A 72,089-nucleotide genomic window follows, 5' to 3' on the forward strand; every position below is an offset into this window, starting at 1 on the left:
TTTTTTTTTTTTTGAGACGGAGTTTCGCTCTTGTTGCCCGGGCTGGAGTGCAATGGCGCGATCTCAGTTCACCACAACCTCTGCCTCCCGAGTTCAAGCGATTCTCCTGCCTCAGACCCCCGAGTAGCTGAGATTACAGGCATGCGCCACCATGCCCGGCTAATTTTGTATTTTTAATAGAGACGGGGTTTCTCCATGTTGGTCAGGCTGGTCACGAAATCCCGACCTCTGGTGATCCACCCGCCTCGACCTCCCAAAGTGCTGAGATTACAGGCATGAGCCACCGCACCCAGCCTATTTTTACAATTCTTCTGCAAATTTAAAATTAGTTCAAAATCAATAGTTTTTAAAAATCATTCTTTGAGTAAGAAAATCAATTGTTAACATGTTTCCTTAAGAACCTAAATCTTGGCCAGGCACGATGGCTCATGCCTGTAATCCAAACACTTTGGGAGGCCGAGTCAGGAAGATCGCCTGGAGCCCAGGAGTTCAAGACCAGCCTGGGCAACGTGGCAAGACCCCGTCTCTGTAACGAGGGGGAAAAAAAAGAACCTAAATCTAAATTAGTGTGTACTGTAATACATGATGGTGAAATGATTCCACTAGATGGCACTCTGTTTTCTTCAGTGACCAGAGACACCTCTTCACACTTCCAGTATCCATCACCTGATAGAAATATTTCTTGAGCTTATTTTATAGCTCCAGTGGGCACACGTCTTTATATAATTTATTCCGTGATTTGAGTCTCATTATATAAAATATTGTTTGCTTTATTTTCTTAAAATGCCTTCTTTCAGGTTTCAAGCCTCACTATCATTCCAGAATTTTAAGACAAGGTTTGTGAATCCAGTCATTCAACATATTCAGTAAGCCATTACTTTGTGCCACTATTATCTCTACAGTCTGAGGAAACCCATTCTCTTTAGCATTGACCAACATAAAAACTGTCCATCTTCCTACACATTTGCAAACTGCATAAGATTCAAAGAGTAACTCTGAGCAAGGAGGAAACAAATGCTTTCCACCTTGTCTGCATGACTCTTTGATGATGCTGGACACCCCACTGATTTTTACTGCTTAAACAAACGGTTAGCTATTCAAGAATAACTTCTAGCTTCCTTTTGTACGTCAAAGCTGAAAACCAAAGTTCTTTTTTAAATTAAAACCAAATAGCTAGGAGTTCACCAGTTCCAATGAGGTTCAGCTTCTGCACTTCAATCATATTTATTAATATCTGTAGCATTTTCTGGTCCATTCAATAACCTCCTTAATAAAACATTTCTGTTGTCCATACTCCTCAGCTCATCACTGCTCTCTGCTGAAAAGCTCCAATAAACCCAAGACTCTAAGTTCCATCCAATACTGAAGTTTCATTTTAGGAAAGGTATTTCGAACTTTGCTAATATGAGTTTTTTTTAAAAGAAAAAACAATTAAACTCATTCGGGGGCTTACATGTCAAAATGAAAATAGAGTCATGCTGTTTATTAACCAGTTTCCAAAGTGCTAAACCTAGATGAGATTGGAAAACTTTCAATCTCTGACTTTACAGAATAAACGCTTATAATACTTCAGAATGAATTGGAAATAGTGATTCTGCATCAGAGAGACGATACTTGTAATATGTGGCACTAGCCAAAACCAAAAGACACAAAAACAGGAGACACCCTCAATTTGGATTGAGGTGTCCTGCAAAGGCTTGAGGCAATTCTTATACCAAACGTCCATATAAATCCCTCTGAATTCATTTTTCATTTATATATACCAACAAAAACGCTGAAGAGTAGAATACAATAAGCAAATTGGATTTTAAAAGTTATTTCCTTTTAAAATAAGCAATCTGCTCTAATTGCGAAAGCAAAACTCTTAGATAACATTTTTCCTAAGTACAAAAAATGTTTCCTAAATACAACACCAAGCTCTACAGGATGGTTTCTCTGGACCCCTTGCCCAGGGTCAAGTGAAGTTAGGAAAATGGAGTTTCAAGGAAAATAACATTTAAAAAATATTTTCAGGAAGAATGAAAACAAAACATTCTCTGATTAACACACAGATAATAGAAAATTCCACAACAGACTATCCTGTCCTTGTACATTTTGATTGGTTGTATGTTTGCTCTATTTATAAATAATGTTATGATCTTTCATTTTAAAAAGATAGCATCTATGTTTATGAAAAAGATGGTTGGTCAGTTCTTGTACTTTTTTATACTATGATAAGAAAAAAAAAAAAACCTTAAGAAGAAAAAGTCAAACAAACCTTTTATGGTTTCAGTTCACAGACATCACTGCCAACCTTGTTTTAATCAACTGGTTGCTCTTGCTTACTGGACATCTATGGTATTTCTTCAATGCAAAACAACGAGCAAGCTCATCTGCCAAGAACTACCCCCAGGAGGCCAGTGGAAAAGAAGCCATACTTGTAAGAATTCTAAAGGAAACAGAACTTTGTAAGGGTAAACGGAGTTACTTCCGAATATCCCTAAGGGAATCCTTATTGTGACCCCTTCAGCTGCCTTTTGTATTAAAGCAATCTTTAAATAGCTCTCCTTCTACTTATATTCCTTCTACATTCACTATTGTTACTCATTATGAGTTCACCGATATTAGTCAGCACAAGTCAGTTAGTCACCATATTTTTTAAACCACCAAGCCCACCCACCCCAACCAACTTCTGGTTTTCCTTTCCCTTCGGTATTTTGCAACATTTGAGAAGATGAGTAACTATACCCAAGAAATGCTGCTGGGCTTCTTCTGTTTGTTTGTGGTCTAAACAGTGACCATATCTCCATTAAAAAAAAGGAATGCAACTCTTCACAACTCTTTCCAGCCACTTTCTTCTCTCGCGAGAAGGTAATACCTGGGATTTAGGGAGTTACCTTCAGATTAAAAATTTATTCTGCATATTTTGTTTGGCCATCATTTCTCTTAAACTTATTTAGTAACAGGTCACACAGTCAAATTCTTTATTTCTTTATCCAAACAATAAATAGGCAAATGGGTACCATTCTTTCTTTTGAAAGACCCTAGTCTATGGTTTCTGTCAATCACAAATAAGAAATGAAAAATGGTCCTGGAAACTATGGCCTGTGTTGGCCTTCAAACTTATCTGTCAATTGAGGTCCTACACAAACAGCCCCAACATATCTTCTCTATCTGCCAAGACTTTCACAAATCTGCCATCACTATAACATGCTTGCTGGATTGAAAGAAAAAGCCTCCTTGCTCTGGGCAATTCAACGTGACCTTGAAAGTTCCCCTGCCCCTCTGTCCATCCATCCCCAACCACCTGAAACCAAAGGCTCCTCGAGAAACAGAACTGGAAATGGAAATGGAAAACTTCCCTAACCACTGTGACTACCAGCCACTTCCTGCTCTCTGGACTCACAGTGCACTGACATCTCATCCTTCCTAAGCCACCATGTACCCACATCTTCCCTTCCCAACTCAACAGTTTGCTCCCTCCAGAGATTCTATCCTGAAGTTTCTCTGTTTTACCCACAACACCTGGCATTTGGATGAACATACTAAATGTCTGCAAAGCCAAACCTCCTTCATTTTTTAAAGGTAGGACATCCGAGACCCAGGGCAAATTCTTGTCCCACCCATGTGTGGGTTTCATTCAAGCAACCTGGAATAGCAGTGGTGTATAACTAAAATAAATAGCACAAAGGAGAATTCCCCCAGGGAACCAGTAATCGCCATCTGCACCTCCTAATGAGCATGACAAATGTGCCCCTCACAATACTAAGGTAATCTGCCACTTCATAGGGACCTTTTCTTCCACAAGGACAAACGCCACCATGAATTGCCATGGAATTGTCTATTTGGCCTTTACAGAGTGGCTGCATTGAACTGAGAGAGGGGTTTTGCTTGCTATGCAACACTGGGTGTAGACTTTCTCCTTGAATTTCTTACGAAAAGGAAAGATGGAAGAAAGTGGTTGTCAACATGCAAAAGTTTTTTAACTAGCCATTCACACTGGAATATGGAAAAAATCTTCACCTATTAATTGCTATACTTTCTCTCTCTTGTGTGCGTGTGAGGAGGGAGGAGGTGAGAGAACCAAGAGAAGAGCCAGGAACGATAAGGGAACAAACCTCATATTAGAGTAAACGTGATTTTTCCAATACGCTCATAGTATGCTATCATTCCCAATTACCTTCCCAACTGCACTTCTCATATAATGTATTTGGGAGGCCGAGGCAGGCAGATCACTTGAATCAGGAGTTCAAGACCAGCCCGGCCAACATGGTGAAACCCCTTCTCTACCAAAAATACAAAAATTAGCTGGGCATGGTGGCAGGTGCCTGTAATCCCAGCTACTCGGGAAGCTGAGGCAGGAGAATCGCTTGAACCCGGGAGGCAGATGCTGCAGTGAGCCAAGATCACGCACCGTACTCCAGCCTGGGTAACAGAGTGAGAACCTGCCACAAAAAAAAAAAAAAAAAAAAAATACCAGCACTTTGGGAAGCTGAGGAGGGAGGATCGCTTGAGGCCAGGAGCTCAAGACCAGCCTGGGCAACATAACAAGACTCCATCTCTATTAAAAAAAAAATATATATATATATATATCTCCATACCATAAGTATTTTGAATGAGGAAAATTAATTATGTATCATTATTTGTTATAAAGTATTAATTTTTTTAAACTTTATTTTTTAGGTGATAGGCATATGTGTTCACTGTAAAATCTTTCAACTTTGCCGTAGACTTGAAGATGTTCATAAAAAATAGGAGGAAAAACTTATTTTTTGAAGTCGTATACACACAAAAATAGGGATTGTCAAAAGTCTCTTTAAAATATTTCTTCATGTCTCCAAATTGGCCTCAACAAAGCAAGGAGCCCTTGGCTTCCACCTGCCTTCCAAAGGGATCCCTCACTTTGGGGAAAAGATTTGCCAAGGCCCTCACTTGACACACACCTGAGAAACAGCTGACTGCCCTGACAGCTGGCAGGGCTTAAGCATGCAACTCCTCCCCAGCATTCTGTAGTGTAAAGCACAGGATCAGCTGTCACTGCTGTAAAATGGCACACCTGGTCCTCCCTCTGCATCCCATACTCAACTCAAGTGTGTCCGAGGGTCTGGGGCCTGGGGCCACAAGGAAGCCACATTCTACAGAATGCAAGTATTTCCCCAGGCACTTTAGACTTGTCTGTCAGCTTTTTCTGAAGCTTTTCTGGGGGAAAAAAAGAACAAAAAAATCTTTTTCTGAAGCTTTTCTCCTCTCCATCCAGTCAGCTGCACACTGTCTTGCTTTCTGGAGGACATCAAAGAAGCAGAGAAAGGCAAAGCATTCCCTGACCTCCCTTAACTCCGGGCAAGATAGAGGCATTTTTAGTGCTGTAGTGGGGACCACACACTCTACACCACATCCCAGCTCACAGAGGGGCCCTAGCCAACTACAGGAAAAGTTAAAGAGAAGCTCCCACCCTGGGTTGCTTCTCACCCTTATCCAGGAATCCTAAGGGATGGGAAGGAGAAAAAGGCTCATTCTCACAGCTTGTACCTGCCAAAGACAGGCAATTACTAACACTGCAGCATCTTTAAGGACAAGGACCCCAGCCACTCTCAAAATCTGGCCTCTCCAGCTGTCTCATCAGTTTGCTCTCAGGAAAAAACAAAGTTGAGAAAAAGTGAAAGTAACACTACGCATTTCAGATTCTCCCTATCAGATTCTACCCCAACCACGTGTTCTTTCAAGTCAAATCTTTGTCTTCTGGTTCTCTGGCAGCACTTCTTAGACTAAAGCCAGACCACAGAGCATATTGCTGGTGTGGTTTTGCTTTAGCCAGAACTGCTGCTTCAACTCTGAGTGGAGCTGGAATCCATATAGAAGCTGATCTGTGAGAAAAACCCACAAAGTCCAATGGGAAAACCCATTAACTAACCTTAATGATCTCATAGGTCATCCATCCTTTCACGGCTCTGACAGCTCCTTTCTCGCCCCACCCCCTTTTCCCCTTATCTCTTTCCTCTAGACATTCTATGGAAGCACAGACAACTTTAGGAGAAAATGCCAAGTTTATCAAGCTCTCCAGTGAGCACTTGAGCACGTGCCTTAGTCTGTACCCCTAAGGGACAGTCTCAGAGACTGTAATACTAAGAGAGAGCCAGATAGGGTATATGAGGAGGAGGATTTTGGATTTTGAAGGAGTGCGAACCTAAATTGCTCGTACTAGAATTTCAATGGAGGAAATTCCATGTTGTGCAAGTATGAAAGTCTGATATTAAATATCACAAACAAAAATTCCATTTCTTAGCGCATATGTCTCAGATTTAATTTCTCTATGTTCTCTGTGGTTTGGTTGTTTTACCTCCCAAGAAAAGCTTTCATGAGACCACTCTTTACAAAAAGACAAACTACCTTCACAGATGAATGGGTAAACAAAATGTGGTATATATGTACATAACGGAATAGTATTCAGCCTTAAAAATAAGGAAATCTTGTCATCTGCTATAACATGGATGAACCTGTTGGACATTAATGTTACATGAAATAAGCCAGACACAGAAAGACAACTGCTGCATGATTCCCTTTATACGGGGTACATTTTGGATACTCTAAATCGCCAAGTCAGCATTTTGATATTTAACAATAAAGCAAATATTTGGGTGACTGATATCTTAACTGAAAATGAAAACCCTAAAATTAAATTGCTTTGAAGATTCAAAAAGGATAATTAAGAAGCACTTGAAACCATTGCTTGAGCCAAACCTTGTCATTTTAAGCATGCATGACATTTTCATAGCAGGAAGGGTCCTGGCATTCTTCTCAAATGGTATGTGTGGTATGCTGAATCGGCTTCTAAATCAAATGAGGCTGCTGATATGTAGCCTTTTAGCAAAAGAAGGATATATCACAAGACAGCCTTAGAGACTGAACACTGTGGCTATTATAACAAAGCAGCAAAATGAATCATTCATGCGGAGAGGGAGTATACAAGCATTACTAGCTACTGCTACTTTTTGAATGGTTTCCGCACCGGTTTCCCCCTCTACCAAACCTCTCTTTACTCTGTCATTACTCTAAACACTAATCCATCATCCGTTCCTCTGAAACGTAGACGTTTCTCTAAGGAGACAACATTTGTAAAAACAATAACTCTTAAGTTGAAAGAGCAAAGTGGCAAGGCAAACTTATTCACACAGCCTTCCGTTCAGAAAAGCTAAACTCAAAGGAAACTGCACAGTTCTAAAGCTCATGATTTCAACTTTCCACTGTAAGAATTATAATGTAAGGGAAAGAATTGGAATGCTGAAGACTATTTCCCCTATAACAGAAATCTGATGAACATTTCTGTAACTTGGCTATGGAGATTAAAAAACAAGTACCATATAACCGAATTTCCCAATAGCTCATGACTCCTTAGCTTTTGGGATCTATGATTCAGAACATTCTCCTTTTGCATTTCACCAGAGGCATTACTGTGGTATGTGAAAACATGAACAAGATAGGAAATATATTTGCATAGTTTCTGTATGATTTGCATACTCCTCCACAAACTGTAATCTATTGAAAACACACACACACATACACACACACACATACACACACACAGAGTAAAGGTTAGTTTCTGAACGCCATAAGGCATGCCATGATTTTTCTTACTTCTGCCCCCGTCTCAATTAATTTGTACCTAATGCCACTATCACTGACACAGAGTACCACCTTAGAGGTACAGGAGATGAAAAACCAAGGAGAAGCAACCCTGTGAGGCTTTGTCCAGGGCGAGCCTTCAGTGCACATACTGGCCTAAGAAAGGCTGCGGTAGGTACATACCCAGGCACATTCTGGCAGGGGTCTGAGAAATAAAGGAGAGAGAACAGACTGAACTACAACGTCATGGTTCAAGCAATAATCTGTGTCCCAAGCTATAATCAGCAAAGTCTCCCAAATTCACATGCTGTTGAGCAAAAGAGAGGCCTTAACTATGAAGTGTGCAAGGCCCAGCCCTGCCCTTCTCATCCCTCCTCATCCAAAGGCCCCCTCCTTGCTCATACTTCATCACCCATCTTCTCCAAATCTAGTCATAGGAGCTGCTACTAAATGACTCTTTACATGGTACTTGTTCAGGGAAGTTGAAGCTCTTGTCCTCTCAGGAGTGTGTTCCTGTTTTAACAAAAAGTATCAGGCCGGGCATGTAATCCCAACACTTTGGGAGGCCAAGGCAGGAAGATCGCTTGAGACCAGGAGTTCAAGACCAGCCAGGGCAACAAACTGAGACTCCCCGTCTCTATAAAAATCTTTTTAAAAAATTTAGTCAGGCATGGTGGCATGCACCTGGGGTCCTAGCTACTCAGAAGGCCAAGAAGGGAGGATCGCTTGAGCCCGGGAGATCGAGGCTACAGTGAAACATGATGGTACCACTGCACTACAGCCTGGGGAACAAGGCAAAACCCTGGTCTCAAAAAAGAAAGCATCAAAAATCTTCCATCAAGAAAGACAGAAGCCCTGGGTGAGGACTCCTAGAGGCCAGAGACAACTGCTCCCGATGACCAAAGCCTGTTCCCACCCCCTGAGCAGCACCAGGCTCCTGACAACAGCCCTGATGCACAAGTGGCAGGGCTGACATGAATGAACTGCTTCTTTCTGGTACTGTGCAGTCATGTACACCCCCCACCCAACCCCGTAAACTTCTTCCCCCTCTCAAATCAGGCTGGGTGTGCCACATGGTGATGTGAACAGAGTACCTGGGATCCTCAGACCAGAGGTTCAAACTCAGCACCAAAGCAGAAAGCAGGGCCTCCTCAAACCAGCCCTCTCCCGTCCCTGTCTAAATAAAGGAACACAAGAAACACATTTAACAACTCTTAGAATGACCTGGCCCCTCTAGCTTTCTAGTGACCCGACACTAATACAAGACACTGCTATAAACAGTTCCAGAATTAGAATCAGCATCTGTATCTTGAAGCTGCAAAGAGAGAAGGGAAGCTTTGATTGGGTGTCCTTTGGGACATTATTTAGATCTAAATGGCCAGGAAGAGGCACACTGTGCACATAAAACTGACTAGAAGAATTAGGGACAATCCCAACTATTAATAGCCAACATTCCCTACAGGAGGGAAAAAAACAGGGAGGGGAGGCAGGGAAAGTGAAGGTAATACCAATTCTCCATTATTGTATAAATGACATAACTTCAGGCTTCACTTTCCTCACTACAACTTAGAGAATTCGCAGATTATCTCGGGGATAACTTACACTTATATAATGGTAGGTGACTGTGGGCTTTATGGGTCTAACCCAGAGACCTAATTCAGAATTGTGGTAACCCACCCCACACACCATCTCCTCCCTCCCCACCTGCCCAAGAGACGGCCAAATGCCACAATTAGACAAAGGAAAAAGGAACAAAGAAAAATGAAGGACAAAGAATACTACGGTCAAGCTTAAACCACATATGGCCAGCAGAGATATTTTAAAGAGAAGACAGGGGGAAAAAAAAGAAAAGAGGGGAAAAAAGAAACAGAAGAGGCCACCATGCCAGGGACTTCACAAGGGACAGAGGATAAACATGGGTGTAGAAGAGGCCTTCCCCTTATCCCGAAAAAATGAAGAGTTGCACTGTTTTGTGGCCAACCCCACTTACCACCTGCCCTTTCTCATATTCTTCCACATGCAAAAGTGCTTGGAAAACTTTAAACCAGCCATTACACGGCACAGTTTGACTTTTACTATATCTCTCAGTCCCCAATGCTAACTACCCTAAGAATATGATTGAGGCTGATTAAAGTCCAAAAAGAATATGCTAAATAGTCACTCCCTTGTATGTATCTTCAACTCCCTTTCCATTCCCTCACTTTGTCATCCTTGCCTGGCAAGACCGAATCCCTGCTTAAATCCAGTTCTTTGTCAACACCACGTCTGCACCCACTCGGTCCATAGTGATAGGAGAAAAACGTACCCCCACACCAACTACTCACTTTATATTCATGGCCACCAAACTCAAATGGGCCCTGAGTGCTTTCTGATGATCATAATACATTTTACTGGCTCAATTACTCTCAGATTCTCCCCAGTGACTATTTCATACACATGGCTCTCCTCATATCTCTGATGCCTCCTCATTATCCTCACACTCGGCTTATCTTCCTGTTTCACTGAAATACCAGGCACAATCAGAACAGACTTTCCACAAGTGCCCCCCCGCCCCCGCCCACCCATCGCATCTGTCCTCCTAGCTACATCTGTGCCTTTATCACTCAAGACGGGCCAGCTTATGCTCTAACAACAACCACTACAACCCTCAGGAGCTTAACGACAAAAGACAGTAAATGTTCATCATGGTCAGCTGAGGGATCTGCTCTACACTGCCCTTACTCAGGGGATGCAGGTTGATTGATAAGCAGCCAGATTCTGGAACATCACCAGTCACCATGGCATAAAGGAAAATAACTTTTGAAGATGTTTACACTGACAATTAAATGCTATAGCACAGAAATGCCACGTGTCATTTAACACAATTCACCAGCCACAACCAGTTACATGATCCCAGCAAGCCATCAGAAGCCAGGAAGAAGAGTCCTACCATATGCCCACAAGTCAGAGAGTTGAACAGCTTTGACATTAGTGCTAATGACTTCCAAAGTGCCCACATACTCTACCTTTTCTCCTGTAAATATACTGTACTCCTAGCTAAGGCCAACCCACTCATGTACTAGGATCCTTCTTGCCTCCTGAAACATACCAATTCTACAGTTGGCTTCTCTGTCTCCTGTCTCATAAATATTTCTCTCTCTACTGAATCATTCTTAGCATATAATCATTACAACTACTTACCTTAAAAAACAAAAACTGGCTGGGTGCGTTGGCTCATGCCTGTAATCCCAGCACTTTGGGAGGCTGAGGCGGGCAGATCACTTAAGCCCAGGAATTTCAGACCAGCCTGGACAACACAGGGAGACCCCATCTCCAAAAAAAAACAAACAAACAAAAAAAAAATTAGCTGGGCATGTTGGTACATGCTTGTAGTCCCAGCTACTTATAGGGCTGAGGTGAGAGGATCGCTTGGGCCCAGGAGTCCAAGACTGCAGTAAGCCATGTTTGTGCCACTGCACTCCAGCTTAGGCAAAAGAGCAAGACCCTGTCTCAAAAAAAAAGAAAACCACTAAAAGCTTCACCTCATGTCCCCTTCCAGTTACACTCCTATTTCTCTGTTCCTGTCAACAGCGAATTTCCTTTCAGAGAGTTGCTATATTCACTCTAATTCCCCTACCCCACATTCTCTTGAACTCACTCCAGTGAAGAGTATCCCCTTCTGTATTAGTCTGTTCTTGCATTGCTATAAATAAATACATGAGACTGGATAATTTATAAAGAAAAGAGATTTAATTGACTCACGGTTCTGCAGTCTGTACAAGAAGCATGATGCTGGCATCTGCTCAGTTTCTGGGGAGGCCTCAGGAAACTTACAATAATGGCAGAAGGCGAAGGAGAAGCAGGCACAACTTACATGGCCAGAGCAGAAAGGAGGGAGGAGGTGCTATATACTTTTTTTTTTTATTTTACTTTAAGTTCCAGGATACATCTGCAGAACATGCAGGTTTATTACATAGGTATATGCGTGCCATGGTGGTTTGTTGCACCTATCAACTCATCATCTAGGTTTTATGCCCCACATGCATTAGCTTTTTGTCCTGATGCTCTCCCTCCCCTCCCCACCCCCAGTAGGCCCTGGTGTGTGTTTTTCCCCTCTCTGCGTCCATGAGTTTTCATTGTTCACCTCCCACTTGTAAGTGAGAACTGGCGGCATTTGGTTTTCTGTTCCTGTGTTAGTTTGCTGAGGATGATGCCTTCCAGCTTCATCCATGTACCTGGCAAAGGACATGATCTCATTCCTTTTTATGGCTGCATAGTATTCCATGGTGTATATGTACCACATTTTCTTTATCCAGTCTATCGTTGATGGGCATTTGGATTGGTTCCATGTCTTTGCTATTGTAAATAGTGCTGCAATAAACATATGTGTGCATGTATCTTTATAGTAGAATGATTTATATTCCTTTGCGTATATACCCAGTAATGGAAAAACTGGCTAGCCATATGCAGAAAACTGAAATTGGACCCATTCCTTACACCTTATACAAAAATTAACTCAAGATGGATTAAAGACTTAAATGTAAAACCCAAAACCATAAAAACCTTAGAAGGAAACCTAGGCAGTACCATTCAGGACATAGGCATGGGCAAAGATTTCACGACGAAAATGCCAAAAGCAATTGCAACAAAAGCTAAAACTGACAAACGGGGTCTCATTAAACTAAAGAGCTTCTGCACAGCAAAAAGAAACTATCACCAGAGTGAATAAGCAACCTACAGAATGGGAGAAAATGTTTGCAATCTACCCATCTGACAAAGGTATAATATCTGGAATTTACAAAGAACTTAAACAAATTTAGAAGAAAAAAACAAACAACCCCATCAAAAAGTAGGCAAAGTATATAAACAGACACTTCTCAAAAGAAGACATTTATGCGGCCAACAAACATATGAAAAAAACCTCAGCATCACTGATCATTAGAGAAATGCAAATCAAAACCACAGTGAGATACCATCTCACGCCAGTCAGAATGAGAATTATGAAAAAGTCAAGGGCAGGGCATGGTGGCTCACACCTGTAATCCCAGCATTTTGGGAGGCCAAGGCGGGCGGATCACCTGAAGTCAGGAGTTGGAGACCAGCCTGGCCAGCATGGTGAAACCGTGCCTCTACTAAAAATAAAAAAATTAGCGTGGTGGCAGGCACCTATAATCCTAGCTACTCGGGAGGCTGAGGCTGGAGAATTGCTTGAACCTGAGAGGTGGAGGTTGCAGTGAGCTGAGATCGCACCACCGCACTCCAGCCTGGGTGACAGAATGAGACTCCGTCTCAAAACAAAACAAAACAAAATACAAAAAGTCAAGAAACAACAGATGCTGGCAAGGCTGTGGAGAAATAGGGATGGTTTTACACTGTTGGTGGGAATGTAAATTAGTTCAACCATTGTGGAAGACAGTGTGGCAATTCCTCAAGAATCTAGAACCAGAAATACCATTTGACCCAGCAATCTCATTGCTAGGTGTATACCCAAAGGAATATAAATCATTCTACTATGAAGGTGCTATACACTTTTAAACCACCAAACCTCATGAGAACTCTATCTTGAGAACAGCACCAAAGGGATGTTGCTAGACCGTTCATGAAGGATCCACCCCCAAGATCCAATCACTTCCCACCAGGCCCCACCTCCAACATTGGGGATTACAATTCAACATTAGATTTGGGTGGGGACACAGATCTAAACCATGTCACCTTCCCACCATCCCTTCACCAAAACAGGTTAAGGTCTACCAAGACCTCTACCTTCCTACAGCCAATGGCTAAGTTTCAGACCTTATAGTACCCAAACTATCAGCTACATTCAACATAACTGCACACTTCAATTCTTAAAACATTTTTATACTTGAATCCAAGACATTTGGTTCTCCTCCTACTTTCCTGGGCACAGCTGCTCAGTCTCTTTTATTTGTTCTTTCTACGCTCATTTACTATCAACAGTAGGGTATCCCAGGGGTCAGTCAGTGCTCACACCACTCCTCTTCTTGGCTATACTCCTAACATCATTTGAGCTCATGATTTTGAATGCTATATCTATGCACTGATGACTCCCAAATGTGTATCTTGGGCCTGGATGGCCACACTGAGAAATATTCAGCTATCCAATGAAGTATGCAGTATCACCACTTTCATGTTTCAGATTTGTAGAATTTTGTTAAGAATTAATGACTCAACTTGAAAAATCATCCAGTCCAATCACGTATTTTAGAAGTAAAGAACCCAAGGCTCCTAGAAATAAACTAATTTCCCAAAGATTAAAAAGGGGACTTGTCACCAGATGCTTTCAACCACCTCCCTACCTTCATTAAAAAGCATAATACTGTAGGGCATCCTAAAGATGAAAATAAAGAGGGAAGTATAACAAACAGTAAATTAAGACAATAACAAACAAGTATGTTTCTAATAAAGTTAAAATGGAAAAGAACTGGAGTAAGTAAAAAGAAATTCATAAAGCCCTAATAGACAAATAAGAGATGACAACTTTACCTACTCGTGGAGTTTTTCAGGTCATTCTAGCAAGGACTCGACTTCATTCTCAAGACATTCCATCCATAGCCTAAATACCAGAAAGGGATGTTAACAGAGTAGGTGGTTTGGGTCTCTGGGGCTGGCCAACTCATAAGAGAGCTTGAAAGAGCTGCAGCATTTCTAAGAATGATTCTGCACAAGTAGGGCTGCCGATTGATCATCTCACTACCTCACCTCACTTTGTTTCATGTTTTCTATTTCCCAGCAGCACAGCAAGGTTAAATTTCACAGCAAAAGACACACCTCCTCTTTCATATCCAAATGGACAGCTTATTAAGAATTTGAAAGCTATTGGGGAACAAGGTAAAGCTCAGTTAATATGCCTAAGCAGCTGGACACGGCCGCTCACGCCTGTAATCTCAACACTGTGGGTTGCTGAAGCGGGTGGATTGCTTGAGGCCAGGAGTTCGAGATAAGCCTGGCCAACATGGCAAAGCCCCATCTCTACCAAAAATACAAAAAAAATTAGTCAGGCATGGTGGCGCACGCCTGCAATCCCAGCTACTCGGGAGGCTGAGGCACAGGAATCTCTTGAACCTGGGAGGCGAAGGTTGCAGTGAGCCGAAATCACACCACTGCACTCCACCCTGGGTGACAGAGAAAGGCTCTGCCTCAAAAAAATAAAATAAAATAAAATATGCCTAAGCAAAGATCACCATGCATGACATTTCACAGGACTCAGATCAACTTCTTATGGTGCAAGCCATCATTTCCAAGCTAGTTACAATACTGTGGCATAGATAAATGTATTGATAGGCATTTATGCATTTAGTCATACCAAATTTAACTATCCCAACAAATTAACTCACAAGTTTAAATTCAACATATTTAACTATTCTTGCCCTGTGTTTCCTTGTATGAAAAATGAGGTGACTGGACCAGACCATTTTTAGTAACTCCTCCCACATAATTCTTACCCAGGAGGAATATGAACTGCTTTGGAAAAGCTATGGCTGGCCGGCCACAGTGGCTCACGCCTGTAACTGAGGCTGGTAGATCGTTTGAGCCTAGGAGTTTGAGACCAGCCTGGGCAACAAAGTGAAACCCCGGTCTCCACAAAAAGTGCAAAAATTAGCTGGACATGGTGGTGCACTCCTGTAGTCCCCAGCTATTTGGGAGGCTGTGAGGTGGGACAATCACTTGAGTCTGGGAGTTCGAGGCAGAAGTGACCTATGATTGTGCCACTGCACTCTGGCCTGGGCGGCAGAGTGAGACCCTGCCTTTATAAAAAAAAAAAAAAAAAAAAAAAAGAAGAAGAAAAAGAAAAGCTATGGCCTATGTAGTCCCTAGGATGCTCTAATGGTCCATGAATGTAAAGTAGTTTAGATGATGAGGCAAGACGCAGAAAGCCCACCTTGTCCAGAACAGATATTAAACTAGGGGTATGACAAATTAAATTAATATAAATTTTATTTATTTATTTATTTATTTATTTATTAATTATAGAGAAAGGGTATTGCTCTGTCACCTAGGCTGGGGTGCAGTGGTGCAATCACAGATCACTGCAACCTCGACCTCCTGGGCTTAAGTGATCCTCCCACCTCAGCCTCTGTAGCTGGGCCTACAGATGTGTGCTACCACGCCTGGCTAATTTTTGTACTGGTGTGTGTCTGTGTGTGTGTGTTTAGAGACAGAGTCTCACTTTATTGCCCAGCCTGGTCTGGAACTCCTGGACTCAAGTGATCCTCTGGCCTCAGCCTCCCAAAGTGCTGGGATTACAGGTGTGAGCCACCACACCTGGCCAAATTTCAAAATATTTTAAACGCAAATCCAACTTCTGGGATGGAAACAAAGCTACCTAGAATAGGAAATACGTATTTTAGAAAATGATAATAGCTAAAGCTTAAAAAGCTCAGTTCCTATCTCAAGACATTAAGAAGAGCAAAATAAACCTAAAGAAAATAAAAAGGAAATAATAAGAGCAGAAATGAAATAGAAAATGAGGATAAAATAAAGATGATCAACAAAGGCATAAGTAGGCCATTTGAGAGGATTAATATGCCAAATCTTTGATGAAGACTGATGAATAAAACAGAGAGAAAGATATATAACTGTACATTGTAAAGATAATTAAAAAGCATATTTCAATCAACTTTATATTAAAAAGTTTTAAATTTTGGACAAATTGGGGAAATTCTCAAGAATGTACAACTTAACTGTCACAAAAAATGTAAAATCTGAATAGTCCTATAAGAAACTGAATCAGGTCATGTGCAGTGGCTCACGCGTGTAATCCCAGCACTTTGGGAGGCCGAGGCAGGTGGATCACGAGGTCAGGAGTTCAAGACCAGCCTGGCCAGCATGGTGAAACCCCGTCCCTACTAAGAATACAAAAATTAGCTGGGCGTGGTGGTCCACGCCTGTAATCCTAGCTACTCAGGAGGCTGAGGCAGGAGAACTGCTTGAACACGGGAGGTGGAGGTTGCAGTGAGCTGAGATCACATCACTGCACTCCAGCCTGGGCGACAGAGCGAGACTCTGTCTCAGAAAAACAAAGAAACTGAATCAGTAGGCCAAGCGCAGTGGTTCATGCCTGTAATTCCAGCACTTTGGGAGGCCGAGGCAGGCAGATCACTTGAGGTCAGGAGTTCCAGACCAGCCTGGCCAATATGGTGAAACCCTGTCTCACCTAAAAAAATCAGGTGGGCATGGTGGTGGGTGTCTGTAATCCCAGCTACTTGGGAGGCTGAGGCAGGAGAATCACTTGAACCCGGGAGGTAGAGGTTGTAGCGAGCCGAGATCTCACCACTGCACTCCAGCCTGGGTGACTGGGTGAGACTCTGTCTCAAAAAAAAAAAAAAGAAAGAAACTGAATTAGTAATTTAGAATCTTCCTATAGTAAAAAAAAAAACTGTATGTCCAGATGGCTTCACCAACAAGTTCTAAGGAAACAATAACACTCCACACAAAGACTTGAGAATAAATTATACAAACACTGCCAGAGAACAGGAGCAAAGGGCATCTTTCCTAGCTTAGAGTTTAGAATGTGTTCAATACAAAAACACAACTAGAACTGAACAAGAACTGAAAACTATAGGCCAATCTCATTCACGATCACTTATGCAAAAATCTTCAAGAAAATAGTAGCACATCAAATTCATATTTTAAAAGGATAATACACCCTGATCAAACTGGAGTTATTTTATTTCATTTTTTTTTTTTGAGATGGAGTCTCACTGTGTCACCCAGGCTGGAGTGCAGTGGCATGACCCCAGCTCACTGCAACCTCCGCCTCCCAGGTTCAAACGATTCTCCTGCCTCAGCCTCCTGAGTAGCTGGGATTACAGACCTGCACTACCATGCCCAGATAATTTTCATATTTTTAGTAGAGACGAGATTTCACCATGTTAGCCAGGCTGGTCTCAAACTCCTGGCCTCAAGTGATCCGCCCACCTCGACCTCCCAAAGTGCTGGGATTATAGACGTGAGCCACCGTGTCCAGCCCCAAACTGGATTTAAACCAGGATTCCACACTTAAAATTTTTGACTGACATTAAAAGTCAGTCAATGTAACTTACCATATTAACGTATTGAAGGAGGATACTCATATTCTCATCTCAACAGATGTGGAAGAAGTGACATAAGCAAACAGAAGGGAAGTTCCCACTCTGAAAAGAGATACATATCAAAAGCCTGTAATAAATTCCATACATCAAAAGCATTCCCTTTTAGAAAGGGGAATCACACAGGATGCCTACCATCATCTCTTCTACTCAACATTGTACTAGAGGTCCTGGCCATTGCAGTAAGGCAAGAAAAAGAAACAAGGAAGAAAAAAATGATATTATTTACACATGAGAAGGTTGTGTTCATAGAAAAATCAAAGGAGTTACTATTACCACTATTACTACAATTTTAAAGGGTTTATCAAGATTGCTGAATATATTAATGTACAAAAATAAAATTTTTATTTATCAGCAATTGTTAGAAATAAAATGTTGAGGGGGGGAGGGGGGAGGGACAGCATTAGGAGATATACCTAATGCTAAATGGCGAGTTAATGGGTGCAGCACACCAGCATGGCACATGTATACATATGTAACTAACCTGCACATTGTGCACACGTACCCTAAAACTTAAAGTATAATTAAAAAAAAAGATAGTAGAATGTGAATTGTAAGCACTATAAGGGTTTGCAAACGGAAATCACAGAAAATGAAAAGGTAAGGGAAAGACGTTGTAAAGGACCTTAAAGATGAAATAACTCAGTGTATCTCAAAGTGCAGTAATCTGTGACCTATTTTAAGAGGAAAAGGTTTTTACACACCTAAAAAAAAAAAAAGAAATAAAATGTTGAAAGACATGCCATTTTGTTAACATCAACATAGAACAAGTACCTGAAATAAATCTAATAAAATATGTTAAATATATTACTGGATATACCGAGCAAATAAAGCCAGACACAATCTATTTATAGAAAGCTCAACAACAAGCAAAACTATATAATTTAGAGATAAATATTTAGGTAGCAAAATTTAAAAACAAAACAAGGAAGTGATTTTTCATAAAGTCAGGATACCTTTGGGAGAAATGGATAATGATTGGAAGGAGAAGCAGGGGGCTTCTGGGGCCCTGGCATGTTGTATTTGTTGACTTCAGTGGTGGTTAGACAGGGCTCATTTACAACATTTCTTTCAGGTATACATTGTTTACATCACACTTATATTTCATACATGTTCATAGATGCATTAGAATTTTTTTTTTTTTTTTTGAGACAGAGTCGTGTTCTGTCGCCCAGGCTGGAGTGCAGTGGCGCAATCTTGGCTCACTGCAAGCTCCACCTCCTGGGTTCACGGTTCACGCCATTCTCTTGCCTCAGCCTCCCGAGTAGCTGGGACTACAGGCGCCTGCCACCACACCTGGCTAATTTTTTTGTATTTTTAGTAGAGACAAGGTTTCACTGTGTTAGCCAGGATGGTCTCCAATCTCCTGACCTCGTGATCCACCTGCCTTGGCCTCCCAAAGTTCTGAGATTACAGGCGTGAGCCACCGTGCCCGGCCTCAGAAAATTTTTTAAATTCCCAAGAAGCAGCTACAAAACAGGGGAATCCATATGGTAATTGCATCTTTTAAGACGTAAGGATAATTAATTTGGAACAATCACTTTGATCAAATGCCTTTATTAAATATCATATTTTTAAAAAAACAGAGAACTAACAGACGGTCTTCTGACCACGACAGCTAAAACCATGGGTTTTAAAGTCAGAAAATTTGGGTTTCAATTTTGCTCCACCACTTTCTAGAAATGCAATCTTCAGAAAGTGTTTTAGCTAAGTCTACTTTTCTCTACTGCAGAATGAGAATTCTATTTAACTCATGAGGCTCAGAGAAGACACATCTAAAGTGTCTTATCATATAAGAGAAATTAAGTGGGAATCGCTTTTGTAATTATCACGACTGTAGCCAGAAGGTGGGCACCTTCCCACTTTTATGAATAAATCCACAATCTTGAACTGACACAAAAAGTTCTAAGCAAAGGCATTCCCAGCCATTCGGTTAATAAAAACTGATCATCAGGAACAATATCACTTGAATTATTAAATGGTGACAAGTTTTACAGAACTCACAATAAATTACATTTAACACATTAAAAAAATATGGCTTTACTAGGCTGTTCTAATATTTTTTCTCTGAAAGAATCCCTTTTACATACATATGACCACAGTATAACTTTTACATAAAAATAATAAAGAAACTTCACAGGCTGAGAACATTAAGGATATATTAATATATGTCATTCATCAACAGCGATCATTCATCACATTAGTCCACATGTATTCAAACACACAGATATTCACCATGACAACATGAGCTGCCCACAAGCTCTTATTCTCCCAGTCCACCTCAATCCTATGCATTCACAGGACAAGCAACCAAAGGCCACGGAGGATCCACTCAATGTTTGAGAAATAGTGTAATAAGATGGAAAAAGAACATATCTAAGAGACAAACAAATCTGCTTTCAAACCCTGGCTATGCCACTTCCTAAGTAGGTATCCTCTTTAAGCCTCAGCATCCCAAGTTGTCCACCTGGAATAAAACCAACCTCACAGGACTGTTTTATGGAAACTCTTCACTGCAGAATGCTGGGGCTGTCATTCTCCTGAGTGAAGCAACCTCAAATACCCCATTCCACCAGACTGGGCTTACTTCCTCACAAAGATTGATTCCTTGCTAAGTGTTTTGTAACAGGTGGCTAATACAACCATTATTAAGACATCTCCTGAAGTATGTGGGTTAGAATCCCAGAAACTCAGAGACCTAGAAAAGAGCTCTGAGACCACCAAGACGTAACAGACTTCTCTGCTGATCCACCTAAACTTACATGTTTTTCTGTCATTTTGCAGATCAGTACAAGGTAGTTAACTGTTAAAGATTTGGTCCGCATCGGCCAGGCTCATTGGCTCACGCCTGTAATCCCAGCACTTTGGGAGGCTGAGGTGGGTGAATCACCTGAGGTCAGGAGTTCAAGACCAGCCTGGCTAACATGGTGAAACCCTGTCTCTACTAAAAAAAAAAAAAAAAAAAAAAATTAGCTGGGCATGGTGGCACACGCCTGTAGTCCCAGCTACTCGGGAGGCTGAGACAGGAGAATCGGAGGCAGAGGCTGCAGTGAGCCAAGATCATGCCACTGCACTCCAGCCTGGGCTATAGAACAAGACTCCATCTCAAAAAAAACGAAAGAGATTTGGTCCACATGAAGAATACATGATTTGAAAATTCAAATTAATACAAATCCATCATTTTGGGTCAGACATCTCAAGGGCAAACACTTCATTGCTTATTAAGAAACATGCATGGACTCTCCAGAATTGTCCTGCCAGAACAACATTGCTTCCTTAGTTAATCTGTCTGACTCAGTCACTCACATTCAATTTCCCTTAAGTATGGCTTTAAATCTAAAGTTGAGAATTTCAGCAATCAAACTGAATATTGATTCTTTTTATTGCAATCAAGTTTCCAATTTTCCAATTTTTGTTCACCCACAGGGTGGATGGATATCCTACAGCAGCGGTTGGCAAACTTTTTCTACAAAAGGTCAGACAGTAAATATTTTTGGTTTTGTTAGCCATGTGGTCTCTGTTGCAACTATTCAATTCTGCCCTTGAAAGACAAAAGCGATCACAGACAATATATAAATAAATGAATGTGGATGTTTTCTAATAAAACTTTATTGACAGAATCAAGTGTCCAGGCCAGATTTGGCCTACCCAAAGGTCTTTGTTTGCCTGCCCCTGCCACAGAACAGTGCTTCTCAAACTTTAATGCACATCTGATTCACACATAGGTATCTTGTTAAACTGCAGATTCTAATTCAGTGGATCTGGAGTGGGGCCTCAGATTCTGCATTTCTAACAAGCTCCCAGGTCATGCTGATATTGCTAGTCCAAGGACTACACTTTAAGTAAGAGTCTAAAAGAATAGTTGCGCATTACAATCATATAGGTAGTTTAAACACACACACACACACAGAGAAATGCCTATACCCCACCTTGGATCAATTGAATGAGAATTTGAGGAACACAGTCATCTACATTTTGTAAAAACTTCTCCAGATGATTCTAATGTGCACTTAGGACTGACACTACCAAATTAGAAGAAAAGATGGTAAAGAAACACATTTGTCAGTACTTTGTACTCAAAAGATGGCTTTAATAATTATATGGTACTTTTCCTATCCTGCTGAAAAGAGAAAGAAAAGTTGGGTGAAGAGCAACACAAAAGATTAGGCTGTATTTAAAAAAAATTTAATGATTAAGGGAGTTATTTGATATAAGTGAATTAAAGACATATAATCAACTTCTCTAGAGAACCATATTTCATGTTTGAGCATATTTGGGAATTGTCATGTTAAGAAATGACATGAAGCTGAGTGCTGTGGCTCATGCCTGTAATCCTAGCACTTTGGGAGGCCGAGGCAGGCAGATCACCTGAGGTCAGGAGTTCAAGACCAGCCTGGCCAACATGGTGAAACCCCGTCTCTACTAAAAATACAAAAATTAGCCGGGAGTGGTGGCGGGCACCTGTAATCCCAGCTACTGGGGAGGCTGAGGCAGGAGAATCGCTTGAACCTGGGAGGCAGAGGCTGCAGTGAACGGGGATCGCCCCACTGCACTCCAGCCTGGGCAACAGAGCAAGACTCTTGTCTCAAAAAAAAAAAAAAAAAAAAAGAAAAAGAAATGACATGACACTGCTTTCTCTCAGCACTCTGCAATTTCTCAACATTCTATCCAAACTAAACAGTGCATTAGAAAGTTACTCAAAATGTAATGTTTTAAATCATAAAGGAAAGCATTCTTAATAAAAAGTAGCAAGAATTGTGATTTTTGTTGTTCTGTATTGTCTGCTTTGTGCAAAATATATTTCTACCCAAATTCCAGGGATTCTTACTTTATTTTCCAAATTTTTCCTGTAAAAAATAAGTTACTACTATAGCAAGAGTTTCCCTCCCTGATTTTATTTCCCATTCGTTTATTCCAGTTTTTTGCACATAGCAACCACAGAAATCTCTGTTATAAGCTGCTTATAGCACTAGAATCCTTGGCAACATTCAGGAATGAATATATCTTAAAACTATGAGAACAATTAGCTGAATACCATAGTTTCAAATATCTCTAAAGCGCTATTTCTGCTGAATCTATCCCAGATCTGTCAATTCTTATGAGTAATACATCTCTCTTTATCCTCATCCAGGCAGACTAGTGAAGGCTACAGCAGAATAAACTGGTTCATAAGTTTGCTCATTATTACTGTGTTTTAGAGCTAAAGACATGAATTCCCTGCATGTATAGCTGAACTACTGATTATTTAGTATGTATGTATATATTTTATTTCCCAACAAAAGCGGCAAATAATGGGATAATCTTTATTCAGATTTTGAGAATGTTTTAGTCTGTAGGTAAGAATTTAGCTGTTGGCATCATAGCTATTTGAATCAGTGGAATATTGGTGGGCTGCTGTGCTTTATCAACATATTTTACCTAGAAATAAGCAGAAATTAAGACAATGAATGTGACTCTTTGCATAAGGTTCTCCCGTTTGTTGACGAATTTGTGAGTGACGGATTAACATCTACCCCAAAAAATCTCATCACATTTAGGTACAGAAAGGGCCGGTAAAGATACAATCACAGCCTCTTCTCTTAAACTCCTTCAATAAGGAGGCTTACCAGAATCAAGATTAATTATACACATCCATGTGTGCACATGGATACATACAGAGATATGTATGTGTACCTATTATTTTAAAGCATATATATAACCATATACAGCAAAGTATGAAAAATACTGCATTAGCTAAAATATAATTAAGACTATCCCCAAAAAGCCCTAATGAGTCATTTCTTTATTCTTTTTTTAAAGTTTCCTCTTAAGCCCATACATAGAGAAGGCACGGGGGAGGTTGATAATCAGTAGAATGAGGAACTTTTTCCACGTTGTATCCACCAGCAGGTTGTTCCAGTCTAATGATTCATGACCTCTTAGATATACCTAAGGTATATGATGGGACAGCTTACTCTTGGCACGGTTTGCCATGAGTCACTCCATAGCAGATTCACGGTCCTCGATGACCAAACCACGCAGTTTGCCCGTGAAGGGCTCACAGCCCACCACAAGGCAGCACCCCAGGGAAGGAAGAGCCTAAGGTTGGAAGGTTCCAGTGAAAAATACACACTGGGCTGTCTGAGGGAAGTGGCATGCATCAACATGATATATAAAAACACACAATTCACTGATGAAATACTGCATTTGTGTAGTAATGTCAGCATCTGATGACAGTATTATCTTCAGCACTTTGAAAAGGATTGGTTGAAGGGGCAAAATTAATTTAACCTGTGATTAGGGCCCTAAGGCAATCTGGAAGATTGATGTAATCTGGAAGAAGATAACAATCTATTAAATGTTAGACTGACTGTTTTTTCCTCTTTAAAAAAAAAAATCAAGATTCTTCAGATACTTTTCTCAATTTCACACAAATACAAAAAGTCACCCTTTATTATTGATACCAGGGCACTAAAGTTATTCCATAAGGGCCAGAGAGTAAAGGTTTAAGCTGTGCAGGCCATATAGTGATCTCTGTCACTCTAACATTGACATCATGAAAGTAGCCATAGACAACTAGGTAAATAAATGGACGTGGCTGTGTTTCAATAAAATTTTATTTATAAATGCAGGCACAGATTCGGCCCCACAGGCCATAGTTTGCCCTAAACCCAGGGAAACATCTTATGTTGAGTTGACTAGGCATCTGAGAATTTGGAAAGAATTTTCAGGCCAGGCGCGGTGGCTCACACCTGTAATCCCAACAGTTCGGGAGGCCGAGATGGGTGCATCACGAGGTCAGAAGTTCGAGACCAGCCTGGCCAACATGGTAAAACCTCATATCTACTAAAAATACAAAAATTAGCCGGGTGTGGTGGTGCACGCCTGTAATCCCAGCTACTCGGGAGGCTGAGGCAGGAGAATCGCTTGAACCCGGGAGGCGGAGGCTGCAGTGAGCTGAGATCGCACCATTGCACTACAGCCTGAGCAATAGAGTGAGACTCCGTCTCAAAAAAATAATAATAATTTTAGTGCCCACACCACGCTTCCAGTGAGTTAGGTCTTCTGACACACAATCTATACATAACGAAACTCAAGAACACGATTACTACCAAGTAATAGGGACTTGTAGCAAAAAGAGTATTTATTAATAGTTCAAGATTTACCATTTTGTTTCAAAGATTCTATCTTAGTCTGCTTTCTATTGCTTATAATAGAATATCTGAAACTGATTAATTTATAAAGAAAAGGAATTTATTTCTTACAGTTATGGAAGCTAAGAAGTCCAACATCAAGAGTCTGCATCTGGTGAGGGTCTTCTCTCCGGTGGGGACTCTGAAGAATCCCAAGGCAGCATAGGGCATCATATGATGATGGGCATTTTAGCTCAGGTCATTCTTCCTCTTCTTATAAAGCCACAAGTCCCACTCCCCTGATAACTCATTAATCCATTAAGCCACTGATCCATTAACCCACGAACCCATTAATCCATGAATGGATTAATCCATTCATGAAGGCAGAACCCCCATGACTCAATCACCTCTTAAAGGCCCCACCTCTCAATACTGTCACATTCTTGGAGGGGACATTTAACTCATAGCAGACTCTAAGTGTTGCATCTTAGATTACTTATAATACTGTTGGAGTTTGATCTCCTAAGATCAAAGTAAGACTTCTCGAATTCAAATAAACCAAATAAAATGCCATGGACAAACAGTTTTTGTATCAAGATTAAACCTTGTAGGTAAAATAACGTTTTCTTAGAAGTTCAAAGAAGAAAAACCACACTTCTAAATTATTACTGTTCTAACTATGCCTGTTTTTAAATACTGTATACACTAAAGAAAATTCTTTGTTTTCTTAAGACAGAGTCTAGCTCTGTCACCCAGGCTGGAGTGCAGTGGTGCAATCTCGGCTGACTGCAGCCTCAACTTCCCAGGTTCAAGCCATATGCCTCCCTTAGCCCCCGAGTAGCTGTGATTACAGGCGTGTGCCACCACACTTGGCTAACATTTGTATTTTGTGTAGAGATGGGCTTTCGCCACGTTGCCCAGGCTGGTCTCGAACTCCTGAGCTCAAGCGATCTGCCTGCCTTGGCCTCCCAAAGTGCTAGGATTATAGGCAAGAGCCACCACACCCAGCCAAAAAATAGTTTTTAAAACTGTAAATATTATTGATTTATTCATTATGGTCAAATTAAAAGAGAAATAATAATTCAAAAAGAAAACACATCCATTTCTTTTCTTTTAAAACATCCATTTCTCCAAAAGTTTCCTAAGGACTACCTACATCATTGTTGTTCAAAGTTTAATGTACATCTAACGTCCTGGGGATGTTGTTAAAATGTAGAATTTGATTCAGTAGCTCTGAGATGGGGCCCAAGATACTGCATTTCTAACAGGGTCCCAAGTAACTTGGATGCTTACGGTCCTTAGACTGCCCTTTCCATAGCAAAGAATATGTAACAATCACCAGGGATACCTGTTAAAAAGTTGATTCCCTCCCCTACACCACCACTTTGGGATGTGAGTCCAGGAATTTTAAATTATCTCCCCAGTAATGATGTACTTTTTAAAGGACTTAAGAATAATCATCCACAAATTCAGCCTATATTTACTTTAATGATCCACAGCATTGTGTATATTTGTGTTAAAACTCAAGAAAAGTCAAGTTCCATCCAAACAGCAGGACCAAAATAGCACATTTAGTACCATGGTAAAATTACATCTTTAAAGGGAACTAGCATTTGCTGGCAGCCTATTTATTTTGCAAGGCAATGTGCACCATGCTTTCCATACATCATTTCTTTTAATCCTTCCATTTCAGGGCAGGCAGCTAAAGACAGAGTCCCTGCCTAAAGTCAGAATCTGGATTCAACAGAAATCAGCCTGTCTCTACCTGCTATTTTTGCTTCTTTCTATTTTTATGTTCTATCTTATCATCTCATCTCCCTCCAGGTAGTAGATAGGATTATTATTCCCAACTATTCTTCCCTCCCTCCTTATAATAGGACGAAGCATCCCTGCTCATTGTCACGGGGGAGAAGTGTACGTCCCCACTTCATTGACTTTGGCCCTATGACACACTTTGACCAATAAAATGTGTGCAGATATGACACTGACTACCTCCAAGCAGAAGTTTTAACTGAGTTTCATAGTTGGAACAGGCCCTCTTGTTTTCCTGGTTTCCACCAATGGCACATCCCAGATAGAAACTGTTCTTTCAGCATTACTTTTAACAAGAGAAACTTAGAAATAGCCTATTGTCTATAACAGATAATAATGACAAAGACAGTTAACATGGAAAAATACATAATGTAAAATGAAAAAAGTATAATATGGTTATGATTACACCTGTGGTAAACTGCAACACACATATGCACCGGGGAAAAAAAGACTGAAAGGAAATATATACCAAAATATAATCAAGATTTTGTTAGAATTATGATTCATTTTTGTCTTCTTCCCTAAGTGTTACAGTGTCACATTGCTTCAACAATATACAAATTCCTCTGCGACTTTCAAAATTCAAGGCAAGACTTCTTTTTTTTTTGTTTTTGAGACAGAGTTTTGCTCTTCTTGCCCAGGCTGGAGCGCAATGGCGTAATCTAGGCTCACCACAACCTCTGCCTCCTGGGTTCAAGCCATTCTCCTGCCTCAGCCTCCAGAGTAGCTGGGATTACAGGCATGTGCCACCATGCCCGGCTAATTCTGTATTTTTTGTAGAGATGGGGTTTCGCCATGTTAGCCAGGTTGGTCCCCAACTCCTGGTCCCCAACTCTTTACGTGCAATAAAACCTCAGGGTCATCAGGAGCAGCATGACCTGGTGTAATTTAACCACTCCATGCCTGTTTCTTCGCCCCACAAAAGGATTTAATAATATCTAGGTGGCTCAAGCCTGTAATCCCAGCACTTTGGGAGGCCGTGGCAGGTGGACTATGTGAGGTCAGGAGTTTGAGACCAGGCTGGCCAACATGGCAAAACCCCGTCTCTACCAAAAATACAAAAATTAGCCAGGCATGGTGGCACATACCTGTAATCCCAGCTACTCAAGAGGCTGAGGCACAAGATTCGCTCGAACCCAGGAGATGGAGGTTGCAGGGAGGCTGAGGCTGCAGTGAGCCTACATCACGCCACTGCACTCCAGCCTGGACGACAAGAGCAAAACTCCGTCTAAAAAAAAAAAAAAAAGAAAAAAGAAAAAAAGAAATACATCAATGCAGCATTAACCAAAGACAATGTTCAAGGCAATTTAAGACCCCCCAGCAGTCCATGGACTCAGCTAATAAGGCAATCCTACAGCAGAGACCACTTTCGAGGACCCTCATGATTACACCCATCCCGCCCAGATAATCCAGGATAATTTCCCTGTTTTAAAGTCAGCTGAGTAGCAGCCTTAATTCCATTTGCAAATCTTAATTCTCCTTTGCCATATAACATGCTCACAGGTTCCAGGGATTAGGATACATAGACACCTTTGGAGGGTGTCTTAGCCCATTTTGTCTTACTCCATTTTGTGTTGCTATAAAACAAACAAACAAACAAACAAACAACAACAACAACAAAAAACCTGAGACCAGGCAATTTATAAAGAAGAGGTTTTCTTAGCTCACAGCTCTGCAGGCTAAAAAGTTCAAGGGCATGGCCCTGGCTTCCGGCAATGGTTTTCATGCTACATCACAACATGGCAGAGAAGGTCAAAAAGGAAAGAGACACTTGTGAAGAGAGAAAACCTGAGGGGCGTCCTGGCTTTATGACAACCCACTCACTCAGGAGCTAATCCATTCTCCGTGGGAACTAATCCAGTCTAGGGAGAGCAACAAGTCGCTACTGTGAAAACAGCACCAACCCATTCATGAAGGATCCACCCCTATGACCCAAACACCTCCCATTAATTAGGCTCCACCTCTAACACTGGGGATCAAACTTCAGCTTAAGTTTTGCTGGGGATAAACCATATCCAAACCACAGCAGAGAGCCATTATTCTACCTATCACACTGTGCTACTTCATATAAAATAATTTAATATTTAATAAACTGGCTAATACCATAGATTCCCGTAACAACACACACCATGAAGTTGTTTCTGATCTTATACTTTTCCCTGTGGCTAATCAACATTCAGTCTCTTAAAGCAGAAGAGTACTTATCTATAGAAGTGTACTTAAATGAATGATTATTCTCTCTCATTTATTCAGCACTGACGGAGGGTTAAGTCCCATAGAAATAAATCAGACACAATCTCTGCCACAAGGCACTCCCCTACTAGAGGCAGGAACAAAATGGAGAGGATGAAGTGAAATTCCAGCACTGGTATCAGGGCTACTAGAGGGACCTTTAAAGTTCTGTGGAGCTGTAACTGAGGTTGCTGGTGAAGACTTCTCTGAAGAGTGCATTTGGGCTGAATGTTTATGGAAGAGAAGAGAAGCAAGGGGCTGAAGCCTTAAGATTCAACATGGTGTCAAGGGTGTGAGGAAGCAGCCCACCATGCTGGTGAGCACAGATGGCGGCTGAGTAGGGAGTTGACTACAGGTTGATGCTGAATTCTACTGAAGAATAGCATCACTTAAAAAAACTAGAAGGGGAAGAGGAATCCAGCCTAGATCCTGAGAAGAAAGGATCATATAGGCTAAAAGAAGAAGAAAAAGTACCCAGAAACTGGCAGCAAGTTAAAAACAGACAGGTGTCATTGAGAAACAGCCACTGGAGTCCACCGTTAGGTCATTGATGAGCAAAAGCCAGATCAGTGTCCCTAAGGGAGGCCAGGAAACAAATTGCAACAAACTGGGGAGTTAAGGGGATAAGAGAAGGCAGGGAACAGAAAGAAATAAGAAGAGCAACAAGAGGAAGGTGGAGGACAAGAAGGCAGGGGATGACAGAGAGGAAGGGGAGACTCAGGAGGGAGGGAAGGAACTTTCCTGAGGTACTACCAAGCACCAGTCCCTGTACTTGTACATTACCATATAAGGAATTAATCGAAGTTGAAAAAGCTGTGACTCTTCTTACCAGTTTCCTTTTCAATAGTCAAGTATTGAAAAGAAGCAGTATGTAGGATGAAGTAAACAGTCTTACAAGTTTGGACACATTTGTAGACCAAGAAGAACCAACAGAAAGGGAGAGCAAGACAAAATAGGTCATAGACAGAATGACTGTTAGATTAGGTCCCGGAGGAGGCAAAAATGGGTGGGAATCAAGAGCACAAGTAGGGGATTGGTTTTGGGTGAGAGACAGAGGACCCTCTTCTCTGAAGTGGGTAGAGGTACTATACCATCCAAATGGAAGGAGAGGGCTGTGAAATAGGAGGGAAGTGAAAGATATCAGTGGGGATAGGGAGAAGGAAAATAGAGAATCCCAAAGTTTGAAAGCAAAAGAAATCTCCTTCATTATTTTGGTACTTGATCAAAATTATAGTCCTGATTATACAAATCAGAGTTTAAGCAAAGCTCTTTGTGGTTTTACCTTGAAGCAGCTCTGTTAACTTAGGTAAGTCAGTTAAACTTCATAAGCTACATCTTAAAAGAGGGGAATTTGGTGATTCTAGTGTCCCTTCCAGCTCTACATTTCAGTGGCTCCAAGGACAGAGCTCAAACCCTAACCATAGTGTCAGCTTACCTACCAAAAACAAACAAAAAAAGTGATATGGGAACAAAACTCAAGGTGAACGTAATTTAAATACCTTTGGGTCATTTTCACATCTTGCTTTTGAGAGTGACAGCCACAACAGATGGTTACTGCTGACAAGGGCTGCATCATTAGTCCTAACGATAATCGATGTTTTTATAGCCCTTTACTATTTATAAAGAGCCTTCACACATGAAATGTTTTATTGGCTCCCCCAAACACCCACATGAGATAGGTAAGTAAAGCTACTGTACTATTCTATCCACTTTCTAGTTGAGGAAACTGAGGCTTATAGTTGATGATTTTCCCAAGGCACCAAAGCAGACAGTGCCTATGACTTGAATTCAGGTACTCCAGATTCAAAAATCACTATTTCTTTTTTATTTGTTTACACGCCGTTTAGTGCTCTTTACACACAGCTCCTTGCTTCTTCATTAGGTTGGAAATAGAAAATTTTAAAGAGTTAAAAGAAATTTGCATACTTTCATTCCTTTAATTGATCCTGGCAATACAGTTTATTGAAACGCATGTATAACCTTAATTTCCAAGTGATAAATGACTGATTGGAATCCAAAGGGCAGAGATAGCATTAGGATTCAAGTATTTCAATGTTCTCATTCTCGGGATGAGTGAACAGGGGCCTCACTGGCAAATGGCTTGTGGAAGCAGAGCCAACACTAGAACTCAGGGCCTCCATCAACCCTGGGGCTTTCAGCACTGGCCAAGTCTTACACAGCTTCAAACAAAAGTTAACGGAATTGCTCCTTAACAATGAAATGGTTCAGATTTAAATAATTTGGGGAGCTCATTCTCTTGTTTTTACATGTGCAAACCATATGGACACTGCCTATTAGTGGTACTAGAATTCTCTGGAGCAAATTGTCTTCTCAAATGGGAGGGTTTGTAATGACAGTCATGCCTCATTTTACTACAGGAGAAGTAAATGGATCCAATAAGGAATCCATCTGAGGGAGCTTTAAAGCAACTGAAACTGCCTCCATTACCATCTTCTACCTACAAAGTGTTTTCTAGACAAATTAAAATTTGAAAAACTTAAAAAATGAAATGAAAATATTTTGAAGACAACCATATTGTCTAAGTATTCCCATTTTCCTCCTTTGAAAATATTGTAATGAGTCAGCAGGTGCTTACTACCAAAATTACTTTTTATCATGAAGCTGAAAAATGTTTAATGTTTAAACAGAAGACTCCATGAGAATAGATGAGGACACGCAAATGCTGCATATTATGAAATTACAGATCCCATCTTACATGTTTCATGGAGAAAAAACTCTGAGGCTTCCATTAGACTATAAGGGACTCAAAAACAAGAATGCCAGAGGGAGGGAACGCTTCTGAGTTGAGCTGATAATCTGATTTCCTTCCCTCCGGGGAGTTGGGAACTCTGGGCTCATCCTAATGAGACTTGCTAAGAGAAGGGATTTCTGCTGGGAGAAAGAGAACCAGCAAAGCTTTATGGTGAATACACAAAAGCTGATGTGACAGATGGGAACTATCCCCATTTACTCAGTTCTGGGGAAGGAGAGTGAGATATTAGGCTAAGGGTTTCTAGAAGGCAGAGTGAAATCTACAGTTTCACAGTGCTTTGGAGACAGCATTTTAGGAGAGTAGGAGTGTTCCCTCAAATACATAACCAGTTTTACCCTCAAACAGTTGCAAGAATTTGAAATTCGGGGGGCAGGAGGTTAAACTCAAGACCTCCAATGGGCAGGACTGAATCTTCCACAGTTTTGCAGGACTAAGAAAACAAAGGTCTTCCAGGCTTTTGATCAAAGTCCAGGAGAGCCATGCCTGAGAAGCACAGACAAGCACAGCTGGATTGAGTCTTCATAAAACTGCAATCTGGCCTTAATTTAGCTTAATTCTCAATGGAGTGAAAGTGTTCAGTCCTTCACTGCATTTACCTAACAAAGTAAAGAGGGGAAATTTTCTCTGGAGAAAGATATAATCTAGAGTTAGTAAGGTTGTTTTGGACATTATAATGCCCAACATAAAATTAAATAAGTATGAGACCTGAGAACTGCAAGAAAATGTAACCAATATTCAAGAGAAAAATAAGAAAGATGCAGATTCACAGATGATCCAGATATTGGATTTAGATGAGACCTTTAAAATAACATGATTAATTGACTTAAAAAGTAAGAATAAAAAGAGGAAATGGATGAAAAGAGAAATTCACCAGAAATTTCAACAGAGACCTAGAAACTAGCTTTAAAAAAGAATCAAATGGACATCCTAGAAAAAAAAATCTGAAATTAAGAAAAAATACAGTTATCCTAAATTAATCCACTGGATGGGTTTAATGGCAGACTGGACACAGCAAAACACAAGATTAGTAAACTGAATATAGAGGCTAATGAAAAATATCCATTATTAAAACCCAAATAGAAAAAGGTGGGAAAAAGAAGCAGATCCTAAGAAATATCAAAGGGTCTCATGTCCTTGTAATGGGAGACCCAGAAGGAAGGGAAAGACAGAATACGGCAGAATCAAACGAGATGATGGCTAAGAGTTTTCCAATACTGATAAAAGACATCAACCTTCAGAATCAAGCTCACCAGCCTAAAGCAGGACGGATATACAAGAAAATCAGAGTTGGACTTGTGAATGTCAAATGCTTAGTACAAAAATATGGCAAAAATTGAGGAAGTCATATAGTAGCAGCAAACTGAGTCCAATAGAACTTTAGCCTCCTCTCCTTGGAAAGGTTATGATTGAGAACAGTGACTGGGGACTCACCCTAACGCAATAATAAAATGTTACACTGTAGCAGGGTTGTAGTCACTCTGCTCTTGACCAAGTACAGAAAACCCCACAATAACATAAATTTGAATATGCAGATGGTCCATGGTTCCACTTACGATTTTTCTACTTTACGATGGTGCAAACGTGATACATATTCAAGAGAAACCATACCTGGAGTACTCATATAGGCACTGTTTTTTCACTTTCACTACAGTATTTGATATGTTACATGAGATATTCAACACTTTATTATAAAATAGGCTTCATGTTAAGACGATTTTGCCCAATTGTAGGCTAATGTTAAGTGTTCTGAGCACGTTTAAGGTAGGCTAGGCTAAGCTATGATGTTTGACAGATTAGGTGTATTAAATGCATTTTCAACTTAATGATATTTTCAACTTACGATGTCTTTATCAGGTTAAGTTGAAGAGCAACCATACTGTGATGGATGATTACCTCGTGGTTTCCACCTGGCCACTGATTTCATTTCATTAACATAATGATGCAATTCCAGTACACCCAAGAGATATATCTGCACTCCCATGTTTATTGCAGCACTATTCACACAACAGCCAAGATCTGGAAGTAACCTTAAGTGCTCAGATGAATAGATAAAGAAAATGTGGTACATGTACCCAATGGAGTACTATTTAGCCATGAGAAAGAATGAGATCCTGTCATTTGCAACAACATGGATGGAACTGGAGGTCATGTTAAGTAAAATAAGCCAGGCACAGAAAGACAACGATTGCATTTTCTGACTAATATGTGGGAACTAAAAATTAAAATAATTGAACTCACGGAGATAGGGAGTAGAAGGATGGTTACCAGGGACTGGGAAGGACAGTGGGGGGTTGGAGGAAAGTGAGGATGATTAATGGGTACAAAAAATAGAATTAATAAGACCTACTATTTGACAGCACAACAGGGTGACTACAGTCAAAAATAATTTTTTTGTTTTGTTTTATTTGAGATGGAGTCTTGCTCTGTCACACAGGGTGGAGTGCAGTGGGGCAATCTCGGCTCACTGCAACTTCTGCCTCCTGGGTTCAAGAGATTTCCTGATTCAGCCTCCCGAGTAGCTGGGATTACAGGCGCCCACCACCACGCCCAGCTAATTTTTTTTTTTTTTTTTTTTTTTTTTTTTTTTTTTGAGATAGAGTCTTGCTCAGCCGCCCAGGCTGGAGTGCAGTGGCGTGATCTCGGCTCACTGCAAGCTCCGCCTCCTGGGTTCACACCATTCTCCTGACTCAGCCTCCCTAGTAGCTGGGACTACAGGTGCCCGCCACTATGCCCACCTAATTTTTTGTGTTTTTTTTTTAGTAGAGACGGGGTTTCACCATGTTAGCCAGGATGGTCTCGATCTCCTGACCTCGTGATCCACCCGCCTCGGCCTCCCAATAATTTTTGTATTTTTAGTAGAGACGGGGTTTCACCATGTTGGCCAGGGTGGACTTGAACTCCGTACCTCAACTGATCCGCCCGCCTAGGCCTCCCAAAGTGCTGGGATTACAGGCTTGAGCCACGGCACTCAACCTAATTTTTGGTGTTTTTTTGTTTTTTTTGTTTTGAGACAGGGTTTGGCTCTGTCTCTCAGGTTGGGGTGCACTGGTGCAGATTAAGGCTCACTGCAGTCTTGACCTCCCGGGCTCAAGTGATTTTCCCACCTCAACCTCTCGAGTAGCTGGGACCACAGGTGTAGCCACCATGTCCGGCTCATTTTTCTTATTATTTTTTGTGGAGACAGGGTTTTGCTATGTTGCCCAGGCTGGTCTCAAACTACTGGGCTCAAGGGATCCTCTTGCCTAAGCCGCACAAAGTGCTGGGATTACAGGCATATTCCACTGTGCCCAGCCCAAAATAATTGTACATTTAAAAATAGCTAAAAGAGTATAGTTGGATTGTCTATAACACAAATGATAAATGCTTGAGGTGATGGATCTGCCATTTAATTTACCCTGACGTGATTATTACACATTACATACCTATAACAAAATATCTCATGTAACCCATAAATATATGTATCTATGTGCCCATAAAAATTAAAAATTAAAAACTATACTCAGAGTTTAAAAATAATGCAACTCCACATTTTATGCAATCAAAATTTAAAATCTCAATTATAGTTTTATGATGTAGTTTTTGCTGAAACTGGGTGGGGGAGCTCCAACCATAGTATTAAAACTTGAGGCCGGCACGGTGGCTCACACCTGTAATCCCAGCCCTTTCGGAGGCCGAAGTGGGCAGATCACCTGAGGTCAAGAGTTCGAGACCAGCCCGGCCAACATGGTGAAACCCCATCTCTACTAAAAAATACAAATTTAGCCAGGCGTGGTGGTGAGTGCCTGTAGTCCCCAGCTACTTGGGAGGCTGAGGCAGGAGAATCACTTGTACCCGGGGAGGCAGAGGTTGTAGTGAGCTGAGATCATGCTACTGCACTCCAGCCTGGGCGATGGAGTGAGACCCTGTCTGAAGAGAAAAAAAAAAAAGGCCGGGTGCAGTGGCTCACGCCTATAGTCCCACAGCACTTTGGGAGGCCGAGGTGGGTGAATCACAAGGTCAGGAGTTCGGGACCAGCCTGGCCAACATGGTGAAACCCCATCTCTACTAAAAATACAAAAAATTAGCTAGGTATAGTGGCGGGCAACTGTAATCCCACCTATTTGGGAGGCTGAGGCAGGAGAATCACTTGAACCTGGAAGGTGGAGGTTGTAGTGAGCCAAGATCGCGCCATTGCACTCCAGCCCTGGCGACAAAGTGAGACTCCGTCTCAAAAAAAAAAAAAAAAAAAAAACTTGAGTGTGAGAATGTGATGAGACTTCAGAGATCAATAGTCCAACTCTCGGCTGGGCGCGGTGGCTCACGTCTGTAATCCCAGCACTGTGGGAGGCCAAGGCGGGTGGATCACTAGGTCAGGAGCTCAAGACCAGCCTGGCCAAGATGGTGAAACCCTGTCTCTACTAAAAATACAAAAAATTAGCTGGGTGCAGTGGCAGCCGTCTGTAATCCCAGCTACTCGGGAGGCTGAGACAGGAGAATCTCTTGAACCCCGGGGGGCAGAGGTTGCAGTGAGCAGAGAAGGCGCCACTGCACTCCAGCCTGGGCGACAGGTGAGACTCCATCTCTTTAAAAAAAAAAAAAAACAGTCCAACTCTCATGTTAAAGATGACAATACCTAAGTCCAGACCAATAAAAAGGATGTGCCCAGACATCATAGCTACTTAGAAGCTAACTGGGGATAGAACAGCAGCCTCCTCACTTCTAGTTCAGCCATCTGATTCCAGCATCAGGCAAGTCTAAGGTCACATCCAATTCAGGGTCAAAGCTCTTGGTGAAATATTGTTATTTTTATGAATATATAAATATATATTTTTTAACTGATAGCGATGGAAAATCACCAATAGTGATAAAAAAATACAGCACACTAGGTACTCATTCACTATGACCATATAGGTAGGAAAAATCTGTTACAATCACTGGGAAGAACCGCCCCCCCACCACCTTGCTACACACACACACACACACACACACACACACACACACACATACACACACACACTATGACTATACCTGATGTTCACCAGCACAGGCAGAGCAGGACCACATGTCAAAGAAGCAAGAAAGGTTGTGGCATATGAAATGTGTACGTTCTAAAATTTCCATTTAAAAGCCAGCAGCGTCTGTCACTTAAACCCCAGCAATCAGATTATGTCTGAGTCTCCAGGCCTTCCTCATGACATGGATAAGAAAATGCATAGTATTGGCCGGGCACGGTGGCTCACACCTGTAATCCCAGCACTTTGGGAAGCCAAGGCGGGCAGATCACGAGGTCAGGAGCTCGAGACCAGCCTGGTCAATATAGGGAAACCCCGTCTCTACTAAAAATACAAAAATTAGCCGGGCATGGTGGCGTGCGCCTGTAGTCCCAGCTACTTGGGAGGCTGAGGCAGGAGAATCGCTTGAACCCAGGAGGTGAAGGCTGTGGTGAGCTGAGATCACACCACTGCACTCCAGCCTAGGTAACAGAGCGAGACTCCATCTCAAAAAAAAGAAAAGAAAATGCATAGTATTATCATATATATTGGTGACTAAAGGAAGAGATCTCACATTGCCCTCCCTGGAGGTAAAGAAAGAACAACAGATGATCCTATGCATGGTTTGTCAACAGGGCACAAGGTGTTCCCTCAGTGCGCATGGCATTTTACTTTACTCAGCTGTTCTAAGGAAAAATATCATCTGTTCTTTCAATCGTGTACAAATCTGAAGCATTGGGATTAGCTGAGACGGCCACACCCCTTCCTCTTTAGGAAATTCATTAAGACTCTATTGTCTTTCCCCACTATATTTTCCTGGTCAAATACCTGCATGCACAGCTGGGCTACTGGATAAGCAAAGATGCTTCTGCAACCATAGATGCTGACCTCTGTGCCCAAGCCTACATCCAGAAATCCACCATACTGACAATGCCATGACAGTAAGAAAATTTTGATTACATCATTAATCAGGAACAAAAACAGAATATTTTTATAAAACATACAATTCATCCTAAATATTTTCCAATGTAAGGATTAGTATTCAAATGATTGGAGAGTAATTGATTACCATCTAGTCCATCTTAAATGTGCACATTCTAAAATCTCTTTTAAAAGCCAACAGGCTGGGCGCAGTGGCTCACACCTGTATTCCCAGCAGTTTTGGGAGGCTGAGGTGAGCATATCATTTGAGGTCAGGAGTTCAAGACCAGGCTGGCCAACATAGTAAAACCCCATCTCTACTAAAAATACAAAAATTAGCCAGGTGTGGTGGCAGGGAGGAGAATCACTTGAACCCAGGAGGCGGAGGTTGCAGCGAGCCGAGATAGCACCACCACACTCCAGCCCAGGTAACACAGTGAGACTCCGTCTCAAAAATATAAAAAATATAGGCCGGACGTGGTGGCTCACACCTGTAATCCCAACACTTTGGGAGACCGAGGCAGGTGGATCACCTGAGGTCAAGTGTTTGAGACCAGCCTGGCCAATGTGGCGAAACCCTATCTCTACTTAAAAAAAAAATACAAAAAGAAATTAGCTGGGCGTGGTGGTACACGCCTGTAGTCCCAGCTACTTGGGAGGCTGAGGCAGTAGAATTGCTGGAACCTGGGAGGCAGAGGTTGCAGTGAGCCGAGATCCCAGCACTGCACTCCAGCCTGGGTGACAGAGTGAGACCCTGTCTCAAAAAAAAAAAATAAAAAATAAAAATATATAAAACAAAAAAGTAAAAATAAAAGCCAACAGCAGGCCCATTAACATCACTCAGTGTGGCACCTAGGGCTCGTAAAACTACCACCTTGAATTTATTAGTTGTTTCTCTGTCACAGCCTTCCTTCAATGTAAATATACTTGTTAGCTAATAATCCCTTCCCTCATTGAACCTAATCATTGTCCTACATGGCTGTTTTAACAAACATCAGCTCTACATTTACTTATGCTTTTCATATAGCTTTTGCCAGTATTTTAACCTTTCACAGGAGGATGTGTGGGTTTGTTCGCTTTCTCTCTCTCTCTCTCTCTCTCTCTGTCTTTCTCTCTCTCTCCCATCCCACCCCCCACAACAGAGACATAGTATAGTACATATAGACCATGTTTTTGTTTTTGTTTTTGTTTTTATTTTTGAGATGGAGTCTCGCTCTGTTGCCCAGCCTGGAGTGCAGTGGCACGATCTTGGCTCACTGCAACGTCTGCCTCCCAGGTTCACACCATTCTCCTGCCTCAGCCTCCCGAGTAGCTGGGACTACAGGTGCCCGCCACCATGCCCGGCTAATTTTTTGTATTTTTTAGTAGAGATGGGGTTTCACTGTGTTAGCCAGGATGGTCTCGATCTCCTGACCTCATGATCCACCTGTCTCGGTCGGCCTCCCAAAGTGCTGGGATTACAGGTGTGAGCCACCGTACCCGACCTAGACCATGTATTTACACATCAGTAAATGTAACTTAGAATTCACATCATGCATCATGTTGGCAATATAGTATATAAAATGTTTTATGGTTGCTTATGACATCAAGCTAACTCTTTTTTTTTTTTTTTTTCCTTCCCTGAGACGGTGTCTTGCTCTGTCCCCAGGCTGGAGTGCAGTGGCATGATCTCAGCTCACTGCAACCTCCTCCTCCCAGGTTCAAGCAATTCTCCTGCCTCAGCCTCCTGAGTAGCTGGGACCACAGGAGCCCGCTACTACACACGGCTAATTTTTGTATTTTTAGTAGAGACGGGGTTTCAACATGTTGGCCAGGCTGGTCTTGAACTCCTAACCTCGTAATCCGCCCACCTCGGCCTCCCAAAGTGCTGGAATTATAGGCTTGGGCCACTGCGCCCAGGCAAAGCTAACTCTTTTGGAAAAACAAAAATTAGTATCTTATTTTAGTCTGTTAAAATACCTTGATTTGATACATTTTTAATTGATAAAAATATTGATTTCGTAACTCAAATGGTTGTGGTCTTCTAAAAATATTTAACTATGACTACTATCTGAGTTTATGTTGTCATTAAGTAAACAACAAACACTACACAGAATCCAATATGGAAATGATCTACGCACAAGGCATGGTGAGATAAAAACTCAGTCTTCTGTGGAATAAAATGAAAAGCATGAGCATGCCATAATAAAAAATTTGGAAAAGATAATTTTTAACATAAATTAAAATTCCAGAGGGGCAGGAAAAAAATTCTATTTTCACCCACAAATGGCACAGCTGTTATTTCAGCAGAGGATTACTCAGGTTGTGGATTTTTCATGCCTCCAACTGTGTCAGCAGCCAATCTAGGACTGGCAAGAGGCAATGAGAGTTCACTTAGCGGTCATGAGGGGTCTTAAGACCCTGTAAGTGCCTCCTATTCTTTTATGCCTTTTGGTCACTTCACAGTACGGCTCTATCTCTAGGATTAGTAGAAATGGGCATGAATGGGGTGAAATTTACATCTGCTTTTTTTTAACTGCTTCTAACAACTCTACTAAAACATTCAGATGTACACTGAAGCCAAGTTCTGGAAAAGCTAGAACTTATTCATGGTTATTATACTACCTCTCGAAAAGTAAGATCTCTTCATACATGTTTTAGCATATTTCAACTGAGTTCCTGCGTTGTATACTGTAACTATACTTTTTCCTAATGTAGTCTAGTCCTCAAAAAAGGTTCCTTTAATGGGTGGTGTATCAGAGACATTTAAATTCATGTTTCCACTCTGAAGAGTTTGTAACAGCTGGGAAAGCACACAGACATTACAATTGGGTAAAGGACTACTGTTTCTCAGTAGGAGAATATCTTAAATTTCCACACACGGTGAGGAAGAACATAGATGAACAGTCCCAATCTATCAGATTTCTTTTTGTTTCCTGACACTCTCCTCTCCTAGAAAATGCCTTTTAAATCGGAGGATAGAGACAAATCAATGGCAAATACTTGAGGGTGCTTCACAATGAGAAAGCCCCCAATTTCCAAGGCTATACACAGCAGCTTCCAGGATGAAGAAGAAAGGTGTTGTTCCCTTTTCCAGTACTGAAGAGCTCCTTCCTCATCCCATAGCACCACCAGTGGTATTTCCACTAGGCCAGCCCAAATTACCAATGCCAAAAGGAAACTGGGGCTGTTTTAGATAGGCTTCAGATTAAAAAAAAAAAAGAAGAAAGAAAAAGCGGGGAGAGGGGCTGAGTATTTGAGAGGAGGGCTAAAGGAGGATGCTAGGAACCACAGAATCATCTTGGGCTCATGTTAGGTGCAATTAAACCCATGGGTGAGGGCCAGAACTGCACCCCCTGCTGCTGATCTAAGTGGAATAAACCTCCTTGGCCCAGCCTGCTCTAATCTCCATTCCTGCTCCCAAATAAGTGCAGTAGATTGCTTGCAAAAAGGCTTCAATTATTCTCTTCTCTCTATCCATGTTCCTTGCAGTGTGATTATATAAATAGCTCCTTCCATCAAGAGATAGAACCTAGTTCCTCACCTCCTGATTCAGGGCTGGCTTTAAAGTCACTTGCCTTGGCTAACAAATTCAGAGGAAATAATCCTGTGCCAGTTGCAAGTCTAGGCCTCAGGAGGCCTTGGTTGCCTCTGCACTCTCAATTAGAACCCGGCCAGCCATAGTGTGAACAAGCTCAGGCTAGCCTGGTTACAGATTAAAGACCACAGTGTCGAGCGGAGAGGAGCTGAGGCCATCCTAGAAGAGACAGCCTCCAACTCACACAGCAGATTACAGACACAAGTGAAGGTGGCCAAGGTCAGAAGACCTGCCCAGATTGAAAGAACCATCCAGCTGAGTCCTGCCCAAATTGCCAACCCATAGAATCAAGAACTAAATAAATGGTGGTTGTTTAAAACCACTAAGTAAACCGATATTGTGATGAGCTGTTAAGCAACAAAATCTGAGCACAGATGGGTTCTTCATGAGTTCATTCATTACATGAACATTTATTAAATATCATTTGTTTTCAAGTAGTGCCCTAGTAGTTGCTGGGGGTATAATAATTAATACGCATTACTGCCTGCAATTATGAATCACTTCCTCCAACCACACTAAATGAGAGATGAATAACAAGATCTACTTCAAGAAAAAGAAGGCTCAAAGAGGCCACTTTTCAGCTGGCTTTTAAAGGAAAACTAGTAACTTGCCAGGTAGACAGGCATGAACATCAGAAATAGAAGAAACAGCATGTGCAAAAGCATAGATGCAGGAAAGAACTCAAGGAATGTTCTAGGAATGGAAAATAGTTTAGGACAGATGGAGTGTGGGGAGGAAATGGCAGATGATAGAGCAGAGAAAACAGATTGAAGGCAAATAATGAAGAGTCTCACATTGTAAATCATGCTTAGGGATTTGAATGCCTCTTGTAGGCAGTGGAGAGCTACAAATCGTTTTTAAGTAAAAAACGGCATGATTAAATCTGTGTTTTAGGAAAAGAAAGCTGATGACAAGTGGAAGATGGATTAGAGGCAAGAGTAGAATCAGGGAGATCAGATGGGAGGTTATTACTACAATCCTAAAGGGGGATTAAAGAACCAGAACCACAAGGTAGCGAATATGGGGAAGAGGGGATGTCTATGAAAGATGTTTCAGAGAAAGGAGAAAGACTCAGCAGCTTTGATGACCAACTAAGTATGAGCTGTGAGGGTGATAAAAGTTGTGCAGGAGAATCCGGGACAGTGCCAAGACTTCTACTTCAGGATCCTAGAGGAATGGTAAATATATTAATTAGGGTGGGAAAGCAGAAGCCGACTGGAGAGGAACAACACGTTTCATATGAAAGGCACCTGTGGGACATCCAGAGGGAGATGTCCAGGAGGCAATTAACAAATACATATCTGCAGCCTGAGTTGAGGGATAGTAGTGGGAACAGGCTATAAAGATGTGGGGGTTGAGGGGTCTGAAGGGTCTGAAGAACATGGGGCAGTGGGAGGGGGACATTTCAAGACATCAAAGTGACAGAAAATGCAGACCTTTCAAGAAAAAGATGAAGAGAAAAAGCTAATGAATGGCAGGATCTTGAGGGGCTAAGGAAAGCTGCAGCACTGAACAGCAGTGACTGTCCTTGGGGATAGAAGAGGGGAGGGGGAGAATCATTTGGCAAGCATGGATTGCATATTGAGAAAGTATAGATACCCATATATTTTGCCACATTCTTTCCTACAGAAGAGTTATCACTGAGCTCTTCCCTATGGTTCTTCCCAATCTAGAGGGGCCCTGAGTGGAGGCCACTTGAGTAATACCATCTATGTCCATATAAACACACTTGCTTCAAATCCCTTTTCTGCCACCTGCTGCAGAAAAGGTGTACATCACCAGCTTCCACACTCAGGGCACATATTTGAAATATGCTTATAGTTAATTTACTATATCTTCCAAACAGATTGTCTCCATATGTTTTCAGTTACTAAAAAGAAGGTTTTTAAAAAATAACCCCAAAGTAGGCGAAAATTTCATAAACAGAACACAAAAAACAATAGCCATTTTAAAAGGCAAAAATTGATCACTAGACTTCCAAGTTATCAAAAGATTCCATTAAGACAGTGAAAAGGCAAACCAGACTGGGAGAAAATATTTGTAACATATGTATCTGGCAAAGGACTCATATGCAGGATATAAAAGAACTTTTACAAGAAAAACCAACCAACCAAAAAACAACCCAACTCAAAAATGGGCAAAAGATTTGAAAAGGCACTTCACAAAAGGATATATCCCAGTGCCATTAAGTATATGAAATAGTACTCAACATCATTACTCACCAGGAAATATAAATTAAAACCACAAGGACCACCTCACATCCATCAGCATGGCTACTATCAAAGAAACAGAGAATAAAAAGTGTTGTCGAGGATGTGGAGAGATTGAAACCCTTATATACTGCTGGTGGGAACGTAAAATGGCTTGTGCCTGTATTCCCAGCTACTCAGAAGACTGAGGCAGAAGAATCACTTGAGGCTAGGCATTTGAGATCAGCCTGGGCAATACAGCAAGAAAAAAAAAAAATTAATTGGCTAGGCATGGTGTCACATGCCTGTAGTCCCAGCTACTTGGGAGTCTGAGGAAGGAGGATCACTTGAGGCCAGGAGTTTGAGGCTACAGTGAGTTATGATCATACCACTACACACCAGCCTGGGCAACAGAGTGGAACCCTATCTTTATTTATTTATTTATTTATTTATTTATTTATTTTTTGAGACGGAGTCTGGCCCTGTCATCCAGGCTGGAGTGCAGTGGCAGGATCTCGGCTCACTGCAACCTCCGCCTCCCGGGTTCAAATGATTCTCCTGCCTCAGCCTCCCCAGTAGCTGGAATTACAGGTGCCCACCACCACGCCTGGCTAATTTTTCTATTCTTAGTAAAGATGGGGTTTCACCATGTTGGTCAGGCTGGTCTCAAACTCCTGACCTCAGATGATCCACCTTTCTCGGCCTCCCAAAATGCTGGGATTACAGGTGTGAGCCACGTGCCCGGCTGACCCTATCTTTAGAAGCTTTTTAAATAAAAATAAAAATAGAATTACCGTATGATCCAGCAATTCCACTTCTGGGTATATGCCCAAAAGAACTGAAAGCAAAGACTTAAAGAGGTTATCTTTACAATAATGTTTCAGAGCAGCATTATTCACAAATAGCCAAAAGGTGAAGACCCAAGTGTCCATTGACAGATGAATGGATTAACAAAATGTGGCATATACATACAATAGAATGTTATTTATCCTTGAAACTGCTAAATTATAATACATGCTATAACATGGCTAAAACTTGAGGACATTATCTAAGTTAAATAAGCCAGTCACAAAAGGCAAACGCTGTATGATCTAGCTTATATGAGGTATATAGTCAAATCCACGGACACAGAAGGTAGAATGGTGGTTGCCAGTAGCTAAGGAAGTGGGACTTGGGTAATTACTGTTTAATGGGTACAGTTTCAGTTTTGCAAAATGAAGAGTTCTGGAGATGAGTGGTGGTGAAGGTTAGACAACAAGTTGGACGTACTTAGTGCTACTAACTGTACACTCAAAAATGGTTGGCCGGGTGCAGTGGCTCACGCCTGTAATCCCAGCACTTTGGTGGGCTGAGGCAGGTGGATCACCTGAGGTCAGGAGTTCAGCACCAGCCTGGTCAACATAGTGAGACTCCATCTCTATTAAAAATACAAAAAATTAGCCAGGCGTGGTGGTGCCCACCTGTAATTCCAGCTACTTGGGTGGCTGAGGTAGGAGAATTGCTTGAACCCAGGAGGCAGAGGCTGCAGTGAGCCAAGATCACACCACTGCACTCCAGCACTCTGTCTCAAAAAAAAAAAAAAAAAAAGGTTAAGATGGTAAATTCTAAATATACATATTTTCCCACAATTACAATAAAATACATTTTTAAAAACCCACAAAGATACCACTGTACACCCAGCAAAGTAGCTAAAATTTAAAAGACAGATAACACCAAGTGTTCATTAAAATGTAGAGCCACTAACTGGAACACTCATACACTACTGGGGAAATTTAAGTTGGTACAACCCCTTTGGGAAACTGTTTGGCAATATCTACTAAAGCTAAATATATGCCTACCTATGACCCTACAATTCCTCTCCTGAGCATATGTTCAGAGAAATGATTGGGCATGTGCACCAAAAGACATAAGCAAGAATGTTCATGGCTGCTTTATTCGTATTAGCCCCAAACTGAAAACAATCCAAAGAGCCAACAGGAAAATGGAGAAACAAACTGTGATATATGCATACAATGGAATGATTCTCAGCAAGAGATTAGAACTACTGATATGCACAACCTTGTGGATGAATTTCATAGACTTTATGTTATGTCTGTGAAATTCTAGTGCCTGTCTATATGTGTGAATGAAAGACACACACAAGAGTTCCCACTATATGATACTGTTTATATGGAACTTACAAGACAAAACTAGTGGATGGAGTTTTTTAAAAATCACAGTGTGGTTATCTTCATGTTGGAGGTAAGATGAATTCTGAACAGAAGGGGCAAGAGGAAATCTTCTGGAGTGCTGGAAATCTACATCTTGACTCAGGTGATGGTCACATGGTATACACGCATGCAAAGTTTCACTGAGTAGTACACTTTATTTATTTTTCTTGTTGGAGACAGGGTCTCATTCTGTCACCCAGGTTGGAGTGCAGCGGCACGATCTCGGCTCACTGCAACCTCAGCCTCCTGGGTTCAAGTGATTCTCGTTGAGCAGTACACTTTAGACCAGTACCTTTTACACACTTTTATGTATGTTATATGTCAAAAGTCAAATATCTCTAAAGCACCTAATGGCTCTACAACAAATATACTATAATTCAAAAAAGGAATAAAATATCAGCCTTGCTCTTTTTCTTTTTGACTGAGAAGATGAGACTCCGTTCCTGTTAGATATGTTGAGGGATAATTAGTTACATCCCAGTTTCCTGAGTCAGATAATGAATCTAAGTCTCATGCAGTGCAAACTTACATGTTCCTAAATGTTTGAGAGCTTTCCTGAAGCCACTCCTTATCCATGGAGTCTTTAAAGTGAGAACCCTTCAGTATTTAGTGCAATCTACACTTTCTGAGTCTGAGCTCCCTGTTTGCTTTCTACTGGTAAGTGTCCAATTTCTTTTTTTCTTTTTTTTTTTTTCTTAAGACGGGATCTCACTGTCACACCCAGGTTGCTGTGCAGTGGCATGATCGTGGCTCACCACAGCCTCGACCTGCCAGGCTCAAGGGAGGCTCCTACCTCAGCCTCCCGACTGGGTGGGACTATAGGTACACATAGCTACAGGTGCACATCACCACACCTGGCTACTTTTTGCAAGTTTTTGTAGAGACAGGGTGTTGCCATGTTGTCTAGGCTGGTCTTGAACTCCTGAGCTCAAGCAATCCTCTCATCTCGGTCTCTCAAAGTGCTGGGATTCCAGGCTTGAGCCATCGCACCCAGCTTCCATTTATTTTTTAAGCTTCAATAACAGCATCCAAGTTTATTTAACACCTTCATTAGCAGAGGCGAAACAAATCCCTCCTCAGCTGTAAAGCCAGAATGTCCAGGTAACACCACATTCCAGCATTGTGATAATTGTGCACCCCATCCCACCCCTTGCATCTGCACAAAGAGAAAGCTTCATTCTCTTGAGCGGCCATTTTGATGCCTGACCCTTAACACAGCCAACACAGTAACTTTAGCATCCGTGTGAAAGTCCCAATAGCGGTGGTACGTGGTGGCTCATGCCTGTAATCCCAGCACTTTGGGAGACCGAAGCGGGAGGATCACCTGAGGTCAGGAGTTGGAGACCAGCCTTACCAACATGGTGAAACCCCGTCCTACTAAAAATACAAAAATTAGCCGGGCCGGGTGGTGGGTGCCTGTAATCTCAGCCACTCAGGAGGCTGGGGCAGGGGAATCGCTTGAACCCGAGAGGCGAAGGTTGCAGTGAGCCAAGATCATGCCACTACACTCCAGCCTGGGCGACAGAGTAAGACTCCTTCTCAAAAAAACAAAACAAAACAAAACAAAACAAAAAAAATACCAATACCTATGGCCTACCATTCCCAGGAAAGAAAGTAAAAGCCCACAAAGGTAAATATTTTCTTCCCTTTGGCGTCTTCTGCCCTTCATTATAAAGAGTTGCTCAGTTGTTGAAAAAGGATTTTAATATGCAAAACTTTACGTTTTAGTGAGAATCAAAGGCAAATTCTTTTGAACTGTGTCATAACGAATAACATTACAAACGTGTCTCTCATCAGCACATAACTCGTCCTTATTTTAGTCAAGCAGACAAATTAGTAGGAGAAAAATCTTCAGAAGGTTAATAGCACAAGGGCTTGGTTTAAAAGAAGCCTCCTAATGCATCTGTATTCTAATCGGTGTTACGTCAATTAACAGTGAGATGCAGTTTTATTAAAAGCTGATACTTGGCTGGGTGCAGTGGCTCATGCCTATAGTCCTAACACTGTGGGAGGCCAGGGCAGGCAGATCGCTTGAGCCCAGGAGTTAAAGACCAGCCTGGACAATATGGCAAAATCCTGTCTCTACAAAAAATACAAAAACAACCCCAGCGTGTTGTGGCAGGTGGGAAGATCACTTGAACCCAGGAGATGAAGGTTGTAGTGAGCTGAGATCCTGCTACTGCCCTCCACCTGGGTAACAAAGCCAAACCCTGTCACCAAAAAAAAAAAAAATTTTTTTTTTTTTTTTGAGACGGAGTCTCGCTCTGTTGCCCAGGCTGGAGTGCAGTAGCGTGATCTCGGCTCACTGCAAGCTCCACCTCCCGGGTTCACGCCATTCTCCTGCCTCAGCCTCCCAAGTAGCTGGGACTACAGGCGCCCGCCACCATGCCCGGCTAATTTTTTGTATTTTTAGTAGAGAGGGGGTTTCACTGTGTTAGCCAGGATGGTCTAGATCTCCTGACCTCGTGATCCACCCGCCTGCCTCCCAAAGTGCTGGGATTACAGGCGTGAGCCACCGCGCCCGGCCAAAAAATAAAAAAAATTTTAAGCTGATACTGTTATTGGTTCATGCAGGTGACTCTGTTGTTAACATTATCTCAAATGAAATTATTCAGAACAATTGGCAGTTTTACATAGTTTCAGGAAAAGTGTTTTGAAAAGCAGATATCAAACAACTGGTTAAATGCAAAGCCACATGGTCACAATGGAAAAACAACTCTTTTAGAACAGTAAAAAGTCATGTAATATAATGACATGCAGAATTTTTATTTAAATACATTGTCAGAAATAGATTAAACCCTGCTTCTCCTCCGAGGTTACCTCAAAATACATTTCACTTCATAGAAATTTATATGTGTCAAAATATTGAACATAAGAGCAAATGGGTTAGTACTACTGGAATGCAATAATTATAAAGCTGGATAGGTGGATTAATTGTCCTACATACCTGTGGTTTTTCAGATTCCTGTGCTTGCTTACTCATGTACATTTGACTCTTTCAGAAACCACTTCTGGAAGCTCCCGGTCTGGCTTCTACACTGCCACCTGTAGACATAAAAGAGAAATAAATCATGTATTATTCGTCAACAATGCATCTTTTCTAGGCATCTAACGGGGACATCTGGGGAAAAAGTGGCAAAACATTTGCTCCAAAAGACAAAAATGTTCTTTCTCCTCTGTGTGGAAAATTCCTAAGGCGTCCTTCTCTCCAATGGTATGATTAATTATTTGATTAGAAATTGAAACATATGTAAGTCTCAGATCATCAACTATACACCACTCTGAGCCGATCATTAAAGACATGGAGTCGCAGAACTCAACTTACAGCCATTTCAAGACCTGTCGTTTAGAATTAGAAGAAAACTTCACCGCTTTGTTCATCTGTAATTCAGAATTCTGTAAATTGACACAAAGAAAGATCAGGGCCGATTCAGGCTAAGGTTACTTTACCACAAGGTTGTAAGATGTCTATTTTTTGTCCAATCCAAACAGCAGTTTGGTGGGGTATTTTCATCAAAATGCCCTATCCTTGATTTGAATATGAATGACTGCAGAAGGGTCTTTCTGAAACCCCACGGATTTTAATACAGGTAGGTCCTTTTTCCAAAAAAAAAAAGTCAGGAAATGAACAACAGGAATAAAAATTCATGAACAACTATCAGGAAGTCCAAGCAGCCACGAGACGTGCGAGTGTGTGTGTGTGTGTGTGTGAGAGAGAGAGAGAGAGAGAGAGAGACAGAGACACAGAGAGAGAGAGAGACAGAGACAGAGACCGACCGACAGACACACACTGAGATTTCTGGAGTTAACTGCGAATAACTGCGCCGCGAAGCTTTTTTACTTCCTCCAAGTCCCACAGTCTACCTAGGACAAGTAAGCCCCGCTCCAGCACCTTAAGCCAAAGACACAAGCACCACCACCTCCACCCCCACTACCTAGGCGAGACAGCGCCAAAAGCCACCGAGCGTGCACGCCAGCCAGGCCCGCTACCCCGCAAACCCGGGAGCTTCTTTATCCGCAGCAGAGATCCGCCCGACTTACCAGTAATTTACTTTAACGCCTCGAAAGCATGATTTGGTTTACAGAATTGCAGCAAATACAAGAAAATCAAGTCTCCTTGAGACACTCTCCTCCTCCTCCCTAGGACGCACATTCACACGGAACACTCTCCTTTCCCTCTCAACCCCGAACACGCGCTGGACTATCCCAAGAGGGTCTTTGGGGACCCGCCAGAGATCGATACTGTTCCCACGTGCCTCCACTAAACCCTCGTCCAAACATGCACAAGGCGCCAAGGGCATGTGCAGAATCAGCCCTCAGAGTAAGTTCAGCAAACCCATTCCCTACCCCGAAAGCGCGAGGGAGCACCCTGACGCAAGCGCCGGCCCCGGCAGACAATACTCAAGCAACTACAGCCTTCCGCGCACACGCCCCGACCGGTCCAGCCATCACTCTCTCCTCCCATGGTCCCTACAGTCTTCGGGCCGGGAGCAGGGGGCGTCCTGATGGTTGCTGGGTGTGGACTGTGAAGAGAAGGGCAACCTGCACACACTACCGATACTGCGGGGCGGGTAGGAGATCGCAGTTCCCCAAAGCCCCACCGGTGCCCAGCTCCTCAGAAGGGGTGGGGTGGGGACAGTGGAACCGAGGGAGTGAACCCTAAGGGAGGCAGCTTTTCTGCACCTCTTCCCCACCTACCACAGCGCGCGCGCAGAAGCGCGCCCACCACGGGGCCGTGCACCTTCCTTCTGCCCCTGGACCTACCCAGCCCTTGCCCCCAAGCGCAGTGGCCTGGAAGAGCGGGAGTCCGGCCCGCGGTGGCCGGGGGAGCGGGCAGAGCGCCGCGCTCGGGGGTGCCCACCTGCGCGCAGGGTCGTCGCTGCTGCCGGTGCACCCGCCGCTGTTGCAGTCTCCAGCTGCAAGAGGAAGAGGCGCGGCGGCTGAGCCCCCGGACTGCAGGCGCCTACTCGCGCCCCGGAGCGGTGGTCCTCATTTCCCTTCGTCCCGGCTGGCGAGCCACCCACCTAGCCCGCAGGTTCTGCCAGTCCCGCGGCCCGCCAGAGCCCAAGCTATCCTCTCCGCCCCTTTCCCACCGCCCCGCGCTGCGCTGCGCTCCGCCCCCTGCCCGCCCATCCCCGCCGGGGCCCAGCCGGGGGCTGCGGGCGCCGCGCCTCGTGCCGCAGATTTCGGGTTCTTGGGTCTGTGGCGGTAGAAAGGGGATGGGGGCGACCAGGGGTGCGGCCCTGGGGTCCGCCCCGAACCCCGCTCTCCCAACCGGTTCCCCACTCCTGGGGCCCGCGGCCAAGGGTGTGGGCACCGTGCACTCTGCCCCCGCTCTTCCGGCGTCTCCCCGCATGGCACCTTCCATGGCCCAGAGGGTGCCTCGTGTCTTAGGGGGAGGGGGGTTGGTGAAGCAAGGTGGAGTGAGCCTGAGAGTGGAAGCGAAGAAATTACCATGTGAATTGCCAGGGGATGCAAGTTGCTGCCTGTGCCCTGTTTGTGTTACATTAACTACCTGGATGTGCTGCTTTCCTTGCTACAACCGCAGTAATATTCAGAAGCTTGAATATAAGATTTCCAAGTTAATTGGTTGTAGGGTGGTTTGGTTTTTTTTTTCTTAATGTAATGATGGCAGAAGACAACAGATTCACTCTTTTTAAAAAGTTACTTTACATATATGTACAATATATAAAGCCGTATTTCTAATTTAAAAAATAGCAAAATATAAATAACAGAACAGCTGTGTTTTACAGAAACAAATCCAGTGTGTATGTGTTATTTAAACCCACGGTAATTATATTAATTGGTTCGTTTTAAAGTGTATTTTAGGTATTTCTTAAAACGGACTCAGAATTTAGGGATTAGGAACCCCTGAGTTTTAATTTGGCTTTTTGTCATAGTTCTCAAATGTCAATTTCATGGAAATTACTAAATGGGGTTGTTTAGAAAAATGGGTTCTTTTTCTTCCAGGTTGGCAGCATTTTTAGATCTGGCAAAGGACATAATTTTTTTTAAAGCCAAGAGATAATAAAATTCTCATTCATTTTCTGATGATGGAATATCTGGTCTGGTAGCTTTTTCTTTAAGTGTTTCTCTCTCTTTGAGGCAAACTTCCTTTCTGTTTCTTCTTACACGTTTTTCTTCCAAAATTTCTCCTAAGTATAGGCAAAGTTATGGAAGCCGTGATTTTTGAGCCTTTGTTTTCTTAAAAGAGATGGAAAATTAATTATAATTCATTATCAATATCTATCCCAGGCTCATGATACTACATTTCACATTGATTAACCCTGTTTTTCAACTCTGCTTTTAGTAATTTCACCTAACACTTGAGAACCAAGAGCTTTTTTAAGTTTCATCCTTATAAGAATGAAAGGCACACTTTAATTAACATTTTGAACCAAAATTAAATTCATTAAATTCACTAATGGAAATTACGTTAGTACAGTATGTGTTGCTGGGTAAATGAGGACAATGTGGATGATAAACAGTTCTGAAGAAAAGACTCTGAAGCAAAGAAAACAGTCCTTAGAAAAACTGATGATCCCCTTTTCAAGGGAAGGATGACAAATGCCAGTAATTATGCAAAGAATGACTCCTGCCTCTCTTTGCTTTGGTTTTGTGGCTAGGCCTGCATTTATCTCTCTTGATCATCATAATAAAAGTAAAGTAATTCAGCATTCCGGTGACACTGCTTAGTAAATTAGCAATTTGAAAATGCTTTTATTACCTAATTAATCCAAGCAAATGCCTTCGATAAATCCAGTTTTACCCTTAACATTTTTTGTGCCTCCAGAGAAACACTTGCATGAAATAAAAACAGCTAAGGCAAGCTCTAAAACAATTGCTAGCCGGATTCCTTGGGTGTATGAGTGCAGCAATAGAGTTGATATTAAGTGACCTTTGGGTCTTAAATTATATATCAGATATTGGTTCTGAGTTGCTCACTGGCATCTTCTTGAGTGAGCTTCTGTGTGTTTGCTTTGCCGTTTATTCCCCAGAAGCATGCTTCATTTCTTCCTTTCTGCCTTACTGAATCTACCTTAGTCTAAATTATGTTCATTGAACTCTCACCAAAAAATCAGACCCTAATCCATAGCCCACTTGACAATCATCTTTGTCCTTCAAGTTTAGTCTCTTTTGAGGTCTTTGGTAAGAATCCAGCATGATTAAACATCCAAAATTGGAAAGAGTACTTCATTAGGCATGGTTCTAACTAAGAGATAACAACCAGATTTCTCAAAACAAAAGGGTGTGCCATTTGAATAAAAAGAAAGAAATAAAAACAGCAAATCCATTTTGTTCAGGTCAAAACTAAGCCAACAAAATCACAATTGAAATCCTTTCTAAGCCTGAATTGTGCTACGAGATATGTAAAAAGTACAATTAAAATAATTTATCTATTTTTTTCACCGCTACAAATCCTTTGCTCCACTGACCAAACACCATTATGCTTCACATTTCCCTTTTAGTTCCCGTGCTATTGAGTTTTTTTCACTGATCTTTAAATAAGAAAGTGCGCTGGACACTCCCATTATCCCCAAGGAATTCTGTGTCACCCTCCATTTGGTTTCAAAAGTTCTCTTGAAATGTCTGTGACATTGATGAGGACAGATCTGAACATCCCATGTAGACCTGTGGAAAGGGAGCTCCATGACTAGTCTACATTCAAGACAGTGGGATTAAAACAAAATATGAGTTTTGTTCTAACAGTTTAATCCAATAGGCATCTCCCATTCTGATCCTCACTCCAGCGAAAGGTTTTATAATGTGTGTTTTTCCCTCTTGAGAAATTTTCTCTTGATAATTATTTTAATAATTTTTTGTTCGTTTACTCTTTGTGAGCCTGAACATAATGCACAGTCTTCTCTCTTTTCTTTCCTGTGATAACTGAGAATTGATTTAAGGGGAAAAGGAACACAATGAGACAACACTTTTGCCAGTGTTTTCTTCTGGCTCTAAGAAAAGCGTGAATTGGCTTTCTTTACTTTGGTTGATTGGATTGAGCAGCATCATTGATTCAGATTTGCAGAATGTCAATTACTTTAATTGATCTCCTTGTGTTAGGGAAATACGTCACTAGTTATCTCACAAGACAATGAAGATAGAGACAATACTACCCATATAATGCTCAGATTGAAATGTTGATGATCTAAGTTACTTAAAAATATGTGTGTGTATATGTGGGTATGTATATGTATAATTCAAAGCTAAATATAAACCTGATTACTTGTAATAGATTCTTCAGTTACAAAACCTTTGGTAAGCTCTCTCATGTTTTTGGAGTATGTAATAAACTGAAGAATACCTCACTACCTTACTCACAGGAAAGTACTTTTTTTCTGATCCAGATCTCCACATAAATTTCCAGCATCAACTATTTAACCGTATCATCTCATGGTTAAAAAAAGAAAAAAGAAGAAGATGATGATGAAAGAAAAGAAAGAGAGAATGAAAGAAAAAGCAGGAAAGAAGAGAGAGAGAGAGAGAGAAAGAGGGGGAGGAAGGGGAGGAAGAAAAAGATAAAAAGGGACAGAGTAAAGACTGTGGCCAAGCACAGTAGCTCACACCTGTACTTCCAGCACTTTGGGAAGCCGAGGGGAGTGGATCACTTGAGCTCAGGAGTTCGAGACCCCATATCTACAAAAAAATACAAAAAGCCAGGCGAGGCTGAGGCAGGAGGATCGCATAAACCCGGGAGGCGGAGTTTTCAGTGAGTGGAGATTGAGCCACTGCACTCCAGCCTGGGTGACAGAGTGAGATTCTGTCTCAAAAAACAAAGAGTAAAGACAGTATGGTAGGGTGAATATGTGTATGACTGGTTAGCACAACTGATAAGCACATCGGGTTAGTAAGACAATGGTTTTCTCTCCCCGTGGACCATTTTGCTTTGTTTTGCTTCATGGCTATCAATCAAAGCCCTATTCCTAGACATGAACAAATGTAGTCCTAGTCACCAGATATGGTGGCTGGAATTGTGTCCCCCAAAAAGATAGGTTGAAGTTCTACACCTGTGACCTGTGAATGTGACCTTATTTGGAAAGAGGGTCACTGCAGATATAATTAGGATGTAAATTAAGATTAGGTCATACTGGAATAGAGTGAGCCCTTAATCCAATATGACTGGTATCCTTACAAGAAAATGACACACACATACACACACACACACATACAGAGAGGGAAATGGTCATTTAAAAATGAAGGCAGAGATTGGAATTGTGCTGCTACAAGCAAGGAACAGCTGAGAGCACCAGAAGCTGGAAGAGACAAGAAAATGTCCTCCCCTAGAGGAACTGGAGGGGGCATGAACCTGCCAACACTTGGACTTCTGGCCTCCAGAACTGTAATATAATAAATATCGGTTGTCTTCAACCATCCAGTTTGTGGGACTTTGTAGCCCTAGAAACCAATACACCAGGAATTCATCACAAACTTTTAGTGATGCCAGCTCATCATTTTCTGTACCCAACCCAGAGTAAATGTTCAAGTGTAAAGTGTTTAAGAGTGATAAGCAGGGCTGGGTGTGGTGGCTCATGCCTGTAATCCCAGCACTTTGGGACGCCGAGGCAGGTGGATCACTTGAGGTCAGGAGTTTGAGACCAGCCTGGCCAACATGGTGAAGCCTCATCTCTACTAAAAATACAAAATTGGCTGGGTGCAGTGGCGTGCACCTGTAATCCCAGTTACTCACAAGGCTGAGGCAGGAGAATCACTTGAATCTGGAAGGAGGAGGTTGCAGTGAGCCAAGATCATGCCACTGCACTCCAGCCTGGGGAACAGGGTGAGACTCAATCTCAAAAAAATAAAATAAAATGATAAGCAGAGACATTTTTCTACATGAAGGACAACAGCAGGGTAGAGTCATCCAGGAATTAGAAAGAATCTTGAGAATTCACCTAATCCAATAAATGGCTCCTCCAAAATATGACTCTGCTACAATTTAGAATCATAGAGTAACAGAATCTTTTTTTTTTTTTTTTTTTTGAGACAGAGTCTTGCTCTGTCACCCAGGCTGGAGTGCAGTGGCACCATCTTGGCTCACTGCAACCTTTTCTTCTGAGGTTCAAGTGATTATCCTGCCTCAGCCTCATGAGTCGCTGGGATTACAGGCATCCACCACCATGCCCAGCTAATTTTTGTATTTTTAGGAGAGACGGGGGTTTCACCATGTTAGCCAGGCTGGTCTTGAACTCCTGACCTCAAGTGATCCACCCGCCTCAGCCTCCCAAAGTGCTGAGATTTACAGGCATGAGGCACCATGCTCGGCCGAGTAACAGAATCTTAACATGTTAAAAGAATCTTGGAGATTTTTCTCTTTTTTTGAGATTATGTGATACCTAGGTGGTATGACTTTAAAAAATGCAGGATGGGGTCCTCTGCACATATTGTGCCCCTCAATACTCAATCATGCTCCATTGATTCAATTTCACCTCTAGTTCTTGGCTTGTAATAGCTTCCTCCCTTTAAGCCTTGAAAGCTTTTGGTCTTCAATAGTCCCAAATTAAAATATAAATGAGTCTGGAAGATTTCCCAGCCTGAACTCAAACCAGTTCTCAACTTGACTGCTTATCAGTACATGGTTGTATTCTCCTATTGTCTAGTACAGTGGTCCCCAACCTTTTTGGCACCAGGGACGGGTTTTGTGGAAGACAATTTTTCCACGGACTGGGGGGATAGTGGTGGGGGAATGATTTCGCAATGAAGCTGTTCCACCTCAGATCATCAGGCATTAGTTAGATTATCATAAGGGGCGCACAACCTAGATCCCTCCCATGCACAGTTCACAACAGGGTTCACGCTCCTATGGGAATCTAATGCAACTGCTGATCTGACATGAGGTGGAGCTCAGGCGGTAATGCTCGCTTGCCCAAAGCTCACCTCCTGCTGTGCAGCCTCCGAGGACTGGTACCAGTCCTCAGCCCAGGGGTTGGGGACCCCCCCGGTTTAGAAGAACGCTGAGCTCATAGAGTATCCTCCATAAATATCTGCCAAGTTAACAGAGAAGCAGAGTTTAGCATGAACTCAGAGAAGCAGAGGTTAGCATGAATTAGATGCAGGATTGGGTATGATAGTGTCTCAGTCCATTCACCCTGCTATCACAGAATACCTGAAACTGGGTAATGTGTAAAAACAGAAATTTATTTCTAACAGTTTTGGAGGCTGGGAAGTCCAAGATCAAGGTGCTGGCAGATTTGGTGCCTGGTGAGGGCCTTTTCTTATACAGGGTATTCTTGCTGTGTCCTCACATGGCAGAAGGCAGAAGGGCAAAAGGACGTCGCTAGTTCCCTCTAGCCCTTTTACTGTAAGTGCCAATCCATCCCTGAGAGCAGAGCCCTCGTGGCCTGATCACCTGTTAATACTGTTGCATTGAAGATTAAGTTTCAACATGAATTTTGAAAGGCACAAACATTCAAACCATAGCATGTGGGTAGAGGAGAAACGAAGAAGAGGAAGAAAAGGAGAGCCCGAGACACATTTACTCTCAGAGCTTTATATAGAAGTCTACATAAAGTCCCACCTGACTCTGATTGTAACATGGACTGTAACATAGGAATAAAAAGTCATCTGGGAGCTTTATTCACTTTGCTCCTCCCAGCCTAGTCATCAATTATGGTCATAAGGGGTGGTGCAGAGGGGGCAGGAAGGAGCTTTCATCCTCTCTAAAAACCTCTACCAACTCTCACTCCCCCTCCAGCCATCCACCTAGAATACACAAGCTGAATAAATAAAATGCATTTGGTATACAAATGCAACTTTGAGCAAGTTGTAACCAGCATGACTCTCCATCTCAGCTTCTACTTCCAAATTCTAATCAGAGGCAGCCCCTATGCCCTTCCTTAATATACATGCTGGAGCTGCCACTGCTAGTGGGAACTCATTTTCAAATGTATGCCTGGGACAGACCCCAACGTAAACCCGCCAACATCAGAAATCCGCCCCCTGTGTTTATTATCCATAAAAGAGAAGCAAATACTTTTGAGAGAAGACTGCATCACTTGAAGATGAATAGAGTGGTTCTTCAGTCAGAAGTGCCAGGAGAAATAAATAGGAAAGTGTCAATTCTCTGAAGAAAGGAAAGCTGGAGTACTTCTCCATATGTCTATTGTTAGATCTTGATATCTAGACTCTAAAAACTTTTGAAAATGTTTGAAACAGGAGCGTCACTGGATTTATTCTCTCATGAATACGTGCAGAAGTATTCCAGCTATAGCCGACAAATTGAATCATAGTGTTACAATAGAATGAAAATAAAATTTACATTCAATTTTTTTTTAACGGGCCCATTGCTGGGTGTGGTGGCTCACACCTGTAATCCCAGCACTTTGGGAGGCTAAGGCGGGCGGATCACTCGAGGTCAGGAGTTCAAGACCAGCCTGGGCAACATGCTGAAACCCCATCTCTACTGAAAATACAAAAATTAGCCGGACATGGTGTTGCACGTCTGCAATCCCAGCTACTCGGGAGGCTGAGGCAGGAGAATAGCTTGAACCCAGGAGGCAGAGGTTGCAGTGAGCCTAGATCGTGCCCCTGCACTCCAGCCTGGGCGATAGAGTGAGACTGCACCTCAGTAAATAAATAAATAAATAAATAAATAAATGGTAAATAATAAATGGGCCCGTGAAGAAAAGTCAACAATTTAAAATGTTAGTGGTCTACTCATGGTGTTTTTGTTATGATATCCTCAGTAAAGGATTGCTCTTCTTTGTAATGCACATGAAGTCCATCAACCACTAAACCTACTCCATGGTATAAATAGGGCATCTGACTCCATCTCTGGAGATGCTACCTAGCAGTTGAGTCACAGAGCACCAAACTTTCTCTGGCCCCCTGAGGTAGTGGTAGCCAATCCCAGCCAAAAATGGGAACAAAACTTCCCCAGAATCCAAGGCCAGAGTTATTATTTAGGTATTGCCTGAACTGCAACCCCCATCCCCCACCAACCTCCAAGCTCCAACAGCTCCATTTACTGCTTTATATTTCTCTGAAGCATCTATTCCTATCAAACATTCTTTGTATCTTTTTCATTTTTATTATCCACCTCTCCCCACTAGAATATACATTTCCTGAGAGCAGGGATTTTTGGCTATTTTGCTTAGGCTATGGCCTCAGCACCTAGGATAGCGTCTGGAATGTTGTAGGTGGTCGATAAGTATTTGTTGAGTGATTGATGCACACATTATAATTTCTCATATTACACGAATAGGACTGAAGAATGTTCCAATTATTTGCCTATTTATTGATAGGAAGGCCAGGCATGGTGACTCATGCCTGTAATCCCAGCACATTGGGAGGCCAAGGTGGGAGCATGGCTTGAGGCCAGGAGTTTGAGACCAGCCTGGGAAACATGGCAAGACTTCGTCTCTACAAAAAAAGAAAGAAAGAACAATCTTGATAGGAAAGTCAATTCATATTTTGACTGATTTTATCTTATTGAAGCAAAGAATTGTTACTAATGAGAGATAGTGTACAATGTAACCAAAAAGATTCATGATGAGCATTTTGTGTGCTTTTTGTCATTGTCTCAATTTTTATTTGTGAATATATTAACAGATCCACCTGACAATTTCTGAATCATAGGACTTGTCTACTCAAGACCTTCCTTTTGCATAATTTGAGCTCTTCCCCTTGTTTTTGTGTAATAACTCAAGTGTTCCAATGACAGAGATGAGGATGGGAGTCTTTGACTCAAAGAAATCCAGATTCAGCCAAGGCCATCTCCAGAGAGAGAGAACAATAAGAAAAGTCATCTTGGACTGAGTTTTCTATCTACTTTTCTCTCTAGCCTCTGTCCTGCAAGTCTCATTCATTCCTTTTAGTTTCTAGGGGTCAGAGACTTCTACTAGTAGATGGCTTACTTTGGTTCCAGACGAATGACTCATTGCCTTGGCGTCTCACAGTTTCAAGTCCTCACTGGACACCCAGCTGAAAGGAAAACCTAAAAGTGGCTTCTCCTTTCTCACCTATGCGGGGCACACAAAATAAATCAACCCCTCAGCCTGTTTATTTGAAGAACAGTGGACCAGGAAAGAGGCAATGCCCATCCCTGTTTCTCTAACCCAGGGTCCTAGGGCTGGATGTTGCAGTTGTGGTGGCAGACACTTCCCTCAGCAAGGTTCACACTGCTTGTCTCCATTGAGACAGGGCGAGTGGGCGGGCTCAGAAGATCTTCTGGGAAGGCGGAGCCCAGCAGCTCTGGGCAGGGTAACAGCTAGTCTTTTTAGAGGCTCCAGGTTCACTCATCAGCAGAGGGTGTCTGCTGTTTACTGGCAAGCTTATCCAAGCTTCTTTATTAGTGCACTTAATTCAGTGCTTCTTAGATTGAAATCACCTGGGAAGATTTAAAAAATGTACTAATGTCCAGACCTATGGCTTGCTACACAATCTGTGGGCCCAGGGAAAAATAAAAATATGGGGCTGCTTGTTCAAAAATTACTAAGAATTTAAAGACGGCAGAGCTTTAAACCCAACATAGGGCTCTACTAAGTGCTGCCTGGTACAACTGCACAGATTGCCTGCCCGTAAAGCCTATCCTGCCGAGACTCCGCCCCTAGAAAGTCAGATTTTATTGTTCTTGAGTAAAGTTCAGACATTGGAATTATTCTAAAGCTCCCCAAATATTTCTTATGTGTAGTTAGGATTAAGAACCTTGATTCTAGCTCAGTGAATCATTAAATACAAAAGATTCTTACAATTACAATTGACACCTGCATGCAAACTTATCTCTAATTCAATAACTCAAAATCCTCACTCTGAAACATTTTCAGCTTACCCAGGGTGAAATCATCATGACAACATTCTTTAGAAAAATTTTCAACCCATACATAAGTTATAAGCTGTAGTCATGAATCACCTTTTGATTCCCTTTTTCAAAAACAAAAAAAGTCATGAAAATGGCATATTTTCTCATATAGAAAATTAATATAATTTGAAGTGTTATTACTCATCATCATTCACATTAAATTTGAAATAAAGCTAAACAAGAATATTGCTAAATGGAAATTTATTACCACATCAATAGAATTCACAATGACACTTTAAAAATATTCAAACGAATGTCAAACATCTTCCCCTGTGCTCTGCACTAAAGAATAAGAAGCGAATATGCACTACTCTGAGAATTTCACCTAGGAGAAAGAATCTCCAGGAAAGGTCCATGGATAGTCCTCCACCCCAAGCCAGTCCCACTACTTCAAGTCTCTCTAGAGAATCTTTGCACCGTCTCCCATCCCTTGGAATCCTGAGGTCTTCCTCAGAAGCACATCTTTAAAAGGTGTTCCTGATGCTTTTACACTGTTGGTGGGAGTGTAAATTAGTTCAACCATTGTGGAAGACAGTGTGGTGATTTCTGAAAGACCTAGAGACAGAAATACTGTTTGACCCAGCAATCCCATTACTGGGTATATACCCAAAGGAATAGAAGTCATTCTATTATAAAGATATATGCATGCATATGTTCATTGCAGCACTATTCACAATGGCAAAGACATGGAATCAACCCAAATGCCCATCAGTGATAGACTGGATAAAGAAAATGTGATACATATACACCATGGAATACTATGCAGCCATACAAAGGAACGAGATCTGTCCTTTGCAGGGACATGGATGGAGCTGGAAGCCATTATCCTCAGCAAACTAATGCAGGAACAGAAAACCAAACACTGCATGTTTTCATCTATAAGTGGGAGCTGAACAATGAGAACACATGGACACATGGGGGGAACAACACACACTGGGGCCTGTCGGGGGTGGGGGCACAGCGGTAGGGAGAGCATCAGGAAGAATAGCTATTGGATGCTGGGCTTAATGCCTAGGTGATGGGTTGATCTATGCAGCAAAACACCACAGCACATGTTTACCCGTGTAACAAACCTGCACATCCTGCACATGTACCCTGGAGCTTAAAACAAAACTTCGAGAAAAAAAAAGTGTGCTCCTGCTGCCCTGGGTTATAAAAGCCATCACTGTACTTAAAAGAAAATCCAAAGCTGAAGCCCTCTCATCCTTTTCTACAGGCCCTGCATCCCTTGTTGAGACTCCATTTCTTCCCTGTTAAGGACTTGTGCTCTCAACACAGCTATGGAAATTACCAAGTACCACATCAGGGAAAATTTGTGACCTTTCTGCACTCACAACTGGCTCTACTTCTCTTGGATCTTTCATGAGAAAACCTGATAATTCTTCATGGAGTGACTCTTCAGATACAGAAAGGGTGGTGACCCACCTTTCCGGATTACCCAGGATCGGCTAACTTTCAGCACTGAAAATCCAGCATCCTAGGATACTGCTTGTCACCTTAGAAGCAAGGTGTCATTCACAATCACTTCCAAAGCCTCCAGAACCTAAAAATATGCATAGGAGGAAAATTTTGCTTGTTTTCCCCTGGAATTTGGTTTCACTGTGTGTTAACCAATTGCAGATGTGCTTCTGAAAGGGCTCTGTAGCAGCTGCTGCTGGTGCTCTGGCCAGACCCCCTCCACTACTCTCCTTTATAGGTTCTGTGCACCCATCCCCCAACTTCTGCATGCTTGTCTCCTAACTGCTCATACCTGCAGCTTTCTTCAGAGAACTACCCTTGGTCTACTGGACCCACTTCACTGGACCTGCTGAGAGCTGGCAGGCTTATGTCCCTCCCCATCTCTCCCTCCGCTGCCCCCAATTCTGATCCTGGGCAGCTCATAAGCAATAACTAACAGGTAAAGAAGTGCGAAAGCTCCTTCTCCCTTGCCACAAGGGAAACAAACTCAGAGGTGTAATTTATACTTCCAAACTAAGTGTGGGATCAGCCTAAGGCTGGGACATCACTTGTCTTGCTTGCCCCACTCCCTTACTGGTTTCTCCTGAAGGTGCTTTTTTTCATAAATAGCTTCTATCTAAATCCTCATCTCAGTCTCTGCTCTGGGGAACCTGACCCAAGACAGGCTTGATTCTTTATATATAAAAATATAACAAACACTAATAAGCAAGGTGGGTCTTTGCTTAGATGTCTGCCGAAGGAAAGGAGAGCTCTGTCTTTACAAAGTCAAGGGATGATAAATGAATAATCAATCTAGCAGTGGTTCCTTCTTCATGCTACCAATAGAGAATATTCCTGAAAACCCCAAGTGAACTTGGGTAATTCTTTCACTCTCTCATTGCATTTACTTTCATTACAGCAATTCCTTTATGGTGTTACAGTATTTTATGTGTCCAGTCTTGTCATCTTGGCAGATTATAAGCCACTAAAAGGTAGTAACAAAGCATTTTCTTCCTGAATCACAAGTCTTAAACAAAATGGTGACTTATAGTGCAGAATGCATGCTTACATAATAGAAACACCATTCAAAAATGTTTAGAACTTTTGCCCATTCTAGTAAATATCTATTAATATTTCATTGATGGCTGGATGCGGTGGCTCACACCTGTAATCCCAGCACTTTGGGAGGCCGAGGTGGGTGGATCACCTGAGGTCGGGAGTTCGAGACCAGCCTGACCAACATGGAGAAACCCCGTCTCTACTAAAAATACAAAATTAGCCAGGCGTGGTGGTGCATATCTGTATTTCCAGCTACTTGGGAGGCTGAGGCTGGAGAACCACTTGAATCTGGAAGGCGGAGGTTGCAGTGAGCCGAGATCACGCCATTGCACTCCAGCCTGGGCAACAAGAGTGAAACTCTGTCTCAGAATATATACATATATGTATTTCATTGACTATCAACTGGGGTTCTGGCAACAGGAACCAGAAGGCACGCCCAAATGGAATTCTGAAGACAATTCAATAAAGAGAATATTTGCAAAGGTGAAAGCAGGGAAATGAGAACCAGCAATGGATGGTGAAGCACCTTGGAACCTGTAAGTGGGAAGCTGCTGTTATCCTTAGGTTTGAAGGGGAAAGTAAGAGGGGGAAATCGTAGGAACTCAGTGACATCTATAGCTGTTCGAAAGAGCCACAGCTCCTGCCAAGACAGGAGCCAGGACTCCAGCAGAACTCAATCACTGCCAATCTGCAACTTGGCAGGGTGGAATTCAGGACAAATAAATATTCTCATCTCTCTCCTCCTACTTTCAGATCTCTTCCCGAGATTGCCCAAACCCAACTAAAAGCCAGGCAGCAAGGGAACCTGGGTGATACCATCAAAAGGAGTTCGAATCAGAGTAGAGAAGGCTAGAGAATGATCTGGAAGGGCAAATGGGGAGTAATCTGAATACTAAACAACACTCTAAATCCCACCCCATGTGTTATGGTTTGGATGTTTGTCCCCTCCAAATCTCATGTTGAAATGTGATTCCCAATTTTGGAGGTGAGGCCTGTTGGGAGGTGATTGGATCATGGGGGTGGACCTGTCACGAATGATTTAACACCATCCCTTTTGTGATAAGTGAGTTCTCTCTCAGTCAGTTCGTGTGAGATCTGGTCCTGTAAAATAACATGGGACCTCCCCCTTCTCTCTCTCTTGCTCCCACTCTTGCCATGTGACATGCCGGCTGGCTCCCCATCACCTTCGACCATGATTGTAGGCTTCCTGAGGCCCTCACCAGAAGTAGATTGCCAGCACCGTGCTTATACAGCCTGCAGAACCACGAGCGAATTAGACTTCTTTTTTTTGTAAGTTACCCAGTCTCAGGTATTCTTTTACAGCAATGCAAGAATGGACTCACATACCATGTATGGCACTTGGCCACATGTAAAAGCAAACCATGGATGATAGCTCTTGTTTTAAGTCTTTATTTCTTAATACTCCCTGTTTACTATTTCCATTCATTTCTGTTTCTTACTGTCTCTCTTTCTTGGGTTCCTGGCTCTGTGCTTCTCCCTGCTTCTTCCTCTGACATTCATGACACCCTTTGGATTTTTCTTAGGTTCCTGAATGTGAGCTTTCTAGTAGGTTCTTGGCTCTCTGTTAATGACTCTCATTTTTGATTCTCTCCAAGGAGAAACTTCTCACTCTTGCTTTAGCCTTGTGGAGTCCCACCAGTCATGACCAGTCGCCTGACCAGTTGAAAAGCCATTGTTCAAGGAAAAGTAACTTCTATAGCCACTAATAGACCAACATAAGATGGTGACTTTGACACGGAGCATGTGCCTAAATTACAGAATTCTTAGCTTTGAGAGGGTCATTTATTAGAAAGAACTCAGCCTGAAAGTCATTTGTGTGTGTTCTGCTAGATACAAATTTGATCTGTAAAACCCTTCTGTGCGGGCAGAAAATGAACACACTTTTTCCAAAGGGCAAATTAACGTGGAAGCGCACTCTTTTTGTTTTCATTTTTTGTGTATATCTCCATTAGCAAGTGGAAATAGCTATAGAACTATGAGTGGTGTAGACATTGTGATGTGAATTCTTAACTCAGAGTACTGGCATATAGAAAACAAAAATTTTCTGCAATTCACCTATCAGTTGTGATATGAAAAAAATGGGCCGGGCACGATGGTTCACGCCTGTCATCCCAGCACTTTGGGAGGCCGAGGTGGGTGAATCACATGAAGCCAGGAGTTCAAGACCAGCCGGGCCAACATGATGAAACCCTGTCTCTACTAAAAATACAAAAATTAGCCGGGCGTGGTGGCATACGTCTGTAATCCCAGCTACTCAGGAGGCTGAGGCACGAGAATCTCTTGATCCTGGGAGGCAGAGGTTGCAGTGAGCTGAGATGGCATCACTGCACTCCAGCCTGGGTGACAGAGTGAGACTCTGTCTCAAAAAAAAAAAAAAAAAAGGAAAAGAAACAAAGAAAAAAATAATTAGTAACGCAATCTAGCTCAGTGTGACTTGAGACAGGAATTAGCCACCATGGCCACTCATTGGAAAGAAGATGAAGATACAGACAAAATCAGAATAGAGGTATTTACTTTAACCAGACCTGAACAAGGGTTTCAGTGAGGAGAAATTGAAGGTAAACATCAGAACTATAGCAGGTCCTTGAATAAGTTATTTTATTCAACATTGTTTCATTCAACATGATTTTATTATAACTTTGATGAGAAAAAATACCAATTCCTGGCCAGGGCCATCGGGCTACTGACTGTGTGGAGTCTGCACGTTCTCCCCATGTGTGCGGGAGTTTTCCTCAGGTACTCTGGTTTACTCCCATATTCCAAAGCTGTGCATATTAGGTGAATGGGCGTGTCTACATGATCCCAGTCTGCATGAGTATTGGTGTGTGTATGAGTGGGCCCTGCAGTGGGATGGCATCCTGTCCAGGGTGGATTCCTGCCAGGCAACCTGAGCTGCTGGGATAGGCTGTGGCCACCTACCACTCTGAACTGGAATCAGGAGGTTGGAAGATGAATGAATGAGTGAATACAAATGATCGTAAAATAGAAATTTGTAAAGTCTACGATAGTCATACACATGCACAACAATAAACGCTGCAGGATGAAGGCACTCAGAGAGCCCCTCGCTAGTTGTGATTGATTTTGAACTGCATGGTGGTATGAGGTGCTCCTTATTACGTTCACTTTGCAAACACTTATTCCTTGATTTAGCCCACCACCACCATGACTGCCATTGCTACTCATTTGCCAGAAATTGGGTAAATAATTATCTTACTTATTTTTATTATGTTTCTTAAATGTATGTAGGGCTCACATTAATTTCAATGTTTAATAGTAGAAATGTTTTGGGGTCTTTATTTAGAAGTTTGGTGATGTTTTTGTCACCATAGGAACTTAACTCCTAATTAGATCAAATAGCCTACAGGAAAATTGGTTCCTTACAACTCTTTTGGCTTAAAGTTGCCATTTCCAAGAGCCTATTGACAACATTGAGGACTACTATATGTAATTAGCTGACTTATTTATATCTCATCTTCTTTTATAAACACATTATTGGGAAAAATACTTTTCTATGCAGCAAGTTTTATTATCTGTGATGCATAAGTGCAAAAAGTCTTACTTCAGAAGGAAGTTAGTGCAGATTAATGCCAGTTGTCTATAAATCTCTTTTATTCATTTGCCAGCATTAACAAACACCATCTAATAATTTTACTAACCAACTGATTGTGATCAGAAAGCAAACACTTCCTTAATAAAGCATGTTATGGATTATTATTTGCAGGACAAGGGTACCACTTGATCAAGAGAGAATGCATATCCAATATTTTCACCAGTAATACAGGTATTCAATTCATTCAGCACACATTATTTGAAAATTTACTCTTTGATAGGCACTAGGCTGAGGACTGGAAGAGATCATTGTCATAGAATTTTGCTGTGAGGAATTAGGAATTCTAATTAGGAATCTTTCACAAGCCTGGTGATTAGAATTTGTACCAAGCCACTCCAAGGACAAAATTAAGCCAGTAGTCATGGAGTGGATGATAATATCCAACTTTTAATAACAATTTCAGAAGCTGAAAGAAACAGATATTGCATCTTGTTTCTTTAAGGGTTCCTTTTTGTCTAAGAAATCCTAAGATCCACATTACAAAGTGGTACGCAGTAACCGTAGAGTTCTAAACCCATTTGATTCATGGCTTCCTACAACATGGCTGTGGTAGGCACAATAACAACCCCCAAAGATGTCCACAAAGATGTCCGCAAAGTATAACAATCCATACTTTCATGGCATGACATGGCAAAGGGACTTTGTAGATGTGAATAAATGGAGGATATTAAGATGGGGAAGATTTTCCTGGATCACCTGAGTGGGCCCAATGTAATCACAAGGGTTTTTATAAGAGGAAGGCTAGAAGCTCAGAATCAGAGAGATGTGATGACAGAAGCAGAGATGAGAGAGAGAGAGAGACAGAGAAAGAGAGAGAGAGAGAGAAATATTTAAAGATGAAATGATATTTAAGATTGAAAGCTGACTGTGAAGATGGAGAAAGGGGTCATGAATCAAGAAGTATAGGTGGTCGCTAGAAAACGGAAAACACGAGAAAATGGATTCTCCTCTGGAGCCTTCAGAAGGAAAGCAGTTCTGCCACTGCCTTGACTTTAGCCCTGTATGACTCATTTCAGACTTCTGACCTCCAGAATTGGAAAATAATACATTTGTGTTGTTTTAAGCTACTATGTTTGAAACTAATACAATGACTGAGTGTAGAATGTTTACAGAAAACGTGACAACAAACTCACCTTTGAGTAACTCCAAATATGTGATGACTGCAGACACAGTAGGTTCAAAGGAAGTGCTGCGGTACAAGAATCAGTAGTGCAGTGTGACAATTTGAAACATGGCCCCAAGTTCTTTCACAGACATCCGTTTGAGAGGTAGGATCTGTGTCCCCTACCCTTGAATCTGCATCCTCTTGGGACTGCTTTGACCAATACAGTGTATAAATGCTGATAAATGACATTTAAGGCCAGGTCATAGAAGACCACAGAGTTTCCAAGGAGAAACATGACTGTCCCTATGTTCTTTTTCACTCCGTGAAACTATAATTTGATAAATGATTACATCTTCTAAAGAAAGTACCAGCAAGAATAAACACATTTCATCAAAGAGAAAGAAATTAAGCTACACTGCATGTAAGACTCCAATTCAAATAAATTATGGGTAATTTTCATCTGCTATTTTTTAAGACATTGTATCAGTCTTTGAGCTCATTTTCTCACCAGGTTTGGACATATTCCTTCTTTTCATCCTGTGTTTCGCCGTTTTGATGTTACAAGAATTATTTTCAGTGCCACTTCCTTTATTTGCTATAACAAAAGGAAGGAGAAATTAGTTTTCACTCTCTAATCTGGCTTCAGCAATGCTGATTTTTTAAATTATTATTTCCACATGTTCTCATCTTCTAGCCTTTACTGCTATCCCTTCTTAGACCCTCCCCCCTTCTATCTACCTCCTTTCAAACACATGTAACATTAAGGATTTATCCTCTAACAACACTTCTTTAAACAAGAACGCTCTTCTCCATCCATTCTTCTCATTCCTTTCCAGTTTAGGGAAGCAATCACGTTTCCTGAGGCTGTTTGGCCATATGGACAGGTGACTCCAAAATTCTTTCTGATAAAATGTTTGTTCAACTTTGCTTAATTGAAGAGACAAATTTTGGAGCTTCAGTGAGAATAATGGGTTCTACGGGAAGATGTAATAAGTGGTGGCTCTATATAAGACATATCATCTGAAATCTCATATGTAAAGGCCCAGTTCAGGTTTAGAAACCACTAAAAGGTGATTTTCACAGGTAATTTACAACAATGACTATGAAAGATACAATTTTTTCTGAACCATTTTAAAGTAAGTTAATGTTCACATGTCCTTTACTCCTTCAGGGTATGTTTCCAAAAACAAGGACATTCCCCTACCTAACTGCAATATAATTGTCAATGATTTAGATGGACTTCTAATATCTGTTCCCTTGTAAAATTCTGAGTATCTTTCAAAGGAAATTTTGGTTGGAACACATTGCTATAATCAGGTCAAATCTATAGCTGTTGCATGCTTTTTATATGGGGAGCTCCGGAGGGTGGAAGAGTCCTCTCTCTCCTGTTAAAGATGTACAGATTTTGTCTCAAGTTCCTTTTGTCCCTGTAAATAGGGGGAGGAAGGGGAGGCTTCTGAATTCAGGACTAAAATGAAGCCAAAAATTTAACTCATGAATCCACTCTGTGCATGTGTCCCCACATTCTGGTGTGATTAGATTTACTAAATCTTTCTAGATTTTCTGAAAGTATGATCTAAAATGGTCCTAAACTGGACTTAGATCTGTGTTGAATCTATGCAAAAGTTAGGAGATTCTCACTTTCTTTAGGGATGCAATCTTCACTTCATGTAGATCTCTGTAAGATTTATATTTTCTAGACTTTGGTAAAGTACACTGCTTGTTATACCATGTTTGTCCAGCTTTTGAGGAGAGCTTTACTACTATCTTCCAGGACATTTTCTAATTTGTAATTTCCTATAGCTCCCCTACTTTCAGCTCAACTCTCTAATATATTATTTTACTTTCATATTTATTTGAACAGAGAAAATCAATTTTAAAATAATTGATCTATTCTTTAGCTTCACTTGAACAACTTTGCCATGGAAATTAGTAGAATTGGGTTTTTTATTTGTTTGTTTGATTGATTCAGGGTCTCACTCTGTTGCCCAGACAAGAGTGCAGTGGTGCAATCATGGTTCACTGCAGCCTCAACCTCCTGGGTTCAAGTGATCCTCCCACCTCAACCTCCTGAGTAGCTGGAACTACATGTGTGAGCCACCACACCCGGCTTTTTTCTTTTTTTTTTTTTTTTTTTGAGACAGGGTCTCGCCCTGTAGCCCAGGCTGGAGTGCAGCGGCATGATCTCGGTTCAATGCAACCTCCACCTGCCGGGCTCAGGTGATCCTCCCACCTTGGCCTCCAGAGTAGCTGGGACTACAGCCATGCACCACCACTGGGCCTGGCTAATTTTTGTATTTTTAGTAGAGACAGAGTCTTAACATGTTGCCCAGGCTGGTGTTGAACTCCTGGGCTCAAGTGATCTGCCCACCTCAGCTTCCCAAAGTTCTGGGATTACAGGCGTGAGCCACTGCATCCAGCCTAATTTTTTTTAATATATTTTTTAGAGACAAGATCTCACTGTGTTGCCCAGGCTGGTCTTGAACTCCTGGGCTCAAGTGATCCTCCTGCCTGGGCCTCCCAAAGTGATGGGATTACAAGCATGAGCCACTGCACCCAGCCAGAAGTAATTGTTTATAATGTCCCATGTTTTTGCTACTTGAGAACTTAATAAACTATTTCCCCAAATGCTAAAGCACACAATTTTAAAATAATTATTTTAAGTAACAAAATGTAGTTTTTAAATGTTTGGTAAAATAAAATATGTTATTGCAGAATAAATTTTATTCTACTTTGTACAAGATAGGTGCAAATTGGGTGGTTAATTGAAGGCATTTGGTAAATAGTGAAAGTACAATTGGAAGCATGGAATTGACAGAAATCACTGGGTTGGTGTAGGTATTTTATTAATGATATTGTTGAAATTCATGGCATACTAAATTAGGAGGTACCATAAGCATCCATAGACTTAGATTTATTTCTATGTGTATGATGGCATCTTAAGCTATTCTAGTGATATTGTTTTTCATTTTCCAATTGTCTTTTGTTAGCACAGGCATACCTCAGAAATATTGCAGGTTCAGTTCCAGACCACCGTAATAAAGCAAATATCACAATAAAGCAAGTCACATGGAATTTTTGGTTTCTCAGTGCATATAAAAGTTATGTTTACACTATACTGTAATCTATTAAGTGTGCAATAGCATTACATATAAAAAATGTTCATACCTTAATTAAAAATACTTTATTGCTAAGAAATGCTACCAAAACAAGCACATGTTGTTGGAAAAATGATACTCATAGACTTGCTCGATACAAGGTTGCCACAAACCTTCAATTTGGAAAAAAAAGTGCAATATCTGCAAAGCAAAATAAAGCAAAGTACAATAAAATGATGTATTCCTGAATAGAGAAGTCCAGTTTATTTTTGTATATTGACCTTGTACCATACAACCTTGCTGAACTCACTTATTTTACCAGGATTTTTTTTTTTGTAGATTATTTAGGATTTTCTATGTACAGTCATTTTGTCTGTAAAGTTTTAATTTTTCTTTCCACTTTTTACATTTTTACATTTCTTTTTCTTGCTTTATTTCACTGGCTAGGAGTTATTAAACAGTGCTGAATCAAAACGATGAGAGCAGATATCTTTTCCTTGTTCTTGATCTTAAGGGAAAAATGTTTAGTATTTTGCCATTAAGAAGGATCTTTGCTGTAGATTTCTCACATATGCTCTTTATTGGGTGGCAGAAGATTCCTTCTATTAGTTTGCCGAGAAGACCCACCATCTGACACATGGTTAAACAATTACCCAAAATAATAACAATCAAGACTGCTTTGGGAAAATCTAAGTATGTGAGGTTGCTGTATCTTCACCTTTTACCTTTGAGTTTCAGGCAAACCTAAAGCTGTGAGCTTTCTTCTTCCTGCCTTCTGAAGCTTGCCCTGGTACCTCTTAGCCCTTTCAAAGTAGAGACACCTCCTAAGCAGAAAGTAATCCCCAGTTCTAGATGTGCCTCCATGCAAGAATGCACTACATACTCTGTTAAAACCCCAGAAAAATATCATCCAAAGTCAAAAGCCCTTCCAGCCCATATGAGCCATTTAGTCTTCCTTCTGATAGTCCTACCCTCAATCTAGTGAAGGAAAGGGAAATGGTGAAAACTAAAAGAGACGCATCTCTTAGCCCTTCCAGTCCTAAATGCCTCTGTGGGTAGCACTCTTAAGTAGGTGTGAAGGGGACTGCACAGGGCTACAAATGAGTGGTGAGGATGCAGGTGGTGTGGTGAAAAGAGCCTGGACTGGCAGTAAGGAGACCTGGGCTCTGTTCTGTATTCTGTGCCTCTCCAGCTATTTGACTTTGAAGAAAGCTCCATGGTGAACTCCCTGGCCTCAGTATCTTCATCTGTAAATTGCATGGATTGAACCAACATATGAACTCCAAGGGCCTTCTGATATTCTGGATCAGTATGACTCTAAATTAGAACAACTAAACATACAGAAAGACTAATCACCACAAAATGACGAATCTACTAGAGAGCAAATGCAAATACTCTTCTCAACTGTTTAGTAGATAACTGGAGTCATATTCACCGCAAGGTTATCTACATATTGATTACTCTGCCCCAGGAAATGTC

The 72,089-nt window shown here is 41.7% G+C and overlaps 1 long non-coding RNA gene across 1 annotated transcript; it reads right to left on the reverse strand.

The window, feature by feature from the left end:
• Positions 1-11,406: 11,406 nt before the first annotated feature.
• On the reverse strand, positions 11,407-50,570 carry LOC134739064 (uncharacterized). Its single transcript, XR_010125511.1, has 4 exons — positions 50,345-50,570; positions 48,431-48,528; positions 17,643-17,732; positions 11,407-14,152 (listed from the first exon to the last, which is right to left on the reverse strand). It is a non-coding gene; the product is annotated as an uncharacterized LOC134739064 (long non-coding RNA).
• Between the last annotated feature and the right edge of the window lie 21,519 nt (positions 50,571-72,089).

Source organism: Pongo pygmaeus, chromosome X (assembly GCF_028885625.2).
Source record: "Pongo pygmaeus isolate AG05252 chromosome X, NHGRI_mPonPyg2-v2.0_pri, whole genome shotgun sequence".
Classification (NCBI taxonomy): Eukaryota; Metazoa; Chordata; class Mammalia; order Primates; family Hominidae; genus Pongo; species Pongo pygmaeus.